At 41.8% G+C, this 62308-nt stretch overlaps 2 pseudogenes across 2 annotated transcripts; both read right to left on the bottom strand.

Annotated features, from left to right (window-relative positions):
• Positions 1–20115: 20115 nt before the first annotated feature.
• Positions 20116–43169, bottom strand: LOC308416125 (mortality factor 4-like protein 1; annotated as a pseudogene). The gene is made up of 2 exons: positions 43094–43169; positions 20116–21071 (listed from the first exon to the last, which is right to left on the bottom strand). The product of its transcript is annotated as a mortality factor 4-like protein 1 (transcript).
• Positions 43170–43612: 443 nt separating this feature from the next.
• On the bottom strand, positions 43613–46950 carry LOC308416124 (serine/threonine-protein kinase NLK-like; annotated as a pseudogene). The gene is made up of 2 exons: positions 46788–46950; positions 43613–45140 (listed from the first exon to the last, which is right to left on the bottom strand). The product of its transcript is annotated as a serine/threonine-protein kinase NLK-like (transcript).
• Between the last annotated feature and the right edge of the window lie 15358 nt (positions 46951–62308).

Raw genomic sequence — 62308 nt, 5'->3', positions numbered from 1 at the left:
AGAACTGGTCAATGCTGTACTTACACCCCCACTTATGTGAGCCTGACCTTTCCGAGGAATACCACTATGAGGTTCTGCCGTGATTAGCTGCTAGCCGGCAAGATAAGATATCCTGAAACACATACCTGACTGTTAACCTGTAACTTGCAGGACAACACTCTTCCTGTCACATAGATGCTGTAAAAATTCAACTGCACCTTGCTACCTCCTTTTTGCCCAGCCCATATAAGCTGTAAGCATCAAAGCCTCAATAAAGCCTTGACACCATTTGTCACGCGCCCACGCTTCCCGCCGCTAAGAACAGGCGTGCAACAAAACAAACAGCTTCTTCTGCGGATAACCTTTATTGAACAGCACTTTGAGCAGGGGGCTTCTTGAGCAGGAAACTTCTCTCTGAGCCTGGAACTCCCTAGCGAGTCCTACTGTCTAGGTGACCTATCATGCGCAGTCCCCCACGAGCGGCCTCTCTGTCCAGTCTCTGTCCACGCGGGACCTCCCGCAATCTCTTTTACCGAGTCTCTCTCCACGTGGCACCTCTCCGCCATCCATCCACGTGGGGTCTCCCGAATACTCCCCACTGTCTTCCTCTTTTCCCCACGTGGGGGAGAAAATGCACTGCTATATATGCCTCAGAGACTTGTGTTGCTACCTGATTGGTGCATCCTCCTGTAGCTCAATCACGTGCCCCGGGGGTGGGCTGTGACTATGTGGTTGCCAAGCAACATGAGGGGAAAGGTTTTTGTAGGCTGAACAATGGGCGGGAAGCTGGCACCATCTATTGGCGCCAACGGCTTCCTACAACCATTCATACTGTCTTTGTTTCATTCTTTGCGCGCTTGGCTTCCTTTCTCTCTTGCCCCCATGACTTTCAAGACAAAGGCCTCTTCGGGACCCTGAATAACTGGACCTGCTGGACTGGTCTAGTGGCGCCCGAACAGGGATCTGAAGAATGGCTGGAGTACCAGACCCCGAGGAAAGAAAATATCTGCTATTGTTCGCATCACTCGTACTCCGTGAAAGAAGGAAGGTAAGGTTGAGCCCTCTGTTTTTTTAGTCCCATAAGTCATAGGCAAAAATCTGGCTAAAGAGACTGCTTTTATAAAGGAAATAAAGTGAACATTTAGGGAGAGAGGAATAAGAGTTATGAAAAAAAGATTTATTTAAGTTTTTTCAGTTCGTGTCAGAAGTTCGTCCATGGGTCGTAAGCCATGGACCAGATATGCGCCCCACAACGTGGAATAAGGTGGGATGAAAATTAAATAGTTTGCAAAAACAGGACCCTGAGTCCATCCCTCACCCTGGCCCTCTGTGGTGATCCCCATGCCCAATGAATTCCCCACTTCTAAAAAGAAAAGGTGACAAAGATACCTCTGTGGAGAGTACTTTTGAGGAGGCAGCCGACACTGAGGCCTCAGGGCACAGTGGTGCACGCCTGTAGTCTCAGATACTGGAGAGGCTGCTGCTGCTGCTGCTGCTGCTGCTGCTGCTGCTGCTGCTGCTGCTGCTGCTGCTGCTGCTGCTGCTACTGCCTGGGGAGAGGCAGCACCATCTGCCTGCCCTCAGAGACTCACGCAGTGCTAGTCCTGCCAGCCTGCCCTGGCTGGCCCTTATTTATCGCATTGACAAAAAAAAAAAAAAAAAGATAAAAGAAAATGGTAAAGTGTTTCAGAGTTCTTCAAGTGGGAACTTGAAGGTGAGGAGACGTCCTGTCTTTCTAGTTCACACTGGAGAAATGTTCTGGGTCCCTTAGAAAGAATATCAGGGTCCCTTTGACACATGTAGTTTTCTTCTCTTGTGTGTTTGTCTCTTGACACGCAAAGCTGTCTGTCTGTCCACGTGTGTCAATTTATGTCCATGTTTTCTTTGTTTAAATGTTACTCGTGTTTCATGTCCAAAAGAAAACGTTAGGTGCTTGTCTCTTGATTCAGCTTTAACTAGTGTCTAAGACGGTAAAATTAAAGGAAATAAAACAGGCATCTAGGGCATTACACCTAAAGCTAATAGTTTAGCTCAGTTGAAGACCTGTTTGAAGCTGATTTTTAGGCTGCTCCTAGAAAAGGGTGCCAGCAGCTTATTCACTTGGAGCTGTTCCATTGCTTCTTCTAGAAAAATCTGTGTTTGTGGAGCACAACAGGTGACAAAGTTCCCATCTCTTAAAACTACAGCTACAAAAAGAGCAAAAAATTTAACTAGTTTAAATATATAAGATGTGTGGTTACTCATGTCTGCTTTTGACTGATTTTAAAAGGCATAAATATGCTCTGCATGTCTTGGTGGTAAATTATTTGCTCATAAGTAATTGGGTATGATTCAAAAATTGCAATATTAGTAACAAAAAAATTTATGTTTAAAACTAGTAACTTGGTAAAAGTCATTCTAAACAACAACACGTGGCATGGACCAACCCAGGGAAACAGGTTTCTAGGATACCTCTGAATTGGGTTATATTATATGTGATAAAATAGGATTTAAGACAGTATTACTGCACTGTAGTGTGTTTGTGTGTGGGAAACTGGCAGCCAAACTTCGAAGCATAAAGCTGATGTGTTCTGATGCACACTATGTGTTGGTTTTGGAGAGACTAGATTGCTTAGGGGTTAAGTTTTGCTTTCTAAACTTTTTCAAGAGTTTGTTGATAAGCTAATTAAAATGTCTGAGAAAGTGTTTAGAGCTGCTATTGTTCGAATACTTTTGGTAAAAATAGGGATGCAGGCTCTTCCTACTGGAAGATTTGGCCTTTCAGATGCTTATATTGTGTGCAAGCTATAAAAGCTGAAAGATCTGAGTTAGCCTTATGGGAGTCCTTTTATATAGACTGGGTAACTATGTTACACGACCAATGTTCAACTGTGGTTACATGCCTAATCAAGGTCTGGAAAAGCAAAATCAAGACTAAATTAGAGCTTGCTGCAGTTACCCCTAGAACAAAAAAAAAAAAAAAAAAAAAAAAAAGAAAGAAAGAAAAAAAAAAAAAAGAAAAAAAAAAACAAACAGATCTAAGATATTTTCAAGCCTGCACACCATTCAAAAAATTATTTTAAAATGTAATGTTCCTATATGGGTTAGTCAGCTTCAGAAAAAAATTTTGGCCACTCATTAGCTAGTGCAGGAGCAATTGCAAGCTGACCACATTAAGTAAGAATCAAACAGGTAAGGATTGCTTCAGCTTTGTGAAGGGTTGAGGCTGTGGAACTACAGCCTGGTTTATTGCTTCAGTTGCCATTCCAAAGAGTTATCATGGATTTTCAAAGATCATTTACAGACATTCCATTGCATCTTCATGATTGTAAAGGGTTTGCATTTGACTTGTCTGCTTGTGGTTTTTAAGAGCCTCTTGAGACAATGGGTGTCTTTGGAAACCTTTGCCTCAGAGAATGGCTGATGATCTTTTATTATTTTACTGCTGCCTCAATGGCAGGAGGCTGAAACTTAAAACCCTCAATGTTTACTTGCCAAATGATTGGGTTATCAGTCTTCCTAGCCAGATTGTAGCACAGAAAGTTTGTAAAGATAATTTACTTTTCAAAAATCTTCAGATGTTGGCTGACTAAAAACCTCTCCTTAAGATCACCACAGCAGATACCAAATCTTAGTCTGCTGTTCTCGAGAAATGCAAATTCTAGTCTCTCTGCAGTTAACTGAGAGGTGAAAAGTTTTGCAGAGAATATAGAGAAAGCAGTTAGTTAACAGCAGATATTATATAAAGTATAATCAATTATTGGCTGTCTGGATTTTTGCCTCATACCTACAGCAGCCTTTTTGTCAAAAGAAACCATTAATGTAAATTCATCATTTTTCCTCTTCAAGGAAAGTTTTAGCATCCTATTATGAAACCTTTGCTGTGTTAAAACAGAATTGCATGATAAAATAATAAATATATATATATATATATATATAAGGTAATGTTTTAACCTAATAAAATATTTATTTCTTATTCCAAACAATTAAATTGGTTATTCCTAAGTACTGATCATTGGACTATTGCATGTGCAAACTTTGTCAGGCAAAATTGACAACTAATAATCATTATCCAAAAGACTAGTTGTTAATCCTTTTCCCTAATGCATGCCTTTTTATTTTCCTGTAAATTTATACCTGCAGCCCATACACAATACAATTGCTATATTTATAGATGGTTCATCTATGAGAAAATAATATATACAATTGAATCAAATGTTCATTCTTTTGTGTTTTCCCTTGCTACAGCAGAGATTATTGGATTATGTGCTGTAGCCATTGTTTTTAAAAGTTAAAAAATTAGTTAAACTTTAAATTTATATACTGATAGCCAATATATACATAGCTTATAGTATGCAATTGTTTAAAATTGTTTCATTTTTAGATACTGCTAATTCTTGAGCTTTACAATTGCTTATACAAATACAAATTAATTTAAAAGAACATTCTGTCCAATACTTAGATATTTAAGAAATACTAGGTTGCCTGGATCCCTTAACAAAGGCAATGCCACCACAATTTTTTATACCAGGTATATTATAATCTAATTTTTTACCTTCAAAATAGTGATAGCCTGAGATAACAATTTTAATATTTCTAGAAAATGTACACGGCAAATTATAAAGATTTGTCCTAAATATCTCAGTCTCTATATTAACCCTCAATATTTTTTAATTCTAACCAACTATGGCAAATATTATTTAAATATTAACACCTCTTCAAGCTTCCTAATTACAATTTTTTAACAAAAAAAAATACAACTAAAGACATAATTTTTCATGGTCTATGTTATTTTCCTATGATTGGTGCTCCAAATCAGGCTATAACAGATAATGGAACTGGTATTACAGTCAAACTTTTGAGATGCTTTGTTGACAAGTTAATATTACCCATATTATTAAAATTCCTTATAATTCATTATACAAATACTATAAAACTTTACAAAACTGAAAGGGGAGAATTACATCTCCATATATTTGAATCACACACCTCTTTACTTTAAATAATTTTTAAATTTAGATGTCAAAAAATGTCTATGGCATCCTACAACTGGGCAAACTTATGCCCAGGTGAAATGAAAGGATCCACATACTGGCATATGGTATAGTCCTGGTCAAGGGGACCAATTAATATGGGGAAAAGGGTGTGTTTGTTTTTTCCCACAGGGTGCTGCAAGAGCATGCTAGCTGCCAGGGTGGTTGGTGAGACATGCTGATGGTGAGACAAAGAATCATCCTGACCTGTGAGCTTCCTGAGTGCCCTGACAATGGTGACCAAGAAGCTGCATTGGACATCTGTTCCTGACCCACCTTTGCTTGCCTTTAACCCAGATTGGACAAGCAGCTTTTTGCCTCAAGTTTTTAGACCTTGTGGGACAGAGAACATGGAGACTGTGGAAACTGACTTTAAAAAATTAGTCAAAAAAAAAAGTTATAATGACTTTTCTCTTAACTTTAATGAGACCAGTTATTCTGACTCAAGCATGGACTGGTTTAGAAATTTACCCAATATTAGAAATAATAGTCTTCATTGGGAAGACAGATTCTAGACATTTTTAAAGAAATTTAAAAATTCATAATTGCCTTAAAAAGCTATATTTACTTTGGATAAAATTGGGAGTAGATCCAGATTTTAAATGTTAGGACATGTATTTAAGCTTCTAATCTTTTATTATTTGGTCATGTTAAAAATTATGTTTCTTTATTGATACATATTGTAAGTTGTATTGTACACTTTCCAATTGTGTTAATGTTAAATTGTGACATGTCTGTAATGGTGGTTTATCAACCAGCTTTTGTTCTATTGCCAGTGAGTATTATAAGACCATGATATTCTAAAAGAAGGTTTGCAGATACTAGAAGTTAGTCAGGCTTTATACAGAAGCAAGAGAGTATTGGGCTTGATTATTGTAGGCATAGTAGCCTTAATTGTATTAATAGCTAATATTATCTGCTTCTGCAATTGTCTTGACAGGAGTTTAGACAGCTACTTTTGTTAAAAGGTTACTAAGGTCCTGAATACTCAAGGGGATTTAGATAGGCATTTAGAACAATGGATTGATATTCTTTCTGCTATTCAAGTTATTAGAGAAGTGCTTCAAAGTCTGAGAGTAAGAAGCCATTTCGAGAGTCATACTAAGTACCTATGGAGTTGTGTTACTTTTAAGCTTTACATGGATAGTCATTAATTGGGAGAAGATTGAGAGACACTTATAGGGTGTTTGGTTTGGTTCTAATACCTCTCTAGATGTTTTAGCCTTACACTCTGAGATTATTGATCTAAAGAATGCTGCCCCACTGAGCTTCAATGCTGCAGATGTTGCTGATAAATTTAAAACAAAACAGAGAGCAACAAGAGTCCTGGTATCAAAATTGGTTTTCTACCTCCCCCTGGCTTTCCATGCTGGTCCCTAGCCTGCTGGGCCCTTTGGTGATCATGTTGCTGCTTTTATCATTTGGGCCTTGGGCTTTTAATAACTAACCAACTTTGTTAAATCACAAGTAGATTCTGCCCTGAGTAGACTGATCGCAGTCCACTATCATCAACTTGCTACAGAAGAGGACACCACTCCTGCTAGACAAAGCGCAAGACCAGCTGGTCTTAATTTCTCCATCTTTGCTGCTGAAACCAGATTACTGTGGTTCCACAGGCTATATCTCGGTGGATCATTATAGACATAAAGGCAGCTCTCAGGGAACTGAAAGACCCCCGGAGGGTATCTTCCGTCTGAAGAGACCCGTCCCAAGGAACAGCGAGACCACTCACTTCGGATGCAAGTAGCAAGAGGTTTATTAAGATACACAGGTACCTGTGGGCACACAGTCTCTTGGAAGACTTGCGCGCCAGACAAAGGGGCAGTCCCCTTTTTATAGGGCTTGGGGGGCAGAAGCAAGGTACAGAAGCAGAAGCATAGCAACAGGGTTTTAATTGGTTAGTTTAAATGTGGCCAGGGAGTGAGCCCAAGGACATGGCTCTAAGGAAACAGCTCCTGATACCAGCTGGGGCTGCAGCTCCTGAGAATAGTTGCCTTGGGCTTATCCAAGTGTGGGAACTATGGCAGACATATGGCTCCAAGGACACAACTCTTGGTTCTAGTCGGGGGCTGCAGCTTATATGAGAGCTGGCCTTGTCTGAATGTCTTTCTTTCTTTGTCTATTGCTAGCTGGCCGCCCACCGGTATCTTGCTTGGCCACCTGGGACCCTGACCTAGCCTGCACAGCCTTACAGACCCAAGTTCTCAGAAGAGGAGGGCAGCCTTGGCCCCTCCTTTGGGACAGGGAGTTGTTTTTCCGTCTTTGCCTCAACATGTGTGGCAGGATGTCCTTGCCTCAACATGTGTGGCAGGATGTCCTTGCCCTGGTCCAGGTGGTCAACTGCAGATATTTTTGTTCTGACAGAGACTGGGCTGTCCTCTGGCTCACTTTTGTTTCAGTATTTTTTTATCTCTGCCTGTTCTGGGCCTAGCACAAAATGGCGTTACTGCAGCTAAAGCAGGAGGGGGTCTTTCAGAACTAACTATACTGGCTTGACCTAGTCCCTCTGTCAGGATGAGCCCCTGCTCACCCCCAAGCCACCCTTTGGCCCTAATTGATGTCATCTCCTATGACAGGCACCTTCCCTGCTGCTCCAGCCGACCCAAGCCATGGGGTTCAGAGGGTGCCTGGACTAGCCAGGTAGAGCTGTGAATATGAAATGACCCCAAGCCAAGGGTGATGGCCCCCTAAGTCGGGATGGCCATTGTAGCGAGCTTGGTCTCCCCCGCAGAGAGCATTCACTCACTAAAATAAAAGAAAGGTGGAGATGTTTTCTCTGTTCTTTGTTGTCTGCTTCCACTGTCTGTTTGCCAGACTAAGGTTTAAGGGGTGTGAGTCCCTTTGTGAGAGTATCAAGAGGTTAGAGTCCCTTCGTGAGGGGTCTTAGGGTCTCAGAGAGACCCTAGGTGGTTGTTGTGATGCACAGATGTGCTGGGACTTCACAGGCTGTGGGAATCTGGAGGAGGCTCCAGAATCCAGCTGGGTAATAGGATGGTCCTTCTTAACCCAGAGGCAGCTTGGACTGAGCTGCCGCCTTGTATGGGAAGTATCAGTCTTCTGTGGAAATAACATGTAGGACGTTTTGTTTTGGTCTTATTTGTTTTGTTTGTTTTCTGTGGACTTGGGTGGTCGTGTCAGGGACACCTAAGGTTTTTGTTTCGGTATCTGTTGTGTCTGTGTGGACTTGCGAATTCGTGACAGGGATGCATCAGAATTTTACTTTCTGCTTTCCTTTTTCGGTCTGTACTTGGACTGACCTTATTTTTGGACATAGGACAGACTGAATCTACTCTGTTAAATATCCTAGTTAACCTGACATTCCTTTCCCTCACTGTTCTGTATGGCTGCAGCCTCACCCCCTCTTGGTTCTCTGTGTGAGGAGGGTGTCTGCCCTTGCCCGTTGTGTCCCGTTGGGGGCTCTGTGAAATTTGCTTTCTGTGTATGGGCATTGGGCCAAGCCTGCTTTCCCAGGTCAAACTCTGATAAAGCGAGCAGCTTTGCTTTTTATTAAAAAAAGAAATCCCTGGCTTCTGCTGCCTTCAGTGTGGACCAGTACAGCTGCTCCAGGCGGAGCTGTGCAGGGCAGAGCTAGGGAGTTACCTGGATCCTGTTAGTGGGCATGGGGAGGAGGCAGCAGTTGGGGGCGGGGTGGTGCAGCACCAGCTGAAAGCTAAAATCACAGCTCTTTTATTCAGCTTACATTTCCACATGGCTATTTATCACTAAAGGATGTCCACCTGGCCACAGATGCTGACCTCCTTCTTTTTGGCTAATCTCCCCTTATCTGCCCTTTGTTCCTTCTCAGGAAGACCCAGGAGCAGGACACTAGGGGGTCCCTTTCATTCTTCTGAGAACCTGCAGGCCTTGAGGAATTTACTTGAGTCACTCCTTTTCTCCTACCAACCAATCTGGGATGACTGCCAGCAGCTGTTCCAGGTCCCCTATACCACAAAGGAGAAACAATGTATTGTCCTTGAGGCTTGAAAAATGTGTGGGTGGGTTGGGGGGAGAGATGGGTGTTCCTCCCTTTTGCCTGAGGACATTGATGCAGGATTTTCCCTGAGTAGGCCTGGCTGGAACTTCAGAATGTAAGGAGATCTCCCTTCTACACCAGGCTGTTTTGCAGGTCTTATGGGGGTTGCAGGATGACCCACTAATTTGACAAAGGTACATGAGGTTAAGCAGGGACCAGACAAGTCACCCTTAGCCTTTCTAGAGAAGCTCATGAAGGCATCCTGCCTATCTCCCCAGCAGCAAGGAGCAAAAAAGCTATTGTCACTATGCTTTTTATATACCAGTAGAGGTGTTAGGAAAAAAGCTTCAGAGGCTAGAGATACTATTGAGCTAAGTTGTTTTGGGATTTAGTTCAAGTTGCTGAGAAAGTAAGAGTGTGTATGATAAAGAGTAAGATGAGGGAGGAGAGGTAACTGAACAGAAATTAAGGAGAGAGAGAGGGAAAATCATAGAGGAAGAAATTGAAAAGTGAAGAGAAGCAAAGGAGCAGGAAGCTAGAGAGTTCAAGAGAGACAAAGGAAAATAATTTACAGAGGATCCTGGCCACAGGATTTTAAGAACAAAGACAATGGGCGATGTTGGCATTAGGATAGCCCCCTCCCCCAGCAATGGCTCCACCCACAGGTGACAGGAACCTAGCACATCAATTGCCATGGAAACAGCCAAAGCATTCCCAGAAGACATCAGTTCTAAATCCCATCTCCCCCTGGGAGCAAGTGACGTCACTACCCCTACAAAAGGCCGAAACCCTTCCTCCTCTCTCTCTTTCCTCTTCCTCTCTTCGCCCGGCCTTGACCTCTGCCCTATCCCGTTCTATTAAACCTCTCCACGTGGAACCGTGTTTGGTGTGGTCTGTCTGGGCCTAGGCGAGAAATCTAATTTACAACATTGGTGGCCCGTTCGGGGAGCCAGATTTTCTCGCGACCAGTCCTTGCCGGCCACTCCAGCACACCCCGGCCCACTCCATCGGGCTCGGCATAGCGGCAGCTGCATGGCGGGCACTGTGGTTGCCTATTCCTCTTAACCGAGGCCACTGCCTCGAGTTCCCATACTGCCTCTTGTTCTGCTGACTGCCGCAGTGACCGTCTCCCGCCGCTGCTGCCGCCGCCACTGCCGCCGCCGCCGCCGCCACGTGCAACCCATCTGCCGCCACAGCTGATCTACCGACAGCTGCCTGACTCACAGACTTCCAGCACGTGAGTTGTCGCCATTACTAAAGCTCTAGACACTTGCTGGCCACTGCTCTGCCACGTGTGCCAATAGCTCCTGCCACGCGGGCTGCTGAGATAGATCAGCCACACGCCACACGGTTTCACTTTTCCTGATACCAGATCGTGGCTAAGGCTCCCGCACAAACATCGGCAAATTGGTAGGGATTGTCACTCCAGTTGGTGGAGAGAATCCCCGATTTCCCAAAAAGGCCTGGCCAGCTTTTTCGGGCAAAGAGGGTTACTTCTCTATAGCCACAGTTTTGAGACAGACATTGACCATTGAGAAGCTCGTCGGGAGTGCCCTTCACTCTTTTTCCCTTCCCCCAGGGCTCTAGCAGCCGGTTCACTCAGCCGAAGTCCAGGCCTGGCGAGGGCACTCTCTGCCAGATCCAGGATCTGGCGAAGCCACCAGGAGTCCGAGTGACGACTCGCGACCCCTGCGCATAGGCGAAACTTTTCTACCGAGTTTCATCCACTGGGACGCTGGATTGGATGGCTCCGTAGCCCCCTCCCTGTACCTTCCCAATGGGCAACTCAATGTCTCAAAACGTGTCACCAGGCTCCCCACTGGGATGTCTCCTGGAAAATTCCAAATCTCTAAAACTAACACCTCAGCTAAAGACATCAAAATTGATACACCTCTGCAACAATGTTTGGACTCAATATCCACTAGATAATAACTCAAAATGGCCGAAAAATGGCACCCTAGACTCGTTAATTTTACGAGACCTCCACTCATACTGCCAACGATCTGGTAAATGGAAAGAGGTTCCCTATTTATCTATCTTCGCTCTATTCCTTCTCTGTGTTCTTATAACCCCACCCACCTCCTTCTAGCAATGAGGCAATAAGGCAGATGACACCACAGCTCTCGATCCAGCCAACTAGCCATCGCCGCAAAATCCAAACCTCTACCTCAGCTTCTATTCATGTTATTCTAAGCTTTTCAAAACTCCCCTCCACAGCCAGACTCACATGTGGACGTGGACACACCACTCGGCCTCAAGCACCACTGCCGGTGCCCCTTTCCTCCCTTTCTGTCCTCTTCTGTGCCGCAATCTTATAGTCTGATGTTCTATGCTTTACTATGAGACTCACTAATAATTTACTTCCTGAAGAAAGCCAGCGAGTTTGGGAGCAGGCAAAAATGCATGCAGACGAAATCCATCAAACAGATACAACATACCCAATTGGATCTGAGGCAGTACCTGACCAAGATCCCCGATGGGATTACAATTCCACGAGTGGTATCTTGGCCAGAGACAGGTTCATAACCTGCCTCCTGGCCGGTCTCCGCAGAGCAGCCTTAAAACCGGTAAATTTTGAAAAGCTACAAGAGGTTTTCCAAGACAGACAAGAAAACCCATCCCAATTCCTAGAGCGCCTCACAAAGGCCCTGTTACAGTACACTAACTTAGATCCTGAAAACCCAGAAGGTAAACAACTGTTAATGACATATTTTTTTTCCCAGAGCTACCCCGACATAAGAGACAAGCTTAAACGGCTGGAGAGGGGGCCCCTAACTCCACAGGCAGAAGTCTTGGCGCTGGCCTTTAAAGTGTACCATGGGAGAGATGAAAAGGCTCGCAAACAAAAGTACCATATGCTGGCACAGGCTGTCCGACCAGCCACTGCTACAAACTCCCGGCCTCCGAGGGCAAAGGTACCACCGGCTCCCTGCTATAAGTGTGGTCAGAAAGGTCACTGGGCAAAAGCCTGCCCTAGCCCCCGCAAACCAAAGGGGCCATGTCCTAGATGCCATCGAGAGGGACACTGGGCTGTAGACTGCCCTTATGTCGCGCAAGACAGGGGAGCATCACACCCAAATAACTCTCCAGCCGATCTCCTAGGCTTGGCTATGGACGATTGACGGAGCCTGGGCTCCCTTGACCCGACCACTACCATTACAAACAGGGAGCCACGGGTAGCTATCATGGTATGTGGGCGGCCCATCTCCTTCCTCTTGGACACTGGGGCTACTTACTTGGTCCTGACGGAATTTTGGGGACCCACTTCTCCCTCCCGTTTTCCTATTGTCGGGGTAGGAGGACAACCCTATCTCCCTCACCAAACCCCACCACTTAATTGTACCTTCAGGGGCATACCTCTCACCCATTCCTTTTTGGTAGTGCCTACATGTCCTGTCCCCTTATTGGGAAGAGACCTTCTAGTAAAGTTGGGAGCTTCCATTTCCTTTGCTCCCCCCACTCGCCTAAACCCAAGCTCGCCAGCAACCCCTCTGCTTCTCCTCCTAGCCAACCAACCTACTGACACAAACATGCTGCTTCCTTTACCAGCTTCTCAGGTAGACCCCCAAGTCTGGGACGTCCAGAACCCCTCTGTTGCTAAACATCATTCTCCTGTTGTCGTCCAATTACTGGACCCTACCAGGTACATAACCCAAGCTCAGTACCCTCTCTCCCTCCAGAGCCTTAGGGGACTTAAACCTATCATTTCTGACCTCTTAAGGAAAAAACTTCTTCGCCCTACCTCTTCTCCTTTTAACACCCCTATACTAGCAGTTAAAAAGCCCAACGGAACCTATCGTCTGGTTCAAGACCTCAGGCGCATCAACTCTGCAGTGGTTCCCCTTCATCCTGTTGTGGCTAATCCTTATACTCTTCTTTCCACTATCCCCTCAGGGACCTCCCATTTCTCAGTCCTAGATCTCAAAGATGCGTTCTTCTCCATCCCTCTAGACGCACAGTCACAGGACATATTTGCCTTTACCTGGACAGATCCAGACACCCATTTCTCTACCCAGCTTACCTGGACTGTTCTACCTCAGGGGTTCCGAGACAGCCCACACTTGTTTGGCCAGGCTCTGGCTTCTGATTTGTCATCTCTGCCTCCTCTCAGATCTAAGGTCATACTTTATGTAGATGACCTTCTTCTCTGTAGTCCTTCCTCAGAGATCAGCCAGGATGACACCTCCACTCTCCTAAACTTTTTTTCCAGTCGAGGCTACAGGGTCTCACCTTCCAAAGTCCAACTGTCCACTTCTCAGGTCACCTATCTGGGACTAACAATTACCCCAACCCACAAAGCTATTACCTTAGATAGAAAAAACCTAATTCAGTCCCTAACCGTTCCTTCTACAAAGGAAGAAATTTTATCATTCCTAGGGATAGCTAGCTTTCTACGCTCCTGGGTTCCTTCCTTTTCCCTCCTCTCTCGCCCCCTATATGAAGCAGCATCAGGTTCCATCCATGAACCTCCCCTCAAGCCTGTTACCAGGCCCTTTCGAAGGCTCCAACAGGCCCTCCTTAAGGCTCCGGCCTTACATCTCCCTGACCTGACTCGCCCCTTTTCCCTCTATGTAACTGAAAAGGAGGGATTTGCCCTTGGAGTCCTAGGTCACCAACTGGGGCCATCTTTTGCACCCGTAGCATATTTGTCAAAAAGACTAGATCTAACCATCCAGGGATGGGCACCCTGTATTCACACCTTAGCAGCTGCTGAACTCCTCATTAGAGAGTCAAAAAAGCTAACCTTTGGTTCGCCCATAACTGTTTTCTCTTCTCATAACCTGTCGCAGCTCCTGACTTACAAAGGCCTACAGACCCTGCCCCCTTCCAGGGTTCTTTCTCTCCAGGTAGCACTAATCCAAGACTCTACGCTCACCTTCCAATCATGTCCACCTCTTAACATTTCCAGCCTTCTTCCTCCGCCAGATACTAACTACTCCCTGTCTCACTCTTGCACTGAAACTTTAGATAAACTATTACCTCATCCCTCACACATACAGGAGGGCACACTGCCTCAGGCTACCCACACCTGGTATACAGATGGCAGCTCCTTTCTACATGAAGGGCACAGAAGAGCTGGCTATGCCATAGTGTCAGACACAGAGGTGATAGAGGCGCAGGCCCTCCCTGCTCATACCACCAATCAACAGGCTGAATTAATAGCCCTTACCCGTGCTTTTCAACTGGCACAGGGACAATCTCTCAATGTCTACACAGATTCTAAATATGCTTTTCATATCCTCCTGTCCCACGCTGCCATCTGAAAGGAACGTGGGCTAATTACAACAAAAGGAGGATCAGTAACTAATGCAAATCAAATTATGGCCATGCTAAAGGCTTCCCATCTCCCCACGGCTATTGGGATTATTCACTGCAGATCCCACCAGACCGATGATTCCATTGTTTCCAAGGGAAATAACTGGGCCGATGAGGCAGCTAGGGCTGCAGCCCTTAGGGGCTTAGGCTCGACTCACCCTCCCCAAGACATTCTTACACTGCAGCCCACAATCCCACCTTCACCCCCGGACATTCGCCAAACTCTGTCCTATCTTCATCAACTCTTCCATCTTAACAGCCAGGCCTGGTCCTATTTTGTTAAGACCCACTTGCAGCCTACCCCTGAAGACTTAAGTTTCTTAAAATCTATCACTGCTTCTTGCAAAATCTGCCAGGCATCAGACCCTAGCTCAAAATATCGTAGTACTCCTTTTCCTACCCATCAAGCCCGAGGTTCTCTTCCTGGAACTGACTGGCAACTTGATTTTACCCACATGCCCACTGTCAAACGAGTCAGATACCTCCTGGTCTTGGTAGATACTTTCTCAGGGTGGGTAGAGGCATTTCCCACAACCAACAAGAGGGCTCAGACAGTCTCTGATCTCCTCCTCCGAGAGATAATTTCCCGATTTGGTGTCCCAGCTTCCTTGCAATCAGACAATGGTCCTGAGTTTACCTCTCAAATCTCTCAAAACCTGTCTAAGGCTCTAGACATCCCCTGGCATTTTCATATCCCCTACCACCCTCAATCTTCAGGGAAGGTAGAGAGAACTAACCGCTCTTTAAAAACCACCCTTGTCAAGCTGTCACAGGAACTTCACCTTGATTGGGTAAAACTCCTACCTCTGGCTCTTTTCAGACTACGAGCTCTTCCCAAGCGACCTCTTCAGGTCTCACCATTTGAACTCATGTATGGGCGTCCGGTCCTAACTCCTGGCCTCTCACCTAAATGCTCTCCCCTCCCAGACCATCTACTCACCCCGTTACTTTGCCACCTTCGCTCTCTCTTGTGGAACTTCGCTGACCACCATCTACCCCGACCACACACTGAACCTTGCCCACTGCCTGTAAACACTGGAGACCAAGTTCTTCTATCTCCTCCAGACAACCGGCCCTCATCACTCTCCCCTAAATGGCAGGGCCCTTTTAAAGTGATTCTCGCGACACCTACAGCAGCCAAACTGGAGGGACTCCCTCACTGGGTCCACCTGTCCCATCTCAAACCTTTTATTCCCCCACCTAAACATTCTTCATACACATCGACCCTAACAGGACCGTGCTCTGTCAAGCTCCAGAGGACGTCGAGACAACCCACCTTACCCTCGCTTCCAGAAAATGAAACCCCATCCTGCCAGCAACATTCAACACCACTGGATTAGACATGGGCTTCTTATCTTCCCTTTACTGTTTGTCTTTATCCAGGGAAGCCCATATATCTGGAGATTTGAGGTTCAAGAGACTTCTGCAGATAACAAACAGTCCTTCCAAATAGGTTCAGGAAACTGCCCTATGGTTAGATGTCAAGAACCGATTCAAATCGCTGTCGTCCCTGTGTCGGTCATCCCATCCAAGTACTATGATCTCTTTACCTGCTTTCTCTTTGACCAGACAGCAGATGTTTGTAAGAAATGGCCAGATAAATATGGGGGTTGCCCATATTGGTCTTGCCAGATACACATGCTAGGATCACGGCCCTACCACTTCTTCTACCAACAGCACAAGAAGCTCTTTTTCTACATAGAAGATCCATGGGATCCCAGGTGGGAGACTGGAGTTGTCGGTAAGCTCTACCGTAAAAACCAACCAGGATCCCCAGTGAGTACTATCAAAATTCAGAGAAAATATGTTTCAATTGCCCAACCCCTAGATATAGAAGGGGTAGGAAAAATAATCAAACACTCCTCTGAGGTCCTTACTTCCTTAACATCCCCCCTCATAAATGGCACCAGCTTGTCCTTCCGCCTTTTGCTTCAGACTTTGACATTAGCATACAAGCTCCTTAATATCACCCGACCTGGTCGTTTTAAAGACTGCTGGCTATGTGTTCCTCCTGGAACAAACTCACAATTGCCGCTCACAGCTTCTCCAGTAATGTTGCCCAATAACCTTACCTCACCCTTCGTCAGCTGTCCCGACTCTGATGTTGCCATGACCCCTTACCTCTCCTCTATCTCTCTTCTTGGCACGGCAAACTGTTTTAAGGCATCTGGGACACATCCTGTAGGAATGTTAGGCTCCTTAGACTGCAATATGACCACAACCCTTGATACCCCATCTCTGCCACAGTGCCCAGTGATCCAAAATACATCAATCCTCTGTGGCATCAGGCATATCATCATTTACCTGGCAGCTGGTCAGGAAGCTGCACTTTGGTTCTCCTTTTCCCCGAACTAGGAGTAATCCAGGGAAACGAGCCCCTGCCAATCCCAGTCGTCAATATGATAGCCGCCCGACATAAGAGAGCAGTTCAGGTCGTGCCACTTTTGGTAGCTGCAGGAATAGCAGTAGGAACTAGCACTGGGATAGCAGGAATAACTACTTCCATGACCAAATATAATGAGATCACTTCCACCCTCAACAACAGGTTTCAAGAAGTGTCTGAAACTCTGCTCACCATCCAAAAACAGATAGATTCCCTGGCAGCTGTGGTTCTTCAAAACCGACGGGGGCTGGACCTTCTAACAGCTAAAGAAGGTGGCCTTTGTCTGTTCCTCCAAGAAGAATGCTGCTTCTATGTCAACCAATCCGGGATAGTGAGAGATAAGATCCAAGAGCTACAATCTGACATATAAAATTCCAGGGAACGTGAGACCTCCAGTTTCTGGACCTTCGAAAACCCTATATGGAAGTGGATACTCCCTTTCGTAACCCCTCTTCTAGTCATCTTTCTAGCATTACTATTTGCTCCCTGCCTTATCAATCTTGTCTCTACATTCCTTCAACGACAGATACAAAAAATTTCTAACCAAACCATTAATCAGTTCCTGTTGCAGGACTACAAGCCATTGCCTATAGAAAATCCTGATGTTAATGATTACCAAGTGGAACCCGATGGCGAAAACCAGCTATACCCCTACAACGCCCCAAGACAGCAGGAAGCAGTTTAAGAGACCCGACGCCCCTATTCCCTTTTCACCATCGGCTTCCCTACCCTCCCCTTTTCTCTCTTTTTATATAAGAAAAAAGGGAGGAATGTTGGCATTAGGATAGCCCCCTCCCCCAGCAATGGCTCCACCCACAGGTGACAGGAACCTAGCACATCAATTGCCATGGAAACAGCCAAAGCATTCCCAGAAGACATCAGTTCTAAATCCCATCTCCCCCTGGGAGCAAGTGACGTCACTACCCCTACAAAAGGCCGAAACCCTTCCTCCTCTCTCTCTTTCCTCTTCCTCTCTTCGCCCGGCCTTGACCCCTGCCCTATCCCGCTCTATTAAACCTCTCCACGTGGAACCGTGTTTGGTGTGGTCTGTCTGGGCCTAGGCGAGAAATCTAATTTACAACAGGCGAGAGATTGCCCACGGAAAAAGAAAACAAGGGGGAGGCTGTGATCCTGAAAAAGAACCCCTGGGTCCTAAGATTTTAGCCAAGCAGGAAGACAGCAGTTAGAAGAGACAGGGTTTAGCCCCCCTCCTCAAATTCAGAGTAATCTTAAAGGTGGAAGAAAAATCTATCCAGTTTTTTATAGATACAGGGGCTCCGTCCTCTGTCCTGCTACAAACTGAGGGACCCATGTCAATAAAAAGTCTTGAATTCAAGGGGCTACAAGCACCAAACAGTATTCATGGACTACCCGAAGAACAGTGGATCTCGGTGTGGGCCAGGTATCCAATGTTTATTGTCATTCCTGAATGCCCTTGTCCCCTATTACAGAGAGACTTCCTCACCAGGAGGTGAACCAATTACAGCCTTAACCATGAGTGTGCTTCTGGGAGCCAGCCTGGGAGAGTTAAAAATGAAAATATCATTACTCCAGTTTTAATGAAGCCATAGACCTTGATATCCAGAGGATAAAAGATTATTTTTCCCACTTTTAGGAATTGCTCACCTCCCTGGCAGAGGTAGTCCTACAGAGAGAGCTAGACCAATTTTTTTTTACAGCTGGGGTGGGGGGGGTCACTTTACTTTTAACTCTGATAAGATCTTTGATCATTCTGCTGTTGCTTTTGACCTGCAGGCCTTGCATTTTAAATCACTTAATTGCTTTTATTAGAGAACGCATTAGTACAGTGCAAATAATGATGTTAAGACAACAATATGGGCCCATCACTAATGATGAGACCAAGTTATGATTTTAAGATTAAACATGCCAAAGAGAAAGGGAGAAATGTAGAAAATGAAGGTTTTAGGGGCTATGAGACTTTACCAAAACACCCATTTTTGAAGACAAAATTTACTGGCTGACAGCCACAAGGTCTCATAAGAAAAGTTCGAATATACATTATCAGCAGCCTAAACCAATCAAAGTTTTGAGAATGTATAAACAAGGTTTTAAAAATGTAAAAACAAAGTTTTAGTGGACAGGTCAGAATGACTAGGCTATGCTAACCAAGCTGAGTTAAGACAAAACAAAAATAACTGCTTTAGGAACAACTTCCCAACTCCTCCTTGTACTGAATTCCAAGAACTGTCAAAAACCTTACTGCCAAAAATTTCTCACCCCTTCCTCTCCTCTTTCTGAAAATCATACTGCTGCTTTGCTGAACAATGGTAAAATAGTAGTTAGCCCCCCCACACACACACACACACATAAAAGGTATAAAACGTGTATGCTTTTTGAGTTCGGTGTTGAGTCTCCCTGTGAGGCTGAGCAACCCCACCCATGCATCGGATCAGTAAACCTCTTGACATTGCAGCAATCTATCCTGAAGTTGTGTTGTGTGGGGTGGTACACCTAGGCTGAGACCTTGGGGGTCTTACAGTGTAATATATACTTTGAGCTTTAGTAGAGTTTCTTTAATGAATGTGGGTGCCCTTGTATTTGGAGCATAGATATTCAGGATTGAGAGTTCTTCTTGGTAGATTTATTTCTTTGATGTGTAAAAAGTTCTTGCTTTTCTTTTTTGTTAACATTTGGTTGAAAAATCTACTCCAGCTCTGTTTTTTGGGATCATTTGCCTGGGAAGTTTTTTCTCGACTTTTTCTCTCAGGTAGTGCCTGTATTTGTTGCTGAGACAAGTTTACTGTATGTAGCAAAATGCTGGGTCCTGTTTTAGTATCCAGTGGGAGAGTGTATGTCTTTTTTTTTTTTTGAAATTTAAAGAAAAAATTTATTGAAGATCTGAGAAACAATTCCTATGAGACTGACTTTTCCATAAAACTGTAGCTACACGATGCATTGCGTCTATCATGTTAAAACGTGCATTAGACAAAAATACAAAAAACCATGAAAACAAGCCGCCATTCTGTAACAATTGAGCAAAGATAAAATCCTAAGGAAAAACATGGATGACTTGCAAAGGATGGGCTCTTTAAGCACCATTTTTTTAAAAAAAGAGCACAAATGGATGAGTGTTCTGTTATATACACTGAAGTGAATTTTGGCATTTGGAGTCAGAGCATTTTGTCAGAGAGCATTAACACATAATATAAAAGTGCATAGTATCAAAGGAACAGAACCATCAGCATTCAAAAGCAGCTTAGTCAACTAGGCAAACACTCTTCAACATGTCTTTCTGCTGTCTATCACTGATACACTGGTAGAAACTTTGAAATGAAAAAAGTTACTCCTTTTATTTTCTCTGTTTAAACAGAAAATAAACATCAACTCTGTTATACACTAACGGTCTTCAGAGTATATCATTTGTACAAGAGAAAGACTAAGAACCAAATGGTTTACAGAGACCCAAGCACAAAAGAGAGAGAGCACACTTCTCACAAGGCTTTCCGATGGTACTTGGGAGGAGCCACTTCATAATCACTGGCACTGAACAAATTTGCAGAATTCTTCACCAGGTACTTGAGGAAATCATGTAGATAGTTCAGTAATAAAGCAATGCTTTTCTCATCTAGAGGTGTATAGGCCAACATCACTCCAATTCACAAAAATAATCTCAGTAAATGTGGCGCTCCATACACCAGGGACATGGGTACATCAGGGTGATCAGCCAGAATTTCAGCATACTGTGGTCTCTCAAATTTGTAGAGTAGCTGAGTGCTCAACATTACATTGAAGTACTTTTTTATCCCTGCCACAACATCATTAACAGCATACTCCTTATTATCTGTTTTTCCTGGAGACTTCTTATAATTTGCATAATCCTCCAAAATGGAATCCACATTCTGCTTGGCAGGAAGATAAAAAAGCTGCTTTTGTCTGGTGGTTAAGTCCCAGTCATCCACAAGCCATGGTTTCAGCTCTTCAGAAATCTTCACTTTAACTTCAACTCTGTTCATAAATGTTTCTTCATTGTCAACTGTAGGATCTACCCGGGCTCTCTTCTTCCTAGGAGGCTGAGGGGTCTCACTGGTACTGCCACCATCTCCATTTCCAGGTGTTTTCTGCTTGTTCTTTTTTGTTTTCACTTCAACATTTTTCTGTTGCAGATCAGATGTCTTCTTCCCTCTCATCCTGCACTCTGCATATTGTTTCTGATTGGCCTTTTGAAGTTCTTGCTGTGTCTGCAAATTGGTGTCCACGTATTTGAGTACTCTGCTTTCTGGCACCCATTCATCCCAATTTTTATTCCAACCAATGTAGTGGATAAAGTACTTCACTTGTTTGTCTTTTATGGCAATTTTTACACACTTTGCTTCATAAAGAAGAGGCCCATGGAAGCACAGCACTCGCTCACCCTCCTGGAATTTAGGCTTTGGGTCCTGCTTGGGTGCTATTTATAACTGATTCGCAGCCTCCTTCTTCTCCCACCACCCCTGAGTAATACCGAGTCTGTGTTTTTTTTTTTTTTATTGAAGAATTGAGTACAGTGATGTTAAGAGATATTAAGGAATAATGATTCTTCATTTCTGTTATTTTTGTTGTTAGAGGTAGATTATGCTTGTGTGCTTTTCTTCTTTTGGGTTTGTTGCAAGAGGATTATTTTCTTGCTCTTCTTAGGGTGTAGTTTTCCTCTTTGTATTGGACTTTTCCATCTATTATCCTTTGTAGGGCTGGATTTGTGGACAGATACTGTGTAAATTTGGTCTTGTCCTGGAATATTTTGATTGGTCTTGTTCTGCAATATCTTGGATTTTCCATCTATAGTAACTGAGAGTTTTCCTGCATGTAGTAACCTGGGCTGGTGTTTGTGTTCTTTTAGGATCTGTATGATGTCTGTCCAGGATCTTCTAGCTTTCATAATTTCTGTTGAGAAGTCTGTGTAAGTTTGATCAATCTGCCTTTATATGTTACTTCCCTTTTTTTCCCTTACTGCTTTTAGTATACTTTCTTTGTTTTGAACATTTGGAGTTCAGACTTCTTTTATGTTCATGATTATCTCTTTCTTTAGGTTAGGAAAGTTTTCTTCTAAATTTTTTGTTGGAGATATTTAGTGAGCCTCTTAGTTGGGAGTCTTGGCTTTTTTTCTGTACCTGTTATTCTTAGGTTTGATCTCCTCATTGATTCCTGGATGTCTTAGATATAGTGGGTTAAGAGCTTTTAAATTTTTACATTTTCTTTGAGTGTTGTGTCAATTCTTTCTATGTTAACTTCTGTCCCTGAGATTCACTCTTCAATCTCTTGGATTCTGTTGGTGATGCTTGTGTCTATGACTCCTGACCTCTTTCCTAGGTTTTCTGTCTCAAGGGTTGTCTCTCTTTGTGCTTTTTTATTGTTTTCATATTCATTTTTAGATCCTGGTTGATTTTGTTCAGTTCCTTTGTCTGTTTTTTTGTGTTTCTTTCAGGGCTTATACTTGTTTATCTGTGTTCTCCTGTATTTCTTTAAGTGATTTATTCGTGAGCTTCTCAAGGCCATTTATTGTCAACACGAGGCACGATTTTAAGTCCAAACCGTGTGTGTGTGTGTGTGTGTGTGTGTGTGTGTGTGTGTGTGTGTGTGTGTCTGTGTCTGTGTCTGTGTCTGTGTCTGTGTGTGTTGGGATATACACTACTTGCTGGGGCGAGAGAACTGGATTCTGATGTTGTCATATTGTCTTGGTTTCTGTTGCTTAGATTCTTGTGCTTGCCTCTTGCCATCTTTTTATCTTTGATGTTAGTTGATCTTGTTTCTGAATGGAGCGTGTCTAAGCTGTGTGTCTGTGGGTTGTGGGCTGTGGGCCCTGTGCTCCAGAGGGAGATTGGTTCTGGGTGTTTAGCCATCTATGGGGCAGGATGTGAATTCCGATGGCAATGGGCCGGCCCTAGCTCTGGGTGATGATGGAGGCCTGTATTGTTCAGACCCAAGTGGTACTGTGATACTGGTGCCCTGCAAGTTCCCGGAGGTCTTTCCCCAGATAGGCAGTGGAGAGAGACCATGGGCTCATCAGTGAACTCAGGAAGGAGAGTGCTATTGCATCTCCTCTCAGTGCTCAGTTCACTCTGGGCACGCCGCTGGTCCTGATGTCAGTGTGCAGGCTCTCCTGTATTTTCTTTTTTTATTTTAATGGCACTGGCAAGGCCTTATTTGTTCACTCTTTCCTTTACCAATAAGAAAAACTTGCCTCACAACTGTCCATAACTGCAGTTCCAGGCAGTCCTACTCTTCATTGGCACAAGGCACAAAAGTGTTACACAGATATAAATTCAAGAAAACACATAGAAAATTATGCTGAAACGTGATTTCCTTCTAAATTATATGTAAACTATTTACTCCCATTGCCAGTGACCAATGTTGGCATCTGTGTGGTGTGTAAATGAGGTAGCCCTTGGGGGTCAATGCCTAGGGCTACTGAAGGGGTTATTTTCAGATATCTACGGGGCTGCTGCCAAAGGCAGTTGTAACCTGCCACTGGAGCCTGGCCTTATTTTCCCTCCCCCCACTTGTTCTGCTAAGAACTCCTTCCTTGTATTCACTGTGGTTCTTACCCATGCCCCAGAACATTCCATCCGAGCTATCTCTACCCTGAAAACATCTGGTTTTACACACTCTTTATTGCACCTGGCCTCCCCAGGCTTCCTTGTTTACCCCTTATAAAAACAGTCCCGATTAAAGCCTGGGTGGCATTCACCCATTACTGAATGACCCATGTGTGTGTGTGTTTCTTCTTCGAGTCCCCAGGCCTCTGTCCAAGGCTCGGTGACATTGGCAGCCCAGGCATCATCATCTGGAGGTCTCACCGAGATTGGAAACTGAGGGAGAACTGATGGGATCGTCCCAGAAAGTCTGCAATTGTAAGTAAAAGGGGGGATGTGTTGGGTTGTATTATTGTTAAAAGACTATTCTTCTCTAATCTTTTTCAAAAAACTGAAACTAAAATGAGGACGATGAGTTCCCCTTACTGTTAGCAGTCACCAATTTCTCTCTTTGGAGGTTGGTGAAAGATGCTCTCTTAAGTGATAATGCTAAATTAAGAAAAATTAGGGCTGAAATGAAAAGAGCTTTTGATACTGTTCAAGATGACCAGACAAAGAAATCTGTCACTTTGGCAGATACTTCCGATGAGACGGGAGACAGTGAAAGCAAAAGCGAGGAAGAGTCTAAACAAAAAGAAGAAATTAGGAGCCTAGAAAAGAAGTTAGATAAATGTAAATTAAAAAAATTAAAAGGGCTTTTCACCAGAGAGGGTCATTCATTGCTCCTTTGGCCCTTCTAGTCTTTGAGGGTACAGGGTGGGATGATGATTATCCAGAATTTCCTGATTTGCCTTGTAGGGGGATCAGTTTCTAACCATCATCACCAGGACCTCCAATAAAGTTCCAGGCTTTTCTGTAATTGAGACTATTGTTCCAAATAACCCTAATCAACATAGTCAGCAATACATTCCATTAACCCTTAAGGAACTCAAGGTAGTGAAAGAGGCGGTCACGGCTTATGGACCTTTGGCTCCATTTACCTTTGCTGCATTTGAGTCTTATACCCAGTCTAACTTAACGCCTAGTGATTAGCAACAGCTCTGCTGAGCAGTGTTGAGTGGCAGGGATTATTTATTCTGGAGGGGAGAATATCAAGAACATTGCCTTGCCACCGCCCATCTAAATGCTCAGGCAGGCCACCCTCAAAGAAATATTGAAATGTCTGGGTCAGGGCCTTATTCCGCCCTCCAGAAATCAGATAGCCTATGACCCCGCAGTGTATTTACAAGTTGCCACAGCTTCTACTCGAGCATAGAAAGCCCTGCCTAATAAAGCTGCTGGAGACCAACTATCTAAAGTTATTCAGGGACCCTCTGAGACTTTCCCAGACTTTGTCGATAGACTGTTACAACTGGCCAGGAAGCTGTTTGGTGATGTGTATACAGCCATGCCCATTGGGAAACAATTGGCGTTTGAAAACGCTAATAAGTACTGCAAAGAGGCCATTTGGCCACATGGATCTAAAGGTCTTAATGATTACGTCAAAGTTTGTACGGAAATTGATGGAGCCTACCACATGGGACAAGTTATGGCGGCTGCTATTAAACTAGGGAAAACGGGGGCGGGGAGAGCCAATCATAACTGTTCTTCATGTGGTCAACCTGGACACATGAAGAGAAAATGCCCCAGACTTAAACAACATCCAGGGTCTGGGCTGTGCCCTAAGTGTAGAAAGGGACATCATTGGGAACATGAGTGCAGATCAAAAACAGCTCTTGAGGGTCTCCCAATTCCCCAGCAGGGAAACAGATGGTGGGGCCCGCTCCAGGGCCACAAACCAGAGTTTACAGAGCCATGAAGATTCCTCTTCCCAACCCTGTCCAGTTGGTTCCCCAGAACAACCCATTTATGTCAAGGACCTTATCAGAGCAACCAACAAAGTGGGAGGATTGGACCTCCACTCCTCTGCCAGAGCAATTTTAACCCTGCAAATGGGACCACAAGCATTAGGAATGGGGTTGTTTGGACCCCTGTTAAAGGGTAGTATGGGAATATTATTAGGAAGAAGTAGTGCCACAATGAAAGGATTACATGTCCTCTCTGAGGTAATAGATCCAGATTATACAGGAGAAATTAAAATCATGGTCACAGTTGAGAGAGGGGTAGTGGTTATTCCACGGGGAGACCGAATCGCTTAACTTGTTCTCTTACCTAGATTCTCCACCAATAATCCATTTGTGAAAGATACTAGAGGAGATAAGGGATTTGGGTCCTCAGGACTGGGGGCTTTTTGGGTGGCCTCTTTAGAAGATCGGCTCAACTTACCCATTGGATTGAAGATAGGCCATTTCAACGGATTCTAGATACTAGAGCAGACTCTGCTATCATTGTTAAAAGTTACTGTCCAAAAAATTGGCCACTTTCTGATTCCCCTGCAAATTTACAAGGAATAGGAACCGCCAGTTTCAAAAGAAGTAGCAAATGGTTAGATTGGCGGGATGAAGAAGGACATGGTGGTATCTGCCAACCGTTTGTTTTGGAAAATATTCCAGTCAATCTGTGGGGTAAAGATGTCCTCCAGGGTATGGGGGTGGTTCTGACTACACAACCAGCTGAAAAAATGATGCATAAGATGGGCTGGTGCCCACGTGCAGGGCTAAGAAAGCAGGAACCACTTTCAGAGTTCTCCTTGCCAACTCGACATGGAGAAAACGGTTCTGGTTTAGGAAATTAATCCTGATGGCCACTGCTTTCCCTCTGTCCACCCCATATCTATTATCTGGATAAACGATAAGCCAGTGTGGATTGATCAGTGACCCTATATCAAGGAAAAATTGGAGGCAGCACATACCTTGATAGCAGAACAACTAGCAGATCATGAAATATTTGCCACCTATACCCACTGGTGCTACTCAGTGAGTGGTCCAATTTGAACCTCTTTTCCTCAGATCTTTGTTTCTGTTTGAGAATGAGTTCATTCACCAAGAAATTAGGATAGAGGTGGTCAATGTTGTCCACAACATAATTACACTTGGGGCATCTATTATTGTCCTTCAAACTCTGATGAATACACTGGAAGCAAAAGCCGTGGTCACATTTTGTTATGTATGCCCCCTCAATCATATCAAAGCAGATGGGGCTGAGAAGTCCCACTGAACCCTGGAGTGTGGCTGTATTTTGCTACTGTGTGATGGAAAAGATCTTCAAACTGAGGCACTGTGCTGTCTTCACTGACAAAAGAGTACAAGCCACTCCTTTCTTCCACACTTTTAATATACTCTTCTAAAACACTTAGTTCCTTCTGGATCTATGTGGATCTTAGTTCCTCCTGGATCTAAAAGGGGGTTACCAATGACACCTCCTGCAAGACAGGGTACTGCATCCCCTTAAATACTACTTTTACTCAAAAAGGTCAAGAGACTAACCCAACAGAATGGTTAAGTTGCACTCAAAGAAGAGTGTTGCTTTTATGTGGATCATTCTGGGGTTATTAAAGATTCTATGGACAATCTACAGAAGAGATTGGCCAAGAGGCAGAGAGAAAGAGGAGGAAAAAGAACGTAAACTGTTCCAGAGTTCTTGAAGCGGGAACGGAAGGTCAGGAGACATCCTGACTCTCCGGTTCCCACTGAAGAAATGTTTAGTCTGGTTCTGGGTCCCTTAGGAAAGAGAACAGGGTCCCTTCGACACATGTAGTTCTCCTCTCTTGTGTGTTTGTCTCTTGGTGCACCAAGCTGTCTTTCCATACATGTGTGTCAATTTGTTTCTGTGTTTTTTTATGGTGGTACTTGTGTTTCATGTTCAAAAGAAAATGTTGTGTGTTTGTCTCTTGATTTAGTTTTAATTTGTGTCTAGTAGGGTAAAATTAAGGATAGAAAGCAGGCATTTGGGGCCCCACACCTGAAGTTAACAGTTTAGCTCAGCTGGAGACCTACCTGGGTTGGCCTTGGCCCTGAGGAACTCACAGACCAGTCTATGACCTGATCACTTGGCAATAAGAAAGCAGGGCCTCGGACACTCAGCAAGAGAGCTTGAACAGAAACCTTAAATTGGCTTCTGAAGTTGATGAACATAAAGTGTAATTATTCCTCAAACTCTTTAAGATTACCAGTACTAATGTAAGGAAAATACTTAAAGACCTGAAACCCATAATTATCCAAGTGGGCAGAAATTGATGTAATAATTTATTTATAACTGTTATGATTTCACTTTTATTTGTCGGTATGACCAGCATTTACCATTTTCTTATGTTTGGAACAGTTATTTTTAATAAGTTTCTAGGTATTTTGTGAAGTTGACTTGCAGCTTTTCAATTGATGATGGTGAGACAACAGTATAACGTCCTTCATGAAGGAAGAGATTTCATCGACACTGCATACTAGTACTTTTTCCCTCTTGACCTTTACTCTCTATTTCTTTACCATGCCTGTGCTCCATAGCTTATTTCGAGTACCCAGTGTGTCCAGAGCTTGGTGTCATGCTCTTTCCCTCCTTCATATAATCACAAGGTCATGAGGTGCAGCTGAGACTGCAAGAGGGGCTTGTTATAGTCGTCCTGGACCCTCTGTGAAGCATGCTTTCTTGATGCCAGTCAAGGCCAATATAACATTTTGAACCACAGAAAAATTGTGGCCATAACAACAAGCAGTTAGCCAAAGATGGGCAACCTTCTGGGACCAGGCCCACCTAAGACAGGGACTCTGAAGACTGGCAGGTACCCAGAAAAGGGCAAGGGCCATGAATCACCAGATTGATCCTAAGACAAGGCGCTGTTTGAAATTGGAGTTATACCTCTTTTTTGCTCATTTGAGCCTCTACTTCCCTCTACAAACTTGTCTTTTATATAATATATAAGGGGGAGCTGTTGTAACCCGCCATTGGAGCCTGGCCTTATTTTCCCTTCCCCTGCTTGATTTGCTAAGAACTCCTTCCTTGTATCCATTGCGGTTCTTAACCACGCCCCAGAACATTCCACACGAGCTATCTCTACCCTGAAAACAACTTGTTTTGCACACTCTTAACTGCACCTGGCCTCGCCAGGGTTCCTTCTTTACCCCTTATAAAAAATAGTCCCGATTAAAACCTGGGTGGTATTCACCCATTACTGAATGACCCATGTGTGTGTGTTTCTCTTTCAATCCCCCAGGCCTCTGTCCGAGGCTTGGTGACAGTGGTGGCGTGGGCATCGTCAGGCAGTCAACGACTAGAGATATTACTGAACAGGCAACAAAGCTTATATTAATGGGGCTGGAATGCTCTGTAGTCATCAGAAAAAAAAATGAACTTTTAACTCCCTGTGGCCTGTGATAAAGACCAGAAAAGAGAGAAAATTCAAACATACATACACTGAATTGATAAATCAAAAAGCAGAGTCCAGTAATTTCAAACACAAGAATAAATACAGACACTCATACATATATACATACATGAATACATACAGAAATACAGACAGAGATATATCCATTCACACATAGGATGGTTAGAGCAAAACTCCAGCAAGCAAGCTTCAAGCAGTTCACACATATGTAGGTAATTGCACACAATATAAACCTCTAACACCTACCTAAACAAGCTTTACAAATATTCATGCATGCACACAGTTGATGGTAGAAGAAACAGTGTTGCAGCCCATCACACAGGGGCCATAACAGATGCACATAGTTGACGGATGTCTAACCCTCTTACTTTATTCTTTGTTCCATCACTTAGATACCCCAGAAAATCTTTGAAGCAGTATGAAAGAACAATGTGATTATGCTGTCGTTTTCTTCTAGTGAATGGTTACCAAGAAACAGTGAGTTTATCCATATCTTTACAAGAAACAATACTATGTAGTAAAGAAAACAAATTATTACCCCAAACCTATGTACATTCATAACTAAGTAACTTGTTACAGATTACCAAAGCTTAAGCAAGCAAGGTATTTTTCTCAGCCAGTTTCTCTCACTGGCAGGCAACAATTTATGGTTACAAAGACACGAGTAATTATTTTACCACTTATCCCTAAAAATTAATCTTGTAAGAATCTTAAAACACTCACAAATCTAAACACTTATAAAAAATCAGTCATGCTTACTTTAAATCCTCAGAATGAATATCTACTCAGGAGCAATTCTTAATAAATCCTATGAGGAAACTGAGGGAAAATGCATATAAGAAATCAATTATTAGTACCAGGGATGTTGCCGAGTGAGTGACATGAAGCTCCCTTAGAGTTTTCCATAGTTCTTAGATTAAGAGGAATGTGAGGGCAGTGAGCAGAACAGAGCTCCATAACAGCATAATAGCATAAAGTCCTCAGGACACACAGTTCTCAGGACACGTAGTCCTTGGAGCTATGTCACACCAAGGCACTCTCATGTGGCTGTGGTAACCCAGAGGCTGCATTCTTGATCCTCTCCATTTGAGACTTGATACTGAAATAATTTATTTACATAAAAAATGCATGTAGTTTTGGATACACTTCTTAATAACTTAAGTTTCTTAATTGTTTGTAGTTCTGTGTGGTGATGTAAATATTAGGAGAGTACCAGGAGCCACTGAGTAATAGGAGAATGTTATTTATTCTCCTGATCTTAGCAAGAAGTCAAGAAACAATTGTAGCTGTTTGTTATGCAGACAAACCTTCAATAAGTTTTTTACTGTTTTACAGTTTTCATGGCACACGTTTTTCATGCCTTTGCCATATTTATTTCAAGTTTTTTGTTGTTGCTTTGTTTTGGTTCAGTTTATTGAGAATAGTTTTGTGTCCTTCCTTTTTCTGATTGTCTTTTGTATATAAAAAGGATACTGATAACTGTGTTTTGTGTTTTTTTTTTCAACTTTTATCAGTACTTATCAGCTCTAGGAGTTTTTATTTATGATTTAGTTTTTCATGTATAGAAACTTAACATCTGAAAAAATATATGTTGATTTCTTCACTTCTCATTTATTTGTATTTTTTTTTTTTTGATTTCTTTGACTTCTTTTATTGCTCTAGGTAACATGTAAGAAGTATGTTAAGAAGTGAGAAGAGTGAACATCCTTGTCTTGGTCCTGATTTTAGCATGAAAAACTAAATTCTTCTCGTTTTTGGATGACTTTCGCTATATATTGCCTTTAACAAGTTGAAATATATCCCTTGGATCTGCAATACTTTCATCACAAATGGATGCTGTACTTTGTAAAAGGTTTTTTATGTATCAAATAGGGTGATTGTCTTTTATTTTCTAGTGGTAGAGTATGTTGGTTAGTTTGCATGTATTGAACCTTTCTTCCATCTCTGGGATGAAGCTGCCTTCCACCTAATGGGAAAGCTTCAATAGCTGAACAACACTTTCAGAAAAGTGGGTGGATTGGAAATTAACTCAAGAATCAGTAGCTTGCCTTTACACAAATCATAAATGGGTTGAAAAAAAATTAGGCAAACAATACCTTTTACAATAATCACAAATAATATTAATTATCTTTGTGTAACCACCAAGTGAAATATAGGTATGACAAAAACTTCAAGACTTTGGAGAAAGAAAATGAGGAAGATACCAGAGTATGGCAAGATTTCCCATGGATCAGTATTAATGTCAGGTGCATTGTGTGTATCAGTGTGACTTCCAGGGTGGAGTCACAGTAACCAGTACACAGGACATGCATAACAACAATGAGTGAATGCAGTTTATTAAATGTTCAAGCACCTTTTATGGGGAAGCTGAATAAAGACTTTTTATAGCTTCTAATTCTCAACAGCCTCCATATCACAAGCAATAACTTGTCTAGGTTCAAGCTGACCAAAACCTCCTTGTAGACTAAGAAATCTGTCAGCAGTCCACCTCTTTTAAGTGTTGCTTACATCAGTTGAAAACAAAGTAAGTTTCCCATGAGAAAATGTTTGTGAAGTTCACTTCCTGGGGTATGTATCTGTAATGGTTTCATATACTTGGACCAGGGAGTTTCACTATTAGAAGGCATGGTCTTGTTGAAGGAAGTGTGTCACTCTGGGTGTGGGCTTGGAGACATTTCTCCTAGCTGCCTGAAGATGCTCAGTCTGTTTCTGGTTTCTTTTGGATGAAGATGTAGAACTCTCAGCTCCTCCTGTACCATGCCTACCTGGATGTTGCCATGCTCTTGTCTTGATGATAATGGACTGAACCCCTGAACCTCTAAGCCAGCCCCAATTAAATGTTGTCCTTGTAAGGCTTGCCTTGGTCATGGTGTCTGTTCACAACAATAGCACCTTAACTAAGACAGCAGCTAAATTGGCAGAACATCGACATTCTCTACTGAGAAAGTATTCTTTCTAGATGTGCCAGTATGCTGAGATTTACACAAATCTTTGTGTCATCTTGCAGGTAGCAGGCTGGGAGACATGCCATTTCTCTATAGTTTGGTAGAATTAACATACTGAAAATGGCCATCTTATCAAAATCAATCTACAGATTTAATGCAGTTTTTATCAAATATCCAGCACAATTATTTTCAGTTCTTGAAAGAGCAATTCTCAATTCTACATGAATAAATGAAAGATCCAGAACAGTTAAAGTAATTCTATACAATAAAAGAACTTCTGGAGGTATCACCATCTCTTACTTCAAATGGTACTACAATGCAATAGAAATAGAAACTGCATTTTTTTTGAGACAGACAGGTCAATCAGTGTAATTAACTTGATGACCCAAACAACTATGGACACTTAATTTTTGACAAAACCAAACCATACAACAGGGGAAAAAAGGGATTTTCAAATGATGGTGGTCTAATTTGATATCTGTATGTCTAAGAATGTAACTGGGATGCCTTATCTGGTCTCAGCTGGAGAGATGTGCCTAGACCTGCTGTGACTTCATGTGCCAGGGTGAAGTGATAACAAGCACTAGCTTATGTGCCTTTGTTTTAGCTGATGATTACTTTCTTTTGCCTTCAGTATAATGATATGAATTAATAAGAAATTGTTAATGAGTAGAAGTGCACTCTGATTTTTTTAAGTAGAAATGACTGGTTTTATATAGAAGTTGGGATTTATGATGCTCTTACAGATTTTTTGGTAAGATTAGTTTATAACCACAAATTGCATCCTTTTGTTTTCATTAATTCAATTATTTATTCACTTTACTACTGATCACATCCTGCCTTTCCTTTTCTCCCAGTTCTACCCTCTGACCTTTTCCTCTCATTTCCTGCTCCTATTCTCCCAGAGAAGCAGAGGCACCAAGTCCCCACTCCCACCAGATACCACACCACCTTTGGACTCTAAGTTGTATCAAAATAAATGCATCCTCTGTCATTGAGTTCAGACAAGCCAGCCCAGCTTGGGGAAAAGGTTCATAAGGAAAGTTAACAAAGTTTAATAAAAGACAGCCCCTGGTATGGTTGGGAGACCCACATTAAGACCAAGCTTCACATGTGCTCCATATGTGTAGGAGGCCTAGGAATATACCATGCATGCTCTTTACTTGATGGTTCATCTCTGTGAACCCTCAATGGCTCCAAGTGGCTTTGCTTTGTAGGACTTTTGTAGGTATACTTTACCCCATCTACCTCAATCCTTCCTCTAACTTTTCAACAAGACTCCCTGAATTCTGCCTCATGTTTGTGCATATTTATCTGCTGCCAATGAGATGCCAAATCTTTGAAATTCAGATCCCATTTTAGAGAACCTGACCTACGTTTGAACTCAGATAAACAGGCTGTTACCTAGCATTAATTTCAAGGTTGCACCCCAACAAAACCTGAACTCAGCTCTAGTTTCTAGGCTCATCCCCAACAAAAACAGCACTCAATAAAACTAGTGTCATCAGGTTTAACCTGTATCCCCTGTTTACAAAATGACCTCCTGCCTAATGACCACCAATGCAGACGGGAGTAGATATTAACTTTGTGATATGACTGCCAGCAGTAGCTAATTATGTTACAGGCCACAGGAACTTTCCAGTTAAATTCTTGCATACATACTCCCTGCTTTCTACTTAAAGCCTTGCCCAGATAGATATTTGAGCTCCCCCACAACTAAAACTGACCTTTGCTCTGCAGTGGACAAGGGGCTTAGCTAGATGCAATAGAATAAAACCCTGCTCAGAGTTGCTTTATATTTGCTTCTATCTGGATTTGGGGGAATAACTAACATTTCTCTGGTACAACATTTTGCTGCTACGATGTACAAGACTACCAATCTGGTTGATCTTAAAGCAAAAAAAGAAAAAAATTCAGCATTTGTGTTCATATGTTTGTAACACTGTGTTAAACTTCCTGCTTTTTCCCTCTCTGAGGGCTCAATTTGTCTGAACTTTCTGTGTGATATGAAGGGCAGAACAGGAGCAAGCTTCTGCAAAGGCAAATGTGATAACTTCCAGCCACAGTAAAATTTCTTTTTGTCGAACATAGTGATTTTGCCATAGTAATTCTTCTAGGTTTCAGCTTCTGTGTGAGTGTCAGAAGTTTTCTATGTAGTCTTTAAGCACTTGAGCATTGGCTTAAAATCTTGTAATTTGTCTGAATGTTAGAAACTTTGTGTGAAATCCACAGAGCAAAATGAAAACTTGTGTAAAGATATGTGACTTATACTGCTATGCTGATTTTTCCAGGACTAAGTAAAAATGTGTGCAATACTGAGGGCTGCCATGTGTGAGTGCCACATACTACTAGTAGGTTCTTGTTACTAGGGTCCGTATCATTTTCAGGTCTGAGTGGAAGGATATCAGTCTTCTGTGACTGCCATGTTACTCTGATTGTTTCTTGTTACTACAGACTTTTTTGTTTTGTTTTTTGTTGCTGGCTGTCTCTGTTTTAGATTCTGAGTGGCAACACATTTGTCTTCTGTGAGTGCCATGTTCTGGTTGTTTTTTGTTACTACAAACTGTATTTTTTTATTATTTTATTTTTTTGGTTTTGGTTGATTTATGTTTCTAATTGTGTCTTTTTCTGTTCACCGATTCTAAATGGTATCATATCCTTCTGGTACAAGGTCTTAAATTAGTAAGTCTATGCCACTTTCTGGTTATTCCTCAATTCTGCCTGATGGAGAGAAAGGTTGAACTTGTGTTTTGGGTGTCATAACATGGTTTTTGCATGAGCACCACTTTCTGGTTGTTTCTTGTATCTGCTCCATAGGGAAAAAAAGGTTTTGTTTGTATTTTTATGTGTTGTTTTTGTGTTTCTGGTTACAAGATGATGTTGATGAGGTAACTTTGAGAAGATAACTTTGATGAGATGATTTTGGCTTTGCTACTCTTTTTTTTTTTTTTTTTTTTTTTTTTTTTTTTTTTTTTTACTCAGACAGGCTTTATTCAGGAGTCAAGGCTGCCTCCTTTCTCTGTTCCCTGTCTCCCCACCCACAGAACCCCACTTGGTTGGGGCTTGTTTTTTACCTGCCCCAAGGGACTGCTATCCAAGCCACATGAGCATTCAAAGATGGGGAGCCTTGGAGGCTGTGGGCAGACAGCACTCCCCACCCCACCCTGTGGAGCAGACAAGTATCCTGAGAATCATGTTCTCTGTGGAGCTCCACTGTAAGGGGCAGGAAGGGTTCTGGTGTGCAGTTGCTGATGAGTTGGACCCCACAGCCTTTCCCTTCCAGAGGCGCTTTAGCCAGGCGGTGGTATCCTGTTTGAGGGACAGGATAGGAGAACAGCAGTTGGGTAGTTAATTTCTTCTCCCAGGCCTTGGGGTGTCCTCTTCAGAATATGCCAGCCAACAGCAGGGGAGGCAGCAGCAGTCCTAAAAAAGGGCCCCACACATGAGCAGAATTCTTCAAATCCCAGCCGGCGTTTTCAGAGTTCTCTGCACCTGTCCAGGATGACTGTAGGGCCAGGGTGCGCCCACTTGTGGCATTACCCGAGGCACTAGGGAAGTTGGGCAGAGATGTGGAGGTAGGGTGGCCGGACTGTTCCAGTGAGGCCTTCTGTCCACCGTACTCTTGGGCTGGAAGAACTGGGAACACAACTCGGCCTCTGCCTTAGGCAGCTTGGCCTTGAGAGTTCAGGCAATTCGGCCTCTGCCTCGGGCAATTCTGCATCGGGCAACTCAGGCTCAGGCAACGGGACCTTGGGCTCAGCCTCCTCCTGCATTTGAAGTAGGGAACCTGTCTCTTCCAGGGACATCTGGTGCAGAGATTTCTCTGCGCTCACGGAGGTTGCACTAAACTTGTTGTCTCCTTTGTCCGCAGATTTGGGGACAGGGATATGTGGTGATGTGAGGAAGTTAACTGGCCCCTCCTGTGAGGGCTAGATGTGCCTACTGCTCATTTCTATGAGGCTATTGATAGGGAAAAGGGCCTTCTGGCAGCAGAAGGAAGATCTACTACTAATAAAGAGGGAATCCTCTCCTACTAAGGGCTCTAGAGTGGTGTAAAAGTCTTGGCATCATTCACTGTCCAGGCATAAGAAGAAAGAAACTCTATCTCATAGGGCAGCAACAAAGCACATGAAACAGCCTGGCAGGTGGCCCTAGAAACTGGACCCCTCATGCATTTGATTACTCTAAATTCAGAGAACCTCACACTCCATGACCAGCATAAATATACTACTGAAGATAGGATCTAAAAATCAGCCCATGTCTCAGTGCCATAGGCATGTTGGATTACAGCTGACTACAAACTTATCATACAAGAGAAAATGGGTCTACATATATTGAAATAGTCCATCATTCTTCACACATGAGAGCCAGTAGAATGAAGGACTTAGTCTGACAGTCCAAAATCAAGACAGTCCAACAGCAGAATTAAAAATGCCAATTTGAAAACCGCAGAAAAATTTAAAAACTGTAAGGCCTGTTAATTGACCAATGCAGTGGCCAATGTGAAGAACCCCAGTACTCAATAAGAGAACAACAACCAGGAATCTATTAAGAAATTGACTTTACAGAGATAAAAACAAGAAAACTGGGATACAGATTTTTGCCAGTATTTATACATACATTTTACAGAATGACTAAGCCTTTCCCAATTAAATATGAGATTATATAAACAGTAACAAAGATATTACTAAAAGAAATTCTTCAATCATATGATTTTCCAAGTTTATAAACTGATGAAGGGATATTAACTTCAAATTTTTGCAAGACCGAATGTTGAACTTTGTCAGATATTACATTGGTGGCTTCTGTTCTCTCACCAGCTTCTCCTCTATAGTCTCTCATTTATTAGATACTCTCTCTGCCACTATTACTATGTTCCTCAGGCTCCTTTTTTCTAACCTCTCAACCTTCTGGGGGTATCTCTCATTATCTGGTGCTACCTGATTAATAAATTTAGATTGATTTCTGCATTTGCTTTTGATGATTCAGGGTTTGTGTGAGTGAATTGTCAAAATGCCTCCATGAGTCTCTCTAAAAAAGCTGCAGGGAGTTCCTTTACTCCCCAACTAATGACATACACTCTGACCAAATTGTAGGGCATTGTGGCCACCTTGTGACCTTTTAGAAGAGCCTAAAGGTAGACCTTTTATTTTCAAGTGATATAATCTCAGCCTGGCTATATCAGGGTAAAGCAAACATATTTGGGAACTTCTGCATGGTGCCAGGAACTAGCTTCTTAGGTTCTTATGTGGTGAAATGGTCCATAAAATGTGGAAGATGCAGTCTGTCTTGTGTTAATGTCTATTAAGTCAAAGTTACTTTGTCAAAAGCATCAGTCAAAGTCATCTCATCAAAGTTTTCTTGTCAAGGTTTTCTTATCAAAGTCATTTTGTCAAACTCATTTTGTCAAATCATCATGTAATGAGAAATATAAAACAATCTATAACAACACAAATATAACCTTCCCTGTCTATGAAGCAAAAACAAGACACAAGCAGAAATTGGTACTCATGCAAAACCACTCTAAAGACACCCAAAACACAAGTCCAACTTTTTCTCTCTGTTAGGCAAAAACGAGAAATAACCAGAAAGTGGCACACACCTACAAGAAAAGTACCAGATTGGTGGGCATCTCTTGATTTTCCTGAGCTCATGCCCAACCCAGACAAAGACTTGGGATGTCTCCTGGCCACACTTTGGCCACAGATCTCAGACAAGTCTGTATTAAAAGCAACCAAACAAGGAAAAAAATTAAATGCCTTGTACGGAGAAGGATGTGGTGCCGTTGTCAATCTGTGAACAGAAACAGAAAGCAACAACAACTAAAACCAGAAGAAAGTACACCCTATAATAACAAGAAACATCCAGACTGTGGTGTTCACAGAAGACAAATGTGGCACCACTCAGACCTGGAAAAGGATACAGCCCGCAGTAACAATAACCAACCAGAAGGTGGCAGGCATATATACATGATTAGTATCGGGACTGCACAAATGTTTACTCAGACCTTGAAAAATCACCATGGTATCATAAGTCACTTACCTTTTCACAAGTTTTTGTTAGGCTCTGTAGATCTCACACAAAGTTTCTAACATTCTGACAAATTAGCTGCCACATAAATAACAAGATTTTGTACTAATGCACAAGTACTCACCTGCTCAAACCACATAGAAAATTTCTGACCCTCATAGAAATTTCTCAGTGTAACTCAAAGCTAGAAGAGTTACAATGGCAAAAACAAGCCACCAGTTTCTGCACAAATAAATTGTTGTTTTGATATGCAGGTGAGGGAAGGCACAGACAAAGCAAGGCAGTGAAAAAGTAAGGCAGGGACAAAGTTTTAGAAAGGCAGGAGAGATAGGAGAGGAGGGAGAAGAAGCCAAGATGGAGCAGGAAGAGAATGGTCTATCTCCTTGTGGCTTTGGATAGCCACAGGAGCAATAAATGTCGTGATATGGATGGATTATTATGGGCAATTTATCTTTTCTAGATGGGCAGATTGTATCATTTCAATTGGACCTGAGTTTATTGTGTAGACATTTTATGGAGTGAGAATTTACTGATATAAATCTGATTGGTGAATTACAAACTTCTAGAGTTTAGATTTGATGGGCTATTGGGAATTATGACAGTAACCACAGGCAGTGGTTATGGAAAATGTGAGCAGAGTCTTCTGCAGAGAGTCTCAGTAAGGTGGCCACCACTGAGATGAAAACATGCTGAAGATGCCATATGGCTCTATGATGCTGGCCATATCGTGGGTTGGAAGATCTTCTTTTAATATATACTGCAACAGGTGGCAAACCAACATTTTAGACAAGAGTCCACTAAAAATTTAAGATTACCAACCTGACAGTTAAAGGGTTTTTTTCTAAGTTAAAGAAGGGTGGTGCCATGATGAGTCACATGATGGCTCAAGTGCAGGAATCTTAAACAAAGAAACAGACAAACTCAGCTCACAAATAAACCAAGTAAAAGAAAAAACAACAAAGTCCAAATGGCAAAACAAATGAAATTCCTAAATGAAAACCTAAAGAGAGCTTTACATCCAGTGATATGGCTCAGAGGGAAATGGTACTTTCTCACAAGCCTGAATTCAGGAATGAGGCCCACAGGTATACTGAGAGAAACCACTTCAGGTTCTTCTCCTCTCACCTCTATTTGCATGCCCCCCTGCTGATAAACCAAAGTACAAATAAACTAGTACAGTTATCATGCAAAGAACAGCAGGGGAGTTGATCAGGGATGGTGGTGCAAGCTTCAGGGAACTGATAAAGAGTGGCCCCCAAACTGAGTCTTGCCTAGACAACATAATGCAGTTAGGTCTCATTCAACCAAATACCATTAATGGGAGCTGGGTGTTAAATAGGCAGCTGAGCCCCTTGTCCTGGGCTTCATGAATGAAAATAGCTAAAGTAAGGATTCCAAGCTCATTGTGTCAAAGGGTGGTGGGGGGGGGGCTTCAAAAGTGCTATGGATGTCTTTTGGGAAGAGTAAGGAGAAATCAATAGTGGAAAGAACAATTTTCAAAATTACATGGGACCAAGAGAAAAGAGATTTTGAGCTGGATGGGACACATGGGCAGGGAATTAGGGAGCCTAGGAGAGAGCGGTTACCTTGACAGGTTAATAGATACCTCAGTTATTAATGGAAAAGCCATGAGTACATCTGGCCATAAATAAAGAGAAGAACTCCATAATTAACAAGCATGAAACATTTCCAGTCTCAGATGGCATGGAGGTCTTTGTCTAAATACCTGATGGTAGGAAAAGGACCTTCTTCAGGTCCAGGCTTAAATGGGCTCAATAAGAGTGGATAGACCCCTGGTCCTATTATATAGTTGAAAGCTTCTTTCTACAGTTTTTTTCTATAATTGGCCTATGCCCCTCTGAGAAGCTTGTCTAGGGTATTCTTGAGCAATTCCATGCTAAGTGTGGACCACAGTAGATGCTGCTGTTTGGGCAGCATAGTTTCACCACTGTGGTAGAAGCCTTGACCTGCTGATTTTGAACTTCTGTACCATGCTCTTCAGAGTAGGAAGATTGAGACTGGGAGGTTTTCTTCACCTTGTTGTTGCTTATTTGTTTGGTCATTTATTTGGTTTTGTGTCTTCTATCTTTAGTTGAGAGTTTTCTCAGGACATGTCTGAGGGTGAAATCACACAGTTAAGCCTTATTCTATGTCTGGCCATGAAACTTACAATTCCCTGGCTAGCCTGATGCTCAGAGATTTTATTCTGGTAGCTCACTGCACTCTACCACCTTTTGCAGGTGTAGCAGCAGCTTCAGATTTGTGCCCTTAGTATTTAGCCATTCACATCTACCTACTCCATGCAATTCCTTTCTGGTTTCAATCCTGAGTCTGTAAAATAGGAACTGAGAAGAAACACAGTGAGCCTCAGAGAAACACCTGTTTGCAGCCCAAAGTCAGGAGTAGCAATTTCCTTTCTTGCTTGGCAGTTGTACTCAACTGGCAGAGGCATGGGACTAAAGATCTGGATTCCAAAGGAACTTCTGAGCTTGGCTTCTCCTTATTATCTCTACAGAAATTGGGCTGTTACAGGACACTGGCCACATCTAGGGTTGGTCTTCAATGTTTGCAAATCTTGAAACTCTCTGCCAGGTGTGCCTAGAAAGTAACCTCAAGGGTAACTTTAGCATTCCTTTTTCTCGAGGGACAGCATCAACCACACAATTCATAACACAAATCAGTTGCCTTCCAATCTAGGGCAAAACTTTGAATGACTTACCAACTACACATGTTTAAACAACCTTTCCTTAAGAAAAGTGGCTAACATTAAATTGGGGTGTTTCTTGTGTAAATATCTAATATTTTGTTGTATTTATAGGGTATTGTGCATATTGTGCATTTAAAACCTGAGATCCACAGGGGCCTGAAGAAATGGGCCTAGAACCTGAAGCCTGAGTTCCAATTGAGAGCCACTGATGATATTAGTTCTGAAACCAAACATTGGTCTTCTTGTACAACAACGTGTGTTCTTAGGGCACGAGGCATCTAAGTTCACCTATGGCTTGCTGGGCTTTTTTTATTTGTTTGTTTTCTCAAAAGCACAAAAGATGTTTATTGTGAGCAAACGTCCAGCAGGTTCACAGGTTACAATCCAAAAGGCCACAAGGCTGACTGGCAGAGAGGGAGACAATGTATATGTGGGGGAACAAGGAGTGTGAGAGACATAAAGGTTGTTTCAATGATTCTTCTGTATGACAGGCAACCTATATGTCCCTATGTGAAGCACCTTAACTAATAGCTTTCAATGATGACATACCTGGCATCAATTTCTATATTTCAACTCTCTCAGGAGGGCATTTCTGGCAAATTCCTTAAACTTAGTCCCTTTATTCCACTCAGACAACAGTCATGACATCTAAAGAAAGTATCAAATGGATTTTCTCCCTTCATTTGCTTAATTATTACATAGTTTTGACTTTGGCACAGGACTGTGTCTTTCTGTGAAGCCAGGGTTGTTTTAGAACTCTAAGTTCTAGCAATCCTCTTGCCTCTGCATCCTTCTAATGCTAGGATTGAGGTCGTGAATCAATATAACTCATGGTTGTGTAACTCCATAATATTAGCAAACCTCAGAACATACTCAATACAACAAGGTATGCTGTGAGCTTGGCCCTGCCCTGAGAAAGTATGTGGGGGAGAAAAACAGGAATCTGAGAGACAGAAAAGTTGTTTTAATGTCTTTCTTTGTACCCCACATTAATCCATATGTCTAACTATCTGGGATTCTCAGAGATTGTGACTTCAGACACTGCTCAGATGGTTGGAAACAAAAGGATGTACAGTGACTGATATCTTGGAACTGGAGCTTGACATGGTAAACAGTCAGATGAGCTGTGGGAAGAGGGCTCTTATGGGGACAGAAGCACAACTTGGCAGTTTTGAGTGACTTCTGACAGAATAGTGTAAATAGGTGATTTTTCATCTTTGTGCAGCCTCCTTCAGTTCCTTCTGTTCTTCCTTATCTTTTCCATTGAGGTCCCCAGCCTCAGTCAATAGTGAGTGTCTGTAATTGCCTTAGACAAATGTTGGCAGAGCCTCTCACAAGACAGCCATACCAGTCTCCTATATGTTGGCATCAGCAATAGTGTTGGGGTTTGATGTCAGCTGATAGAATGGAACCCAAGATAGGTGGTCTCTGGATGGCCTCTCCTTCACTCTCTACTACAATTTTTGTCCCTATTTTTTCTTCAGAGAGGGATAATTTTAAGTTAAAATTGTTGAGATGTGTGAGTAGCCCCTTCCTCAACTGGGAGACCTGCCTATGCAGAGGTCGTGGTCTCTTCAGGTTCTATGGCCCATCTATTGCACATTTTAGCTAGTGTCATCCTCAATGGGTCCCAGGAAATCTCTCCCATGTTAGTGTCTTTCTTTCAATAACATATAAAATATGTTAACCAAAAAACTATACAACCCTTTGAGTGAAAGAAAGGCTTCCATGACACCATTGAGGGTACCTGTCTTTCCAATTTAGGATGAAGAAATAAATTTATGTTTCTACAACTGCCAGAGCAGTTAAGTCAGAAGCTTAGTGGTTATGATGGCAAGGAAGGTTTTTGTTGTTGTTGTTTTGTTTTGTTTTTTTTTTTCCATTTTTAAATGTCATGTTAAATGTTCTCACCACTGTACTTAAAATCTACATTGTACAAAGTGACCAGAAAGTGTGCCACTGTAATTGACCAACCTCAGAGTGTACCTTTTATACCAGTGTCTTCTCGGGCTCTTTTGGTACAAAACATGTTTCTCATTCAAGTGAATTGAAATGCTTCGGTTGAGTAGATGCTCAGGAGCCTCATAAACAATAACAACAACAACAAAGATATTGCACCATCTTTGTTTAGTAATTCAATGTTTGTTTCTTTCACAGCAAATAATTACTTCATTAAAGTTAAAACTTCCAAATATAACGTAATAGACTTCAAATTGAGTTCAGATCACTCAAGATGAAAATACTCTGCTAAATAATGATCACTTACAATAACTTTAACAGTTAATTGTCCGTAACAAACATCAAGCTTTTCCTAGACCAGTTTTAAGACGATCTGTTAGGACTCCTCATGCAGGTGAAAAACGCTCTTCAATTTTCTTGTCTTTTTATTTTTAATATAAAAGTTGGAAAGGACATTCAAGTTTCAAGTCTCCACATTGAACTTAAAAAAAAGTCATCATCAGTGTGTGGAGGTAAACAAGTCAAGTTGTGTAACTCCAGAAGGTAGAGGCCTTTGATTGGTGCTCATAGTTACATATGCACAGAGTTCAGTAATAAGTTATTTACTACTGTGACTCCCACAGCTTTGCCTAAGGACACAAACACATTTGACATGGTCCTCTATGTGCCTTTGTGGCTGTAATTTTTTTAAATTGCTTTTTGTCTTTTATTTACTATTTTTCACTGTCCAATGTAGGAAAAGTCTCACAGAATTTCACAGACCAAAAATGTGCAAGCTAGTTCTTTATACAGCAGTGTTGGGATTCTTTTGAAATTAGCCCAGAAATGAATTATTTACACACATGAAAGATGCATGCTTGGGTCTTTTTTTCTTCTTTCTTTATGTAAGAAAGAGCAAGAAAACTTCTAATAAAAATAGATTATATATATTATTACATATATATTATATCGGAGATTAGGCAGCACACATCACCAGCATGGATTTAATGAGAAGCCAGTTACAGGGCTTGGTCATGAGGTAGCAAGCCCCTCCTGACCCATGGCACCACGCGGCCACGATCAGCTCACGTGGCTCCATGATTAGTCACTGGCAAGCTTTCTAAATTCTTTAGTTTTAGAAAAATTTTAATGTTTAGGAATGGCTCAAATATCAAAATGTATGATTGTCCTCTGTGTGTGAGTGTATACATGTAAACAATCTTGCTTCATTAAAAATATTAATAATAAAATAAAAACATAAACCCCAAATGCCCAAATCTGGTTCAATTTTCATTTGTTCTGAGGTGAGCCATAACATCTGCACTGAATTCTTTAACCATGTGCAACTCTGGGGAAAATATTTTTTCTTCTAAAAGTCTAGTAACATTTCTAAATAGTATTCATATCCTACAAGAATTGGTTGTTAATTTAAAACTCCATTAGTAAAATTAGAGTACAAGCATGATTAACCCTCCAGGATTGCACATCCCAGACTCCAGTGAAAGCTACATTACATCCTCAGTAGTACAGCATCTTCCACAGTCACTTCCACACCAGAGGAGACAGCGGCATCTCAGACGGCTGAGTACAGTGGAACTAATAAAGCTCTTAAAGGCGGCGGACTGCAGGTTGATGCAGAGAGGTACTCTGTTTCCTATCTGCTGTTCCAAAATGAACTGGTGGATACTTTCTTTAACTTGTCAGACATAGCTAAGGTTCTTCTCAAAGCTGTCATTAAATTTGGGGTTGGTGACAGGCTCAAAATCACTGGTATAGACTCTTCCCATCGAGGTGGAAAAGCAGCATTTGCACATACACGAATGGCATCTCAGCTGCTCTTCATCTAGGTAGGAGTGGGCTAAGGCATCCTTAGTGGATATTCTTTTTGATGGATCAAATATCAACATCCTGGAAAGCAGGTGAACGGCTTCATGCATGGCCTGGCTGGATAGGGTGTAAAGTACAGGGAGAGATGACTGTTTATGAAGACCCCTGAGTATGTGTGCCTTAGCACCTTCACAAGCTCTTTGCTTCCAGTGATGGCATGCCAACAGATCTGTGATCAAATCCAACTGCTGAATGGGACTCTGCACCTGAAACAATATTCTTCAGCCCAGTAGTTCTGCAAAGATGCACCCGACAGACCAGATGTCAAAAGCATTGCTATAATGGAAGCTGCCCGTCAGGATCTCTGGAGTCCGGTAATACTGAGTAACAACTTCTTGGGTCATATGACAGGATTCACCCAATTCTTCTACTCTAGCCAATTCAAAATCACAAATCTTTAGTACACAGTTGCTGTTCACAAGGAGATTCCCTGGTTTAATGTCTTGATGTAAAATGCCAACAGAATGGAGATATTTCAAATCTCGCAAAATCTGATAAAGAAAAACTTTGACATGATCTGAGCTGAGTGACTGAGGAGAGACGATAATTTTATGTAGGTCACTCTTCATCAATTCTGTGACAACATATATTTCTTCAAAATAGTCAATGTGTGGAGGCTGGAGTATGTCGAGGGCAGAGAGTACATTATCATGTTTAAAAAAAAAACACAACAGCTGCAATTTCTGGAAGACTCTTCTGCAAGAGACCAGACTCTGGAAGACATTGGGCATCTTTGTGAGTGTTACTCTCTTTCCGTCTCTTGGATCTGTTACTAACCAGACAACACCAAAGGCTCCATGTCCAATAGGTCTATCTGGCTCAATGTCCAGCTGCTGTTGTGGATGATGCAAGTGCTGATGATGGTGCGCCTTAACCGTAACAGCTGCAGCAGCCTGTACCCAGCTGGGGCTGCTGCAGGGGATGGAAATATGGCTGCTGTTGCCCAGGGTTTAAACTGTCTGCGGCTGCCGCAGCTGTGGAAGATGTATGCTGCTGTACTGGGTGTATAGCAGCAGTCGACCCCTGATGAAGGTGGTGTTGAGGATGGTGGTGGTGGTGAAGGTGAGGAGGAGGAAGGTGTGGAATGTGGTGATGGTGGTGGTGGTGACCTGCTGCTGCTGCAGATGTTCCGCCGTTGTAAGCTGCTATCATTTTAAGTTGGCTCTTGTGCCACAAAGAGACACTCAAAAAAAATGCCCTGTGATTGGAAAGCAAACTGGGTCAAGCTGTCATTTTGGCCATTTAAAAAAAAGAAGAAAAACCACTCACTCCACTTCAAAAACCACAGAGCAGAACTGGTTTTATGTCTTCATCAGTCAATCCAGACAAGTTTGAAGATCTGGGGAGTTAGATTTTTTTTTTTTTTTTTTTTTTTTTTTTTTTTTTTTTTTTTTTTTTGGTGTGTGTGGAAGGGTGTGGGTTGTCAAAAAAAGTTAATAATATATAATAAGAAGAATAAAGAGAGGAAAAGAAAAAGGGAAAAGGGCTTCTTTCCCCCAGAATTCCTACCACAGGTGGATACTAAAACTCCATTCTTAATGGGGGCAGGGGGTGTAGGTTCCAACTTTAACTGTGGGAATAAAGGTCAAACCTCCTGAACCCCTGAACTTCACACACGAAAAGAATTTGCTAACATGCCACCCTTGGAACCTTGTGAGAGGGTTGACTCATCTACCCCTTCCATTCCCACATCCACATCCTTTTCTAAATGTAGGACCCCCTTTCAGGGACTCCCCACTCGAGTCTCAGAACACGGGGTTACCCAATGAAATGTGAGAGACCTTCTTGCTGCAAAAACACGAGATAGTTTAATGACGGAGCTCCGGGCCGATACATATCTCACACAGGAGACAGAGGCATCGACCCTGAACTCAATTAGGGGGACATATTTATAGGGAAAATTACATAAGCAGTTAGCAACAAGCACATAACAATTTCATTGGTTTATTCAAATTGGCACTCTCTGTTCTTGGATATAATTCAACTCTAGACCACTCTGTTTTGGGGCACACTGACCTTCATACTTTGTTTCTCTCAGGACTGCAAGGCCAGCCCAGACTTTATCAAGTCTAGCCGGTCTGGGTTTGGGCCATTTCTTTAAACAAGTTATTTTGTTCTTAGCCTTGAAGCATACTTGTCCTCAAAGCAGGGTTAGTGGGAGCTAACTTGAAACTTTAACTCTTTCACTAAACACTTCCCACCTCCTCAAAAACACATTTAAAAAAATTCCAACCACTCTAAATAAAAAAGATGAGGGAAAATTATCAGGGAAACCAGTTTCTAGCTTCCCTCCCCTCGAACTTTCAGGCCTTCCCACATCTTCCCCTACTCTGAATGACCTGATTGAGGGGGGATTGGGGAGATGTACCAAACTTTCCTGGGAAGAATGAACCAGGGAAGGAGGCTGGAGGAAGAGAGTAAGGAGAGGAGGCCACAGGCAGGACAGAAGAGGAGAGGGAGAGAACCCCAGCAAAAGTGAAGGGAAGAAGGTGCAGGGAGGGAATGAAAGAGCACTCAGACACCCAGGTACAGGCAACCGCCCAGGATGAGGTTAGGGTCCCAGGGTCAAAGAATAGGAGCCCCGGAAAGTGGGTAGGGAGCTGTCGGAAGCAGGCTGACTCCTGCCCCCGTCACCGCAGGCTGCTTGTGCTGAGGAGGGTTGGGGAAGAAAGCAGGTGGGTCCCCTGTGCGACAGCCCTGCCGGGCTCAAGGCTGCTCCGTCTCCCCCCTCCCCCCATCCGGCTTCCGTGCCCATGGTTGTTTTCTCCACAGCCACTGTGACCGCTTTTTATTCAGCCGCCAGTGCCGGTGCCGCCTCGGCCGGACTCACCTACCCTAGCAAAGCCGGATAGAGGGTGAGGTTTTATAAACTTTGTCTTGAAAGTACAGTCTTTTCTGACTTGTTCTCCAGGAGCCTTCTGACTGGAGATGAGAGCCCACCAGCACTGCAGAAGCTGACAATTCAGATTCTGCTGAGATGAGGCTTTGCTCATGTCCTCTCTGCAGGAACTTCCCCCTGGGCTCTTCCCAGCACTGCTGAAGAAGGCCCACACTGGCAGATACAAAACGCTTGTGAAGGCAATGGTGGCCTCCTGGTCATTTTCCTGTCTGCCTGTGGGAGCACTGATGAAGACACCTAACCTAGAAACTTTGCAGACTGTGTTAGGTGGAGTAGAGATGTGACTAACAAGAGATTTTCACTCCAGGTATGCAACAACTAAGGACTATAGAAGGGAGAATGTGGAGTACACAGCAGAGAATTTCAGGGAGGTTGGCTTGGTTTTAATTGGATCAGATGCTTTCGATAGCATCATCGTACATGAATTCTTGAAATCCACCATTTACTTGTACTGAGGACAGTTGGATATAGCTTAGAGTTGAATGTGTAATAAAGAAGATGTAGCCTCACAGTAGAACAGGCCTATACCTGACTGGAATCATAGAGGCTGAGCTTGACACGGGGACCAGTCAGATGAACTGTGGGAACAGGGGGCTTGTGGAGTCAGACAACTTGATAAATTTGAGGGAATCCTGCCAGGACAGATTACCTAAATGCTTTCTCCTGGTCTTGTAAAGTTTGTTCTTCATTGAAATCTTTAGTAATAAATATAACAGGTCTGTTTGTGGATGTCATTATTGTTATCTGAGTGGATTTAAGTGTCTAAATTTAAAGACTTTGGCAAAAAAGGCCCTCTGGAGAGACTCATAATGATCACTGCGATGCCAGGCCTGTCACAATCCAAAATATTGGATAGGTGGATAAAGTTATCAGCTAAGATGGTTCACATATGGACATGTAGTTTGTACCGTGGTACAGAAGTCATCAAAATAACCTCTATGTCTCTTACACTCCTTTTCTTTAATCCCCAAAACCTTGTTTTCCTGTCTGCCTGTCAACTTAACTGGTCTCTTGCCTGGAACCTGTGAATATCCTGGCAATTTGGTCACAATAAACTTTTTTCAAGCTGTTAAAACAAATAAACAGAAAAATTATTATTCACATTTTAAGAGCATAAACTCCTTTAGAAAAAGACCACAGTTTGGTTTCAGAACTACATCTTTAGGTGGTTCTTGGCTGTAACTCAGGATTCAGTTTCTTCAGGCCCATTTCTTCAGGCCTTTGTGGATACCAGCTTTTACATGCACAATATGCATAGCACATATGCATATACACCTAATTAATTAAGACTTGGAAGAAAACCCTTCATTTCAAAATCTATTTATTTAAAATGGAGCTATTCAGTAGCAGGGTGCAAGCTTGACTTTTGTGTTGCTCCAATGTTATCCCTACACACCACACAGTCAAGAGAGTATGTGGAGATTTAGGTGTGTCCACTGAGCTACTTGGTGAGCAATAGCCTATTTTGCTCTGGGCTCCAGTTCCATCCTGCTCTATGGATGAGTGAGAGAATACTAGAAATTTTTAGTAGGACAATATCTTCTATTGATCTATCTATCTATCTATCTATCTATCTATCTATCTATCTATCTAGATGATCTATGAGGCCAGAATCATGAAGACATGACCACACAACGACTCAACAAAAAGATAAAGAGAAAATATCAAACCAAATTTTTATATAAATATCAATGGAAAATACTCAAAATAATACTGGTAAAACACATCTAAGAACACATCAAAAATATCATCAATTCTGAACTAGTAGGATTCATACCAGTGATGCATGAATGGTTCAACATAAAAAAATACAGCAGTATAATGAACCATATAATCAAACAGAAAGAAAAAGGCCACATCTTCACTAAGCAGAGGAATATCATCACTCTGTCAAATACAGGGCTCATGTGGCTCTCCCATTCTTTAGGCTGTCATTGGCCTGCTTATGCACTCATTTACTCTATAGAAGCTTTTTAGTTTCATCAAGTCCCATTATTAATTACTCAATTTATTGCACGTGCTACAGGTTTCTGTTCATGAAGTTATGTCCTGTGTCAACATGTTCAAGGCTAATCCCCTACTTTCTCTTTCACTAAATGTTGTGTATCCACTTCTATGGTGAGGTCTTTGACCAAGTGGAATTGAGAAATTAGAGCCTGATAAATATAGAACTTGCTTTCGTCTACATGTCGACGTTACTTTAGAGAGGCACCATTTGTTGATATTGCTTTTTGAACCCAATGTCTCTTTTGGCATCCCTGTTAAAAACTTTGTGTCCAAGGGTGATTGTTGTGTGGGCTTATTTCTGGGTCTTCAGTTGTATTCAATTGATCATCACATGTGTTTTTCTCCAAATACCATGCAGTTTTTATTATACAATGGCTATATAGTACAACTTGAGATCAGAGAGATATAGAAAGAGGTGTCAAACATGTTATCCTTCCTGAGAGAATTTTGGTTCTGAGGACTACTGTTGGTAAAATGTAAAACAAGTGTGGTAGAAGATGTTTTGTAGTCACTGTGAATCTTTGCCCTAGAAATTCATTTGAAAATAGCTGAATATCAAATAATCTCAAATTATGCTTCTGGAAAATCACATCTGTTCATGATTCTACTTCTTTCCAGAGTGAAGCCTTGCAATACAGTAACAAGGACCAAAAAAAAAAAAAAAAAAAAAAAAAACAACAACAACAGAAGAAAATAAAACAAGCAAAAAACCACACTCAGTTTATAGTTGCTAAGCCAATAACATTAAAAAAACACCAAAAATCAAAAAAAAACAAAAACCTCTATCTACTCATTAAGTCTGTATTTTACTAAACAGTAAAAAATGTACAGAAGAAATCTTTTTTTGTCATTATATTATATCCATAAAACAGGGTATAATTGATTTGGTGGATGCACAGTGCAATGACAGAGTACTTTTTTACAATAAGTTTATGGCTGCCATCATTTAAGATGTTTCATGAGCAAGTGAACTTACAAATGAAAGAGTACATGCCTGCACACACACACACACACACACACACACACACACACACACAAAAGCCTATAAACACCCATAAAAAGATTGCTGTATTCCAACACCTTTCCTTCAGATGGAGGAAGAAAGACCTATAATGTGTACAAGGCTCTGAGACTCAGCCATGCTCTGCTGCCTAGTCCTATATTTTTTCCTCTTCAGGGCATTTTCTATGCAGAGACTCACTGGTCCTACAGTAACTTAGAAGGTCTACACAGCTAAGCTTGAAAACACAAAACCATCTTTGAAGTTTTGTGTTTTGAAGAGAGTTTGAAGAGAAGACTCTAGCAAGCTAAATTGACCATCATAGTCTCCTCCCCAAACCTACCTTGGCCAGGTAGCACCAGAGGAAGCCAGTAACCCATGATCATTATTCAGTAACTTTTTAAACACATTACAATACATATGATAGTGAAAGATCCCTAATGTCAAAGGAGGCTAGTGAATTAACCTGGAATAATTTTTCTGAAAAGCAGCATTGTGCACAACTATGAGAGAGAATCTGTCCAGAAACAAAGCCCATGATATCCTCAGCAGCACAGTGTCAGCAGAGGGTTGCACTGTAAGATCTTATGCATCCTTACAGTGAGGGCAATGAAATAAACCAGAAATTTCCAGGGGACTATCTTTGTGCAGGGAAAACAAAAAAGAAGTCTTGTTTTATTTTATAAAAGACCTGTGTGGCTTAACTTTTGTGTTGATTATAAACATGTTTATCACAAATCAACAAAAATGTAAAAAATGCAGAGAAAGCCACCATGTGCTTCCACTGTGAGCAGTTAGACATTGTAGCAATTAGTTGAGGCCAAACAAGACAGGGAGCTGTACCTAGGAGGACACAGGGGATGCAAAGTCTGCTGTCTAGCTAGCTTAACCAAAGCAGGGAATTTCAAGGTTAGTGAGAGGCCAGGGTTCTAAGGACTAAGCCAGAGAATAACTGGACCAAATTAAATGTCATTAACTGACCTCCCAACCCACCCACCAAAATACACATTGGCACATACATTTATATCACACATAAACACACACACACACTCACACACACAGAGAGAAATCATGAATGAATAGTAGACTGAAGAGACCAATCTGGTGAAGGAACACCTGAATTTAATGTGGAGAAGATGTGTAGAAAGAGCAACATTCCTCCACTGTTGGTGGTATTATAAACTGGTACAACCACTCTAGAAATAAGTCTGGAGGTTCCTCAGAAAACTGTACATAGTGATACTTGAGGACCCAGCTATACCACTCCTGGGCATATACCCCAAAGTAGCTCCAACATCTAACAAGAACACATTCTCAACCATGTTCATAGCATCCTTATTTATAATAGCCAGAAGCTTGAAAGAACCCAAACATCCCTCAACAGAAGAATGGATACAGAAATTGTGGTACATATACACAGTGGAGTGCTACTCGGCTATTAAAAACAACGAGTTCATTAAATTCCTAGGCAAATGGATGAAACTTGAAGCTATCATCCTGAGTGAGGTAGCCCAGTCACAAAAGAACACTCATGGTATGCACTCACTTATAAGCAGATACCACCCCTTTCCCAAAAATAAAGCTCAGAATACCCAAGAAACCATCCACAGAACTTATGAAGCTCAAAAAGAAGGAAGACCAAAACGTGGATGCCTCAGTTCTTTTTAGAAGGGAGAATAAAACAGGAGAAAATACAAGGTCAAATAGAGGAGCAGGGACTGAAGATCTACAGAGACTGCCTCACCTGGAGAACCACCCCATATGCAGCCACCAAACCCAAGCACTATTGCTGATGCCAAGAAGTGTTTACTGGCAGGAACCAAACACAAATGTTTCCTCAGAGGCTCTCTCAGAGACATAGATATAGATGGGGATGCTTGCAGCTAAACAGACTGAACATGGTGACCCCAATGAAAGAGCTAGAGAAAGTACTGAAAGAGCTGAAGGTTTTGCACCCTCATGGAAAGAGCAACATCATCAACAGTCGAGGCACTGAGGTGGAGAGAATGATTGGGAGAGAAGCACCTTCATAGAAGCAAGTTGAGGGGGAGGAGGAAGAGGAGTGGGAGGGAGAGGGTATAACATTTAAAATGTAAATACAGAGAATAACCAATAGAATTGGGAAAAAAAATTTCTGAATGCTGACATTAAAAGTGTGTGCCAACTCTGACCAGCTTCATTGGTATTTCTAATGAACAAACAAAAATCTTGTAACAGTTCTAACAGTTGTAACAGAGTTTTGAAGTACTATGTGCTACTTCCTTTCACCAGAAACTCTGAGGCTTCTGGCCTGTACCAAGTGAGATGAAACTAAGGGAAGCCTAGTTGATCTTCCTGATGCCATGCCATGATTCTGCAGCAACCCTTTCCTAAATTAAAAGGAGCCTCTATGGAGTAGGCCCCTTGGTGATACATCCAGAATCTTTCAGACTAAGAAATAAGCCAGCTAACATTAGTGAAAGAGGAAAGGAAAAGTCACATTGAAAAATATGTGCCCTAATTGAAAAGAAATACCTCAACTTCTAAGATACCAACAATCCCCCTCTAATTTTTGAGCTTTACATAGTGATACTTGCAACTCCAGGTGGTATTCAAAAGCAGAGTTCTTCCCAGAAAAAACATACATGATTTTTCAATCTTACATCTGTGAGGTAGGTGGCATTATAGCACAGATTCAACCCACCCAGTATAAGGATGCAGAAGCCATAGATGGCAATGCCAAATAGACTCCTTCTTGAAGTTATGGACCCATTAAAATTGAGGTTAAAACTAAGCTCAGGCCACTCCACTCCCTTGCCCATTCTCCTGATTCTTATGTTTGCTATGAGGAGAGTATCTTGGGACAACTCCAACATCCTCATGTCTGGACTTGTGAGCTCATAAAGATAGATGTTGGAGAAGAGATGGCTATGTGGGTTCCTTGTAGTAACACACAGTCCAGGATGACCTTTGCTCACTGATGCCCACTTTTTAATTGACTGCTTATAGTTGAGAAAAGAAGGATGTCCAAGATGATATTTTAAAGAAGGAACAGAAAGTTTATAATTTTATATTTTTCCTGTAGTTGATCCCCTATGTGCTCAAGAAAAAGTTTTCATTGCAAAAAATAAACCATAGATTTTTCTAAAATACATAAATGTGTATATGGAAATAAGGAATACACATTAAGTAAATATTATCCATGTTTTATACAATTAAATTTATAGGAGAAAAATATTGGCCTCTAGGAAACAGGAAACCTGGGAAATTGCACTCTATGTCACATGCATTGTCTTGCGTGAACTTATTATTGAGAAAAGTTGTCCTCATCTATGGTCCCTAGAAATTTGTGTGCTAAAAGTCTCTTACTCATGTCAGGTTGCTAGCCAACTCTCCCCATGTAAAGCATTCATGACTTCCAATGAAGGGGAGAGGAATCTCTAGCTTTGGAAGGAAAGGTTGCCAAAGGGTATTCCCTGGGTCACACGTGAGGTTGTAGAAAAGGGTCCCACAAAATTGATCAATTCGAGGAGAGCTATTTAGTAGATAGGTCATAGCAGTTCCCAGTTACATCATCAGTAACCCATTTCTTAGACATTCTCTTGTATCTAGGAGAGAACTAGAATCTTCTGTGATGTCACCAATGTTGTGGTGACACCAACAGCCTATGGAATATTCCTTCAGTGTCTTTTGTGTTCACAAGCAGGCATGTTTTCCTGGCTGCACAGGCTAGTTCAGAAGGAAGATCAAGGAGAGAACAGACAGAGGCAGAAGGAAGCTGGCCTCCTGTCTTATTGCAAAAACAAAAAAAAAAATGAAATGAGGAAGGCACAGTGAGTCCTGGGCAGAGGTGGGGAACTTCCTGGAAGAGTTAGGCTTGAGCTGAGCTTTCCAGGAGTAGTCCTTACAGGATGGAGCCTTGGAATTTCTCCATGGCAGACCAAGTGTCAAGAATTTCTGATGATTAGTTTGACAGAGACCCAGAAACTGACAAGCCTGCAGCTACTTTTCTAGGAGCTCTTTAATTTCCTTTTGAGTGGCAAAGAATGCTAGGAGGAGGCAATGTGAGAATAACAACGTGTCCCTTCATAGTAGGGAGTTGAAGCACTTCATCCTCTAGATTACTGTAGGTTACATGAGTAAGTTCTGATGATGAGAACAGAAAAGGATGCTCCCCTGGTCATATATGGATGTCTCAAACACTTTGGGTTTGAACACACATGATTAGTGCTTGATGGTACTAAGCACTATGAACCCCAGGATTTACCTACACCACATTTGATATGAGATGACAATATCCGCAAATCTTTATGTCTGAGGCAGCTTATGGATTTCAAGGCAAGGTGGCTGTAATAGGGACAGTTGCATATGTATGCAGATGGTGTCCGGGAAGAGAAACATAGCTTAGCAGCCCAGCTTGAAGATACGTTTTTTAATTTCAGGGATTCACCCTAATTTTAGCTCTTTTTCTTCCTCTGCCCTCTTCTTAGAGCTCAGAATGGTCTTCTCTGCCCCTGGGCCATCAAATGTTCAAATTCACTTATGTTTATCTATCTACAAGGTCTGCAAGGAAGGCATCATCCCAAAATTACACCAGTAAGAAGGAGCAGTTGAGAAAATTGGAAGAACTGAAAGTAGCCATTCAGAAGATGACTTGTGAGAGGGATGAACTTTGTCAAATCCTTAGCCTCTACAATTATAATGATTTGAACAAAAGGTATTCATTTGTGCCCAGTATCCTGTTGACTGTATTGTACCCTCTCTATTAAAACAAGATGTCCTCACATCAAAGGAGTGTGTCACCTCTCATCTAGGATTTTAAGAAGCCTTGGCAGGCGATGGCTTGTGAAATAAACTAGGTGCTATGTTCAAACTCTTTTGCACTCAACCTTGAAGTGCTTGCAGTCTGGTTGGGTCTGTCACCAGCTGGAAGGACCTGGTCACACTTGCTGCCTCTCAGTGTGAGAATAAATGCCTGCAGGTCATGACCGCTCTATGCTGATTTTGTTCATGATACACTGATTCTATGGCACCTCCCTGGATTTTTTGGCATTGTTATTTTTTTATGTTTGTGCGTGTGTTGGTGTGTATGTATGTGAATATATTTGTGTGTGTTTTGTTCAGCATCCTGGGGCCTGGCACTTTTGTTGGGGCCTGTGGATTTGTCTGATGCACAGATGTCAAGTCATGATAGTGATGAGTCCATGGAGGCCTACATTGATCAACAGAGAGCTTTCTCCATGTGCTTACCTTAGTGGCACATAGGAGTCTTCTAGAGGATAAGGTATTATAAAGCCTCTTCCCTGTAAGACTAGTTATGTCCTCTGGAAATTCATGGAATAATAGGAACCAAGGATAAAGACATCCTGCAATAAAAACAAGAGAAATGTCATCAGAACTATCTGTTGGACCAAAGCCAGTGGCACAGAATGGTAGAAACTTCTTACAGAATTAGTCTCTTCCTTCAGGATTACCTGGGGAGTTCTTGAACTTCAGCTCCTTCCATTTGGTCCCCTGGCTCTGCTGTCCTGTGCCCTGGATAATAAGTTTAATCAGCACTAATAAGACTCAGTTTGATGGAGCAAGGGTGTGGCATATACTGGGCAGGGTTAGTAGAGGATACAACCTGATTTCACATAGTTCTTGAATCCTGAGTTCAGAGAGTTATTTGTTCCTTCACCCATGCCCTAATACAGGCGGAACACTGAATTCTACTTGCTTAAATCACAACCTGAGATGAAAATGATGGACATGGAGAAAATGACCCACTTGATAATTAATGCCATAAAGAAGTTCAAGGAGATAACAGAAGAGAACAATTTCTACCAGTGAGTCCTATAGAGCTGAGACCCCAGTACTAGGGAGGGAATGCTTCTGTCCTGTTAGACCTTTGAACTAACTATATCTATACTGTCTGTCTCTTAACAGGAAACCTGCCTGGAGGCACGGGCCTTTCATTTTTGCCTCTTGGACTCAGTTGACTTACGTGTGAAGAGTGTATAAGAACAATATTTATTCTTCAAAATTTAGGATCCTCTGGACAGAAAAGTTATGCATCATGATGGGAATATCAATCAACCCTGAACTTCTAGGGCTATAACAGGAGATTTAAAATTTTGAGATCCATGAGAAACACATGGAAAGATTATAACTTTTGAGTTTTCGCTCATCTCTCAGATGGGATTTGCCCTCTACCTGCTGATGGTTTTAGTATACCAGGATTACATGCTCCCATACAGTCTATTTCCTTTTCCTTTATGTACATAAACCTTCTTAGTGTCAGGATTTTCAGAATTACTTTGATTCATGTGTAATGGGGCTGGTCTCTGGATTTGACCAGCCTCTAATTGGTGCTGTGTCTCTAATTGGGGATGTCTGGGGATCATGTCCCTTGCAGGGATGATGGTACTTGGAAGATTAGCAGGCAAATGAATGCTGGCTGGGATTTCTTTGTTGTTCACCATGAGGCACTGCCACCTCCTACGTAAATGTACTCAAGTGAAGAACAAAGTAAGAACCTTGCTGAACGAGAACAGAAAACTGCTGCTGGAGCAGAGTGAACTGCAAGCAGCCATTGAGGAGGCAAGGAGGTTCTGTGAGGAGGCCAGAAAGAACACCTCTGTCCCAATTGCCAAGCAGCAGCAGGTAGGATTAAATATCAGGGGATTGCTAACCTCATGTCTAACCATAAACATACATAAATCCACTGTACTGACCTATGTCACACCTAACACTACATTAGGTTTGAAGCCTATGTGGGAGCCCCTCTTTAGAATAGCACAGAGCTTTGAAGGATGAAGTAAAGTAATTTTTTTTAACAGGGATCATGCAAGTTCAGGAAGAAAGTAGCTTGCAAGGATGAGAGCTAATGAAAATGCCAAATAAATGGTTCTCATTGTCCTCATTTGGTGGGTTTGTTCTTTCTCCCCTCTTTTCTCTGTATGTCAAGATGCTTTGTGTATCTTGGGCCGCTCTGACAGAGCCTGAGTAGCAGCTTGTTAGTCTTGTTATCTTGAATGCTACTGGAGAGTTGGTCTTGTTGTCTCTGAAGCTTGTCCCTTCTGTGCGCCTGTGGGCTTAGGAGTTAGAGTGCTCCTCGGTGCTCAGTACTCTGGGGGCATGTTGTGGGTCCAAATGATAGTGGGACATTTCTAGCTATGGTTGCAATGGAGAACAAAAGGTATGTTATTTTCTTTTCTTTCCGCTGTAACTACTTTAAGTCTTTTAGCATCATCCCAATTATTATTATTAATTATAGTTACTATTTTTTAAGAACTCTTACTTGTGTAAGCAGGTTGTTAATTTCAGGTTTGTTATATTCATAGTTTATTTTCCCTTAGAATTTTAATGACCAATGAGAAGGATGCAGCGGGTACTGAGGGGATGGAGAAGGAGCAGGGCATTTACAAAGCTGGGATCCTGTTGTCTAGGCATTTCTTAGGCACTGCAGATATGGGCTCACAAATGCATCTTTGCATTCAGATGACATATACTGTTTGTAAAATCAGAATTACCTTTATTCTTGTTTTTTCTTTGAGATATGAAGTAGTTGTTCCTTCTTGGGGCAAACATTTTTTTTTTCAGCACTTCACTTTTACTTTGAATTTTTTAAGATGACTTCCCTGTGATGTACAAATTGTGATTCCTTATGCTCATACTGAATCTCCTTTACAGTCTTGACAGCAGGTTGATTCAAACTTAGGGATCTCTGAGTGAGCGTGCAGTGAAACCACAAAACTGAACACATTCATGTGTAGAAAGAAGAAAACTCATGTGGAAGTTCAAAGCTGCCATGATCATATTTCACAGGACAGAGAGAATAGCAAATTTTCTTGCCTGTTATAGACAGAGTGGATGTAGCTGCTGGCAGGAGTATGTAAGCTGAGCAGATTGGTAGACTTACAGTAGCAGCGGGGAAGTGAGTAATGTCCAGAGAAGGGTCAAATACAAATAACTCAGGTCTTCCAGAGTGATCAGGCAAAGGAGATCTGAAGAAATTTCTTGGTTTGGGACATGAGACAGCCACTGATTATTTGTAAGACCCCAGTTTAAGGTAATTATCATTTCATAAAAGATTAGTAATACAGGAAGTATGTATGACTCTTCAGAGGTAGAGGGTAAGGTGAGATGTAAAAAAGAAGTAAAGAAAACCTCGAGAATCATGTTTCTTGAAACCCAGCAAGAATTGTTTATATTCTGATGATGAAAACAGCAAAAGAGAGTGAGTGCAGGTGAAATGGAGAGGGATTAACAAGGAGGCCCCAATCATAAGACTGCTTAACGTTTTAGTACCAAAAGTTAGAACCATAACAGAATGCACTTCAAGATGTCCAGAGTATCCTTAAATAATTGTATAAAGTATACAGAAACAGTAGAAATAAAATATGAAAATGTGAAATATATAACAAAGTTACAATAAGAGAAATATAAAACACATCAAAACAATAAAATTAGGAAGACAATATTTATAGATTTTCTTATGTAATATATATACATATATTATCACATACATTAATAACATTAATGAAAGTACAACAATCAAATTAGATTTTTGTGTTTGAAAAAATGAAATTAAAGACATCAACTTTTACTCACTGAGTAGAAACACAGTATATACACTATATGCATGATGGCAAGAAAAATAGGAGACTTTCTGGTCATCATTTATGGCAATGTAAAAGTAACTAATGCTTTACAAACCACAAATGCCAGATGTCCCAGCATCCTTCAAACTCTCAGGGTACTTTCTGAAGATGAAAAAAATTTAATGAAAAAAAAGGAGTAATCCCGCTTTAACATCCCGCATAAAAGGGTACTATTTTAAGATTAAATAAAACTTTGCAGTTAATGAAAACACACTTCACATTTTTAACCCTAAATTCTCTCTTGTTTGGCCCCTCAGTCTCTTCATTCCTTCTAGTTGAGAGGTCCTTCAATTCATAGGCATTCTCTTTCAGAGAAGTCTCAAATTTTCTGCCCTCCCTTCTAGAGTAAATTGTCCCTTATTATCTGTATTTAATCATGTGCTTTGTCTTCTTTCAGGACATTGTATAACTGTTTACGCAGCTTCAGGACCATGCATCCTAGTGCATTTATATCAGATTGAATGGGATTATCATTTCAACGACTGCAGATGATCTCCAGAGAACACTGAAATAAAATAACAAGGAAAAAGTTTAAGAACATGGATTCTGTGTCTGTTTTTTTTAACAAAAAAAAAAAAAAAAAAGACCTGGAAAATCCCTAAGAATCTGAGTGTGATATGAGACATAGTATAAGGTCTATTGTCACAGAGTCTAATTGTGAAACAAATTAGAAAACTAACAAAGAGGAAACAAATCGAGTCCATCCTGAATCTGGGGAGTCAATAAACTATCCAGAGACCAATGGTGGGGTAAGAAAATGGAAGGGAAGAGTGGTAGTTTGTCAGATCTTGAAGTCAGCCTTTGCTCATACAGGGAAGGGGGAGATGGCTCTACAATTAAAGATCCTGAGAGCACACACTGAGCTGTCATCTTTAAACTCTCCATTATATTGTAGGAACAACTGCACTTGATTAAGTTGCTTACATGTACTTTACCCCTAACACTTCTCACTCTGCTACTGTGTGTCATGGTAGCAGATTTTCTCAGGGGTTCTTATTTTGAGCTGTCATGACACTGTCTTGCTTTTCTGCCTGGTTGTTATCATCTCAACTAAGTCACCCTCATCTACCACAAGACCCCTAGTCAAAATTTAAGCCTCATTGTGAGGTAGTAAGAGAGTGGAAACAATCTATGATGTTACAGATGAAGCTTTTGGAAGGCAATGTGGGTTGGATGATGTCATCAGAATAAATTCCAATGTGTCTATGGTATGATCTAGTCAAATTCCTGTCCATTCTTCCTTCTATAGTTTTGTGGGATGTTCTTTTTCTTGTAGTCATTAACTAAAATAAAATATAATGATCTACCCAGACATGGCACTAAAACCTAATGACTCCTAGTCTCTCTGTGGAAACCAGCTTCTTACTCTGGAGTCACTGGATCACCTCGAGACTGAAATTCAACTTTGTGAAGAATTGTACAGGACTTCTCACAGGGCTGTATCATTTACTACCACCAGCAAAATCTAAGGCCCAACTTTTCATGAAGCCAATTTTAACTCAATGTGAACCCATATGGAATAAAAGCAGTGACTGAATGCTGCAGGTACAGTGCATTAAACTGTCCTGGGCCTCACATGGCTAAAATTGAACACACACACACACACACACACACACACACACACACATGCAAAAAAAACATACAGTTGTGTATATGAGCATACAGAGAAGCAAAAGAAGGGACACAGACTCACAATCACTCATAAAAGTATCCACAACCACAAAACCCCACATAGGCACATATATCTACACATACTTAACATGGGTACACACATGCTCTCCCACACCTGCACTTAAGCATGTATGTGCATGCATGTGCATTTATACACACAAAGCATATTGTACAAAGACCTACACACATGCCAGGCATGCAGGCATGTATACACACACACAAGCATATTCACATGTATATAAACACACATCGAGGGAGACTAACACCCACACACATAGTACCACAGAAATACACAAGAACACACCACAAATAAAAGCACAAACAGCAAGAACAAGACACACACAGAGACACAGCCACACAATCCCTCCATTACCCTGAAATGCCAGAGAGAAGACTGGCTTGTTGCAGCAACCTTCCTGCTACAGGAGGAGGTACTGGGTCCTCTGATATGTCTACAAGGTTCTTAGACTGAGCCAGGCTCTGCTGCCCTGGTTTGAAAGTTATTTCCAAAATAAAAAGTTATGTCCAAAAAATAACGTCAGTCCAAGTACAGACAGAAAAAGGAAAACAGAAAGTAAAATTCTGATGCATCCCTGTCACGAATTCCCAAGTCCACACAGACACAACACTTATCAAAACAAAAACCTTAGGTGTCCCTGCCGTGACCACCCAAGGCCACAGAAAACAAACAAAACAAATAAAACCAAAACAAAATGTCCTACATGTTATTTCCACAAAAGACTGATACTTCCCATACCAGGCAGCAGCTCAATCCAAGCTGCCGCTGGGTTAAGAAGGACCATGCTCAATCCTGTTTCCCAGCTGGATTCTGGAGCATCCTCCAGATTCCCATGGCCTGTGAAGTCCCAGCACATCTGTTCATCACAACAACCACCTAGGGTCTCTCTGAGACCCTAAGACCTCTCACGAGGGACTCTAACCTCTTGATACTAGATATTATCACAAAGGGACTCAAACCCCTCAGACCTTGGTCTCCCAAAAAGACAGTGGAAGCAGACAACAAAGAACAGAGATAACAGAAAATACACAAATATACAAAATAAACAGACCTTTTCGAGCGAACCTCTGATCTCGCCAATTGAGGGTCTGGGAGAAGCGCTGTTCCCTGCCAATGCACCAAAAATGTAAGACCCCCAAGTCAAAGGGATACAAATCAGAAAGGAAGAAGTCAAAATATCACTATATTATAAATAGTATACTTAAGTGACCCCAAAAATTCCACCAGATAACTCCTACAGCTGATAAACAATTCAGCAAAGTATCTGGATATAAAATTAACTCAAACAAATCAGTAGCCTTCCTCTACTCAAAGGATAAAAAGGCTGAGAAAGAAATTAGAGAATCTATACCCTTCCCAAAAGTCACAAAGAATATAAAATATCTTGGTATTACCCTAACCAAGCAAGTGAATGATCTGTATAACAAGAATTTCAAGTCTCTGAAGAGGGAAGTTGAAGAAGACCTCAGAAGATGAAAAGATCTCCCATGCTCATTAATTGGAAGAATCAACAGTGTTAAAATGGCCATCTTGCCTAAAGCAATCTCCAGATTCAACGCAATCCCCATCAAAATTTCATCTCAATTCTTCATGGAGTTGTAAACATCAATTTGCAAATTCACATGAAATAACAAAAAAAATTAAAAAAGATAGCAAAAACTATTCTCATCAATAAAAAATCTTCCAGGGGAATCACCATCCCTGACCTCAAAGTGTATTACAGATCAATTGTGATTAAAAACTGCACGGTATTGGTACAGAGACCAAAAGGTAGGTCAATGGAATAGAATTGAAGACCCAAAAAATGAACCCAAACACCTATGGTAACTTGTTCTTTGACAAAGGAGCTAAAAAAATTCAACGAAAAAAAGACAGCCTCTTCAACAAATGGTGCTGGTTCAAGTGAGAGTCAGCATGCAAAAAATAAAATTGATTCTTTCTTCACTCCGTGTACAAAGCTCAAGTCCAAGTGGATCAAAGACCTACACATAAAACCAGGTACACTGAGATTATTAGAAGAGAAAGTAGGGAAGAGCTTAGAACATATAGGCACAAGAAAAAACTTCCTAAACAGAACACCAATAGCTTATTCTCTAAGATCAAGAATCAATAAATGGGAACCCCATGCAAT

The sequence above is a fragment of the Micromys minutus genome, assembly GCF_963924665.1.
Source record: "Micromys minutus genome assembly, contig: SCAFFOLD_215, whole genome shotgun sequence".
NCBI lineage: Eukaryota > Metazoa > Chordata > Mammalia > Rodentia > Muridae > Micromys > Micromys minutus.
The sequence above is the reverse complement of the archived record's forward strand: the minus strand, read 5'-3'. Positions and strand labels throughout refer to the sequence as shown.